The sequence below is a fragment of the Galleria mellonella genome, unplaced genomic scaffold, assembly GCF_026898425.1.
Source record: "Galleria mellonella isolate WM207_F2 unplaced genomic scaffold, CSIRO_AGI_GalMel_v1 utg332, whole genome shotgun sequence".
NCBI classification, from domain to species: Eukaryota; Metazoa; Arthropoda; class Insecta; order Lepidoptera; family Pyralidae; genus Galleria; species Galleria mellonella.
In genome coordinates, this window is record NW_026442080.1 from 1232545 (window position 1) to 1304633 (window position 72089).

Genomic DNA, 72089 nt, shown 5'->3' on the forward strand with positions numbered 1-72089 from the left:
AATATTTATTTATTCTTAAACTTTAAATAAAAAAAGTGTTTTAATTTAAAAACTTTTAATCACTTTACCAACTACAAAATTGCCTTGTTCATTCACTAAGCTACTGTAACTGTCAATACTTTGATCATGGCTTCTTTAATTAACCAAGAAATTTCCATTACAGATTCCTAGAAAACCCTACAAAGAACCCACATACATAAATGAACATTAAGGAGTGTACTAGGTATATTGTACATATATGTACATATTTGTAACTTTAGATTGTGTATTACGTAATTATAGTTTTACAAGATACGAAGGAAGAAGTTTGCAAATAAATTAAGAATAATGTATATATTGCAGTAGTGTCTATATAGTGTGTGTGTATATATATATATTTTTATTTATTTATAGGATCACGAACATAAGATACAGCTAAACATTTCAATACAATACACTGGTAGATTAGATCTAACTGTCCTTACATTTATAGGCAACCACAGCATGCCTTGTGTTTGATAAACATTAAAATATAATTAAATTATTAAATGTCAACCCTTTACCTACAGGTATTTTAACAAAAAGGTTTATCCTGATCGAATTTTATAATTAAATGGATGAAATGATTTAAAACTAATTTTGACATTACTGCAATATAATAATAATAATATAATAATAATAATAAATAGATTTATTTTCTCTTCACAATTTATCACAGTGAGATACAATGAGACATGCTTATATTAAAGTAATCAAATTATAAATATAACTGTGAGAGACTGGTGCCTGAGATAGGTATAAGAATACCTGTATTACAGGTCACCAGATATATTACATTAATCTTAATTTATTAAATTTTATTAAAAAAAAAGAGTAAAAGTAAGAAAGATTTATTTAGTACGAGATAGTATAATGAATAATATTCAAAGATATAATAATAATAATAACAAGTCGCGATACAAAAATATTTTCCGTAAAACCAATTGCTAAAGACAAAATTGTCAAGCACGTTACGGTTTATTTTTCTAAAGATGCTCATAATTATTGAGGTAAACATTCTATAAACTTATCTACCTGTTTTATGTAATTTGCAATTTACAAATAAATGATTGAATTGGTTGATTGAATAAGAAACACACTTTATTACTTTATTCATTTATAAAATGTTATAATAAATATCTGATTAAATAAATATTTATTGGGATATAGAGGGTATAGTAGGATATAAATAGGGTAAAGAGGTTTTTTCAAGGTTGGCAACGTATACCTCTGGTTTTGCAGGTGTTCATAGGCTACGTTAACCGCTTACCATCAGGTGGGCCGTATGCTTGTTTGCCACCTCAGTGGTATAAAAAATATATTAAATATCTGATTCGTTTTGGCATTCAAAATGTTTTTGTAATGATATACAAAGTTTTATTAAATGTTAACATTCCCGACAATTTACATACGAATGCACGTTTTTAATTTCAGCTATTTCAGGATTTCAGCTCATATATCTCCATTACAACGCCACCCTATTACATATACGCATTCCGTAGTACATCATCTTTATTATATTAGTCGTTAAATATCTACTGTTGAACATAGGTCTCTCCTATTGGAGGGTGTTGTCAATAGTTGCCATGTTTGGCAAGCGGGTCGGCAACCGCAATCAAGCTTTGATAACATTTTATGTGGGGCACCATGCTTGGCAAGCCGGTTGGCAACCGCAGTTAGGCTATGATGACATTTTATGTGGGACACCATGCTTGACAAGTAGGTTAGCAACTGCAGTTAGGCTATGATAACATTTTATGTGGGACACCATGCTTGGCAAGTGGGTTGGCAAACGCAGTTAGGCTATGATAACATTTTATGCGAGACACCATGCTTGGCAAGTGGGTTGGAAATCGCAGTTAGGCTATGATAACATTTTATGTGGGACATCATGCTTGGCAAGCAGGTTGGCAAACGCAGTAAGGCTATGATAACATTTTAGTGGGATACCATGCTTAGCAAGCAGGTTGGCAAACGCAGTTAGGCTATGATGACATTTTATGTGGGACACCATGCTTGACAAGTAGGTTAGCAACTGCAGTTAGGCTATGATAACATTTTATGTGGGACACCATGCTTGGCAAGTGGGTTGGCAATCGCAGTTAGGCTATAATAACATTTTATGTGGGACACCATGCTTGGCAAGTGGGTTGGAAATCGCAGTTAGGCTATGATAACATTTTATGTGGGACATCATGCTTGGCAAGCAGGTTGGCAAACGCAGTAAGGCTATGATAACATTTTAGTGGGACACCATGCTTAGCAAGCAGGTTGGCAAACGCAGTTAGGCTATGATGACATTTTATGTGGGACACCATGCTTGGCAAGCAGGTTGGCAACCGCAGTTAGGCTATGATGACATTTTATGTGGGACACCATGCTTGGCAAGCAGGTTGGCAACCGCAGTTAGGTTATGATAACATTTTATGTGGGACACCATGCTTGGCAAGCGAGTTGGCAACCGCAGTTAGGCTATGATAACATTTTATGTGGGCCACCATGCTTGGCAAGTAGGTTGGCAACCGCAGTTAGTCTTTTGTGACGTTTTAAGAGGAATGCTCCTGCCTATCCCATTAAGTTCCCTTAGTCGCCTCTTACTATACCCACTGGAAAGGAAGGGAGAACACCATGATACATACTTATTAATAATATCTTTTAATATAACAAACATGGCTACCAAACATAAGTATATGTAAGTACGCCTTATGGTATCTGGCTACGGAAAACCATGAACGCAAACCAAAGGAATCATTGCGGATTACCGAGCTTTGCAACGTGAAAATATTGAGCCACAATAACCAATAATTTATTTGTTATACCTACTTCACGTTTTAAACCACAGATCTAAAAGAATAAACTGGGTAGAAATGACGCTTATGTATTTTCTTTTGTGAATACGTCAGTGCTGCCAAAATGTACCATTACAAATCCAGCATTGGTTGAGAAATGCTATCCTGAATGTATTTGAATTAAACAAATAATTTTATTTTAAACTTTAGAATACACTAGTAGTATTTTTTGTACCATGAAGGTAGCAAACAAGTATACAACCCGTCTAATGGTAACCTGCTACTGTAGCCTATGGACGCCTGCAACACTAGGGGTATCGTGTGCACGTTGTCGACTCTGAAGAAACCTTAATGAACCCTTTTTGGAGAACCTCATACTGCAACATTCCACCTGAAATTCCTTTGAAACCGAACTGTACGTGACTATTTAGGTTCAAGCATGTGAGGATGAATACTTTATCGATGGAGAGCGGTGCAATAATAAAAGGTGACTGTATGTATTATTTAAAACATTTCCTCAGAACACAATCCCGTATATAAGCGGTAGAATACGATTTTTGTTTAAATGCATTTTATGGTTTGACCGGTGTCTATAAAAGTAGTAGAGGTGTATTCTAACTTAATAAATTAATTACAAACTGAACAAAATATTAACAGAGTCCACCATTAATAGAAATATTTTTACGATATGAAGCATATTATTTCTATGCGATATGCGTGCGAGTGAGCGAGATGCACTCATTGTTGTAGATGTTACTTACAATTATCTGACTAGGACGCGAGTTAGACGCGAGTCGCTACCGCGCCAATCTTAGTTTCTGAATTCATGGCAGTGTCGCTTCCACCAAGATATTAATTTTTAGGAGCACAGCATGCACGCGAGCTGCATGGTTGTAGAATTAATAGGTGAGACGGAGGTACTTACCCAGATTTATTAGTCTTTCTCGAGTAGATACATATACATTGTAAACTGAAGTACGGAGATTGCGTAATTGAAAATGTTTCTAAGTACACAACTTAAATCAAACGAAGTTACGCTTTTACTATATACTATATACTCTCTAGTGGTTAAGAGTAGAAAACCTTGAAACCAAAGAGTAGAAAAATTTGAAATCTTTATTTATTTATTTTTATACAACTTAGAATGGCAAATTGTTTTTGTTTATTTGCGTACACAAAAATAAACAAACGAACTCACACATTTATAGAATTCCTAAAGAGTATATGTCAGGTAGTATTACTAACTTGTTGGATATAAGTACATAGATGAATATATTTCTTTTTATGTTCTTTTTTTTATTACGATTCAAACATAGAACAAAGCCAAGAGTTCTTGGATTAAGCAATTACTATTATTAAGTGAACTAACTTACTTATATATATATAGCCGAATTAAGCTATTGAAACTTAATTCTTATTCACTTCAAACTGATAAACTTGGAATTACGTCAAACATAAGTTGGAATTTGTATACCTAATTCAGTTAGTAAAACAACTAAAGCGTGATTATGAAATGGAATAAAGAACAAAGCCTCTACCTGCACCCACTGGAGCTAAAGTTTGAGGAACAGTGGCGTAGTTTATAAATGAATGAAATTGTACTTAGAAGGGGTCCGAATATAAAATATTTCAACTCCCTTATTCATAAAAACTAAAACCTTTAAATCTACTTTAACTATTATACTGTTTTGTCACTTTATTTCCAATTGAGAATTTAGTGTAATAGAAAGAGACAAAACTGTTCAATAGCAAAAATATTATATATATTGTGAAATTTTTATAAATAAAGGATATACCATAGATTTAAAGGGCTAAAATAGTACCTTTATACTTAATCATGGAAAGTCATTCAAATAGATGGTGTTTGAGTGACTTTCTGTATGGGCATATAGTGATATATAATATTATTTGTCTATATAAAAACTTTTTCACATTACATTATACCATGGGGTTACTCTTAAAATAAATTCCAATAAATCGATATTGAAATTGAGACTTTTCGTTCTCTCGAATTGCAATACTACTCTTAGCGACATAATGGTTCCATATTGTTCTGATAGATGCGTATTAGTGTAACTTGTCAATGCAAACTATTGTAAACGGATCCCAATTATAACCTAATTCCTAATTGTTGTTTCACGAGTGCTGTACAAAATTGTCATTAACAATAGATTGGGTTGGGGGGAAGGGATTGTTAGTAATGGGGAGGTTAGTCCCCATTGCTATCAATATACCCTATCAGGTCGACCTCCACGCGGTTCCCCCTGGAAATCATCGTGCTGAATTTCAGATGCATTCATCACGATAGGCTAACTGACCTGCTTTTTCATTCTCACCTATCACCCCTCACTGGTGTTCCGCCAGCGTATACCGTTAGCACAGGCGGGGTCACCATTCTATTATCATCCAATAAAAAAAAAAATAGATTGTGTTGATATTGATATTAGATTTTATTGCTGTGATATTTATACCACTGAGGTGGCAAACAAGCATACGGCCCACCTGATGGTAAGCGGTTACCGTAGCCTAAAATTACAATATATATATAATAATACAATATATCTAATATTACAATAATAAATAATAATAGATTTCCATAATATTATAATTTTTTACTGTAAATGTGACATTGCTTATTTTTATTTTATATATTTTTTTTTCTTATATAATTGCAAATTTGTATACCTCGATAGATGGGGTTGATCATAGAGGACTTATCTTGTTTTACCATCCATTGTTAACTATGTATCACAAAATAAATAAATAAACAAATGTAGACTGTAGATAGAATTTTGTAAAATAATAAATAGCTTATAATACTAACATAGATCGTTTGACATCCAATTATTGTATTATTTACTTCGATTATTTAAATTAATTAAATGACTAAATAAAATAAATTGTATTACATTCCTCAATATTTAAACTAATATTTGTTTATTATTATATACCTTTGTAATGTGTATGGGCGAAAAACTAAAAGTCCAAGGGTCGGCAGAGAGAGCGGTTAACAATGACTTTCCTAGACCGGTATGCCGTTCACGACAACTTAAATTAATCGTACCTCTTTGATGTGCTGGTTCACCTGCCTCCTGGGGTTGCTGTCTATCTCCACGGCGCAGCTAAGGATCCTCACGGGCTCCGGAGCACGCACAAATGTATTTGAATAGGGTGGCGTGATGTCGGGTACTTCACATGTCCATGACACACATATCAGTTTTTCCATTAATAGAAATTTAGTATTATACAAAACCACGTCGTAGCAAACAATGAACTTCACTTATATGTCCTTTATTATAAAATAAATACATAAAATAGAGCGTACGCTACTAACAACCCGTCATCACTTTTCGCGCCAACGCCATATTGCTTTTTTTTTTTTTTTCAATCTGAACATAGTTGCACTCAGGTGCGATGCGACAGCACTCTCTTGTGTGGTAAAATGACCTTCCAGCCGTGCGATGCAACCGGTATCGGATTATCATCATTAAACTAGCCCAAACATAATGTTTATCTTGAATAATTGACATTTTAATACTACAAAAAAAAAATATAATTAAATTATTGTTTTTTTTATACAACGTAGAATGGCAAACAAGCTGACGGCCCACCTGATAGAAAGTGGTAACCGTCGCCTATAGACATGAGCGGTACCATGGACATAACAGAGTATACTGTTTCGCTCACGATACTCCCCATGCGTTGCCATTCCTGAGGACTCAGGTGTTATTCCTCTTTTGTAACTTTTGTTTACAATATTAGCAAGTAGATTTTATAAGGTACTTTTAATTTATAAGATTAAATGTTTTATACCCAAAATCTAATCAAATCAAAAATATTTATTATTATTATTATAACAAATAGATACAAAGAGTTTCAAGAAATATTTATACTGAGAAAACAATGGGCGGCCTTATCGCTAAAAGCGATCTTTTCCAGGCAGTAGTTTATAAACGGTTTAATAGGAGATACGATGAAAATTCTGTTATTTTAAATACATATAAAGATTAAATACATGCAATAATATATTTATTTATTTATATCTACTGAAATACATATATAAATATATACCTACCTACATATATACATTAAACACAAAGTGATAGGTGTCCATAGTGCTGTTCACGTTTATAGGCGACAATTGCCAATTATAGTTCCATTGCTTTCACTTATCGTAGAGTTGGAAGCTAGCCTCATGGTGTGGGGGGGGAGAAGGGATTAGTAATAATGGGGATTAGTATCCCCATTACTATCAATACACCCTGTTAGGTCGACCTCCTCGCGGTTCTCCCTGGAAACTATCGTATTCAATTCAAAGTCAATTGGTCACAATGGGCTAACTGATTTGCCTTTTTATTCTCACCTATCATCCCTTACCGGTGCCCCGCCAGCATATACCGATAGCGCGGGCTGGGTTACCATTCCATTATCATCCATTTAAAAAGCTTCTTGGTGTTTGTTAACTTGTCAAATTATTATGAAATGAAAATCTATTTTTAAAAGTAATTTTATTTATATGTCTTATAATTTTATTTGTATAAAATTGGTAAGTATGTATTATAAAGAAATAAGTATGCTAACCAGACAAGCAGCCTACGATTTTTTTTTGATGGGATGCTACTTTTTTAAGGTAAAATTACAAAGTATTTACTATTTTGATATATGATATAGATAGATAGACTATAATATTCTCCATTCGCACAGCTCCATCTCCATTATCACGTGACTTCCTGACATATTACCTAATTACGTCATAACCGTGACGTCACTCAGGACTTAAGCTAAATTACACTCCATCATTAATCATTATATTACCTACATATATACAGATGCGCATATAACAAGCTGTAAATTAATTAAACATACGACGACTACGTAGTATATCTGATAACTTCAGAAGGGATGAAACATTTCAATTTACCTTTATTTCTTGTCTTCTTTTTATTCAAAAGGATTATAACTATATTGTATAAATTATTTGTCACGATCAGTCGTGACATACAAAAACACAGGACGACTCTGAAGTCATCCTATGTCTACCAATTCCTCCGTCAATTGAGATCCGATTATTTTTTTGTTATATTCGAAAAAGTATACTCTTGAGGTAGTCTTATTGTCACCAACTCAGGATCTTTTGATGTCAGGTCAGAATCCCGAGAACATCAAGGGCAACTTTTAAATTTTTAATCGACATTAAAAAAGTTTATTAGGATGTTCCATAATTTAAGTATTTCTTCAAGAAAAAACCTTGCTAGGTGATTTGTATAGAGGCTTTTTACGAATAATTATTCCCATATCCTGGTATATTGTTATTTTTTCTCTCAGTAACATCTTGCAAGATTTTAAGGATGAGATGTGGTGACATTATATCCTTATTCACACAAAAAACAAATTTTGAACTTAACAATACAAGTGAGTCAATTATTCAGAACACAATTGAGAATTCACAAAATATAATCACCTATCGTACGCATAATGTATCCGTCTGTATAACGATATTATAAAAACTAAGCCTGAATTTGATATTCACAACGACAGTCACTCTGTGTTCTTGGGTAAATTAAAAAGTTTTTGTACCTCGCCATTACATTATATTTATTTATAATTTAAAATAATTTAATGACAATTTTCATTATTTACTCATATTGATAGGTAATATTTTTATTCATTTAATGACATTTAATCATTTAATCCCATTGTAATTAATGTTTATCAAACACAAATCATGCTATGGTTGCCTATAAATGTAAGAACAGTTAGATCTAATCTTTGTAACCAGTTTTTTAACCAGTATACTGTATTGAAATGTTTTGTATCTTATGTTGGTGATCCTATAAATAAATAAATAAGTATATAAGTAAACAAATAAGTAAACCAGTAAACGAGCAAACGAGCAATTGAGCAAACGAACAAACGAGAAACCGAGTAAGTAAATAAGCAAATAACCTAAACAAAATAAAAATGTTTGACTTGCACGGTAATCGAACTCGGGACCATTGGAAAGCGAGACGGTGTACTAAACCGCCGCACCACGATCGCCATTGTTACAACGCAGTGTATTTTCATTATTACGTATATAAGAAAGAAATGACTGCTATATCCGTATAGATACCATTAGGGAATCAATAACAATACATTATTTGTCTTCGGTCGTATTGAGAAATAAAAGTGAAGCTTATTGCAAATGATGTTCGTCTGATTTAACGTACCGCTGTCTATGTTTTCGTGTGAAGTGAAAAATACGCGATCGTTAGCCGGAATGTTCTCATAATACGTAAAATAAAAGAAATCGCCCTTGTTATTTCTGCTTTGTTATTCAATAATAACAAGGTTTCCGTGTCTAAACAAGGATGTGTTAATATTATTGTAGATATTATTTTGTTGTAAATAGATATTTAAAAATTATGCATTTTTTTGTAAAAATATAAATAACTACCTATATAAATAATAATAATAATATTTTTTATTTAAGAAAGACACAGTTGCATAAGGTACAATTTATAATTTTTACAATTTACATTCAACGAGAATATAACTGCATTACCATCAGTCCCCAAACTAGGCCAGACCTGTATCTTATTTTATATGTTAAGTTACAATATAATGTATATATTATTGTAACTAAATAAATAACATATCCGTGTACGAATTTTCGTTGAAACAAATTAAAGTAGTTTTATTTATTTATTTAGGTTTACCAACAATTGTTTCCATAAAATAATGTAAATATATAATATACAATTATGGAGCTTAGAACTAAGTGTAACAATTTTGTATAGGCAAACACAGCATATATTGATACATGTATAACAATAAGTACTGAGAAATATATATAGCTTACAACTATTATTAAATGCTTAACAACTAAAAACTAAAGCCACCATATCTATAAGCAGATCCAGCAGCACGACAAATTTTGCGTGAAAGACTAATAAACATTACTAAGACTACTAATACATATCAACATACATTCATACAAAATTTTGCATCTTTAATAGTAGTAGGGTTATGGAGTGTTCGAGATATAATGGAGTAGTCAGAGGCATTCATCGACATGCTTACATTTTAATAAGCATATTGGAATCTAACGTGACAGGAGGCTAGCCTAGCGCCTATACTCTTCATTTAATTTCCTTTATTATTTATTTGTAATTCTAATTAAATTAATATAATTTTAATTAATTACTATAATTCCATTAATAATTAATATAATTTTAATTTAATCAATATAATTTTAATTTACTTATTTCATTAAGGTTCCACGATAATATTACCAAGATTAAAGTCTGTTGTTTTTGTAGAACACATTCATAAATCACGGATACAGTCATTCCGCTCGTACACATAAAAAGAATACGACCATTGATGCAATAAAAAGAACAATAAAGATTATTAATTGATACATTTTACAATAATTAATATAATTAAATTAATTAAATTGAGACAATATTACTATAATTAATATAATTCTACTTTAATCAGTATTATTTTAAATTAATTAATTAATTAAGGTTTCATAGTAATTTTATGAAGAATAAAGTTGGTTTTTTTGTAGAACAAAGTCATAAATCATAAGAAAGATATCCCACTAGTCGTTCTTTTTACGTGTCGTATAGAGCTAGATCGATATAATAAAAAGAACAATAAAGATTGTTTGTAGCTCCGAGTTCATAAACATGAACGCGTGTATACAGATTTGCAAAATCTATTTACACACAAAAAACTTGAATTTACACGCTAACACGTTTTTGTTATAAAAATATACTGTTCCTGTTTTATTACTGACGCGTCGCGTCGAATGGCTGCGCTAAGTGAAATATTGGTTACAAATATTGTAATTTATTGAAATAGGCAACTTTATGTTTATATTTATTCAGTATATATGTGACGATTCTTGAGTTATAAAACCGGAATCACCAAATGGAATGAATTCCAGCAAGAGGGATATTATGTAAGTCGTACATATTAAAGACCCTAAATTCCGATTTCATTCCAACTATTTTTATTATGAAACGTTATTTAAACATGCTCTAATTTGAGAGATCATCTTCGTATAAAATGAAAAAGTTATACCCAAAAATGTTCTGAGTTTAAATTAAAAGAATGACGTAAGAGGCGATTAGGAGAAAAACAATACAATACCGGTTTAAATTAAATAAATTTAAATCTTCAACGCATATACAAGTGCAGTTAAAAGCAATGTATTTGATTAATAAAATTTAGTAATGCAAATTAATATCGATACACAGAGCTCATAAGAAATATCTGCGTGTGCGCTTTAGTAATACCACAGATAATATAATATTATACTAGTAGTAATACTAAATAATATAGTATAAAAAAAATCTGTTATGATCATGAGGATTAGGTCCAAATTCAAACCTAAAAAAGGTAGTAAATAGAATAAATTTTTAGATTTATTAAAATTAATAAATGGAATAACAGTAAAATATTTTTAAAATACATGAATATAATAGCCTAAAAGGAATAAATCACAATGAGGAAGTTTTACGGAAAGAGACCACAGATTATATAGATAGTGTTTCCATACAAATGCTCGTTTACAACACGTCAACCTTTTTATCTTTTTATGCGTGAATAGGGTTACCATAATGTACGTTTACTACTAAGTACTCGTATATATATGTAGAAAATATATTGTAAAGTTAAGTTAAAAAATAAAATCTATATAAAATTCTTATAATACATTTTAAAAAACCAGATAAACAGTCCATAATGACTCTTAGTGATGCTTATATTTACTGAATACTTCGATTTATATCTGAGTAAAGACATAAAATATATTCCTATTTTTAAATAGTAGAAAACGGCTGCCATTTTAATTAATTCACATATATTATTATGCAATTAATATGTACACTTGTATATTTATATGATATCAGAAAAATAGTTAACAATTGGTATTTGAAAATCTTCCAATTACTTGCAACACTAAAAAAAATACGTTTGTTTTGATTAAAAAAAATATGTCAGCCAATTTGACGTCTGACTTACTTAAAGTTGATATGTTTTTTATACTCAATGCTCTATATAAAATAAGGCAGAGACATATTTATAGTAGTAAATTGCTACGTCTATTGATAAATGAGATTATTTTAGACCTAAAATTTACATACGTACAAAACCATCATTATTTTATACCTACTTATGGCATTCCAGCTACCTACCTACCTATATAGTGACTTTAATCTATGGCTTTTTAAAGGCGAATACTTTAAATTTTTCCGCAAAGGAAACGAGTGTGCTCTGAATGGAACATTTTAAAAATAGAATTTTTTATTCTATTGTTAAATGTTCTATTCTTAGCTGAAATTCGCTGAGTTCTTTTTAAGTGTTCGTTTTTTTTTTCAATAATATTTTAAATGCATAACCCTTGTATTAAGCATTTGGGAATCTTAAATAATTAGGTTGAGTAATTTTAACTTCTGATAGTATTTCTCTCTTCGTATATGAATGGTACATGATTTTTTTCATTCTGGATCATTTAAGGACAAATGCATGACTACCTTATAATCCTTACTAATATTATAAATATGAAATAAGTTTGTTTTTTTTGTTACTTAATAGCGTTTTAATGGCTTAACAAATCACTATGTAATTTGGTATACGCTTATTATATGGGGCGAAGAAAAATGTACTGTCTTTCATCCGGGTCAGTGAATATCAGTCCTGTGGAAGAAGTCGCGGGTAAAAGCTAATAAGTTACAAGCATATTATATTTATTTTATTTCGTATTTTGTAATCGATAAGTTTCACTTATATTAGGTTTTACACATATATGATACATATTTTTTGCTTGTATATATGACCTAGTTTCGCACGGGTATAATATATATTCTATATTACTCGTTTATAATATAGCCTTCTATTCGTGAAAGAATTTTTAAAATCGCTTGCATTTCAAGGCAACAGTCAAATCTTTTCTCTTCATAATATTCGTATACACATACAAAATTTTATCAACAAAAGTCCCGCATAACGCCCCCAAGCTTAAGAAGTCTTGTCCTCGGCACATAATCTCCTATCCGTCGTCCATTATCCCCTAAGATATCTGCTTACGAACTCAGGCATCCTCTTAAACGAATTAATAATTCATCAAGCCACTCGGGCTGTAATGTAACTTGTAATGCTGTGTGTTAATGTGTGGGTTCGGCTAAGTATACACGATACGGTGTTTTTGTTGCAACACACATACACAGATCGAAAATCTACAAACGATTCCGTGTTCCAAATTTAAATATTTTTAAATTTAATCCTTGCTAATATTTTAAATGTGAAAGTGAGTTTGTTCTTTGTTACCTTTAACGCCTTAATTTAATTTGGTGTATACTTCTAAATGGGATGGAGAAAGATATACTTTTTATCCGGGTCAGTATGTACAGTAACGTATTTCGGTTACGCGAACAAAGTCACGGGTAAAAACTAGGATGTCGTAATGAATAATGATGATGAAGTAAAAAGTAATTTATTTTGGGGTTTCATCATCACCATTTCAGCCATTATCTGTCTACTGTAGGACATAGGTCTCCCCCACAAACTACCATAAAATGTATATATATATATATATATTAATAATTTTCTGTCGTCCACAGTGAGGGGTGATAGGTGAGAATGAAAAGGTAAGTCAGTTAGCCCATCGTAACGAATACACCAGGAATTCAGCACGGTGGTTTCTAGGGGTCAACCTTATGGGGCATATTGCTAGTAATGGGACTAATAGTTCGCATTACTAACAATCCTCTCCCCCAGTAATGACGGTAGTAGGTCAGTTATTAATCTGAGACTAAAGATTATCTCCTTTATTTACAAAAACATCAAATCTCTCATATACCTTTTTAACTATTAAACTGTTTTGTCTTTTGCGCTAAATTCGTAGTTTGAAAGAAAGTGACAAAACAGTGTAATAGTTAAAACAAGTTTGTAGAAGGTTTTAGTTTTCACGAAAAATATCGTATGTTCTTTGTCTAACTAATTTACCACAGATTAAGATGGTTGGTCACTAAACAAAATTAGGCACGAATACTAGATGGCGCTAGAATCGTGACTTGTGGTTTTTGTTGATTATTTTGTAACTAAAGATAATTTGATGCAAAATTTCTAAATTGGCTATCCAAAAGTGGTCTATTTCGTAGATTCTCCTACTTATAAAACCCAAACGTGCGGAGTAGCGGCTGAAAGCTAGTACATAATATGATTGCAAACGTTGTATGTATCTTTCTTGTGGACAAAGACTTTACCTGTGGACAAAGTAGCAATTTGTAGCAGAAAGTATAGTGTCCGTTATCCCAAGGGGAAGCGGGAGCTGCATTTTATTTTAAAGATAATGTATTATTGTTGTCTAGACTCAATAAACAGACAGTATTTAAGGATTTAAGTTTTTTTTTTATTGTCAAGGAGGTAAACGAGCAGATGGACCACCTAAATGAAAGGAGCTACCATCACCCATGACCACTTGCAACACAAGATGAGTTGCTTATGTGTAGCATGAATTATTAAATGAATTAGAGTCTAATGGTTGATTTAGCTGAAAATATGGATGAAAAATGGATTGCATTGTTAGTTTATGGTTTACCAGAGGGAGACTTTGTACAAAAGTGGTTAGATATGACAGTGAATTTACAGGGCACAGAGGAATAACATCTGAGTCTTCAGGAATGGCAACGCATTCATCATCAATAGTATCATGGGTGAAACAATATACTCTGTTAAGTCCATGGCACAGCTCATGTCTATAGGCGGCGGTTATCACTTTTCATCAGGTGGGCCGTCAGTTTGTACATCATTCTAAGTTGTATAAAAAACACGCTGCTTACTAATAGTAAGGATAAGGTCAGGTCTATTAACTCATTGTGATGAATTTATAAGGTATTAAATACTGTGGTGTTTAGGGAGGATCATGTGAATATTGACCTGATCGGATAATCGAGTCTCTACTACTAACAAACTTTTCAAGCAGCCAGAACGATTAGGTAAATTTCATTTATTTAGTTGTAGAGCAAGATAAAAGTTTTGCTTTATTGAATTCATTAATTAACGGGTAGTAGTAATAAAGCAATTTGAAAGTTTTGCTCAAATAACTTCATTCATTGACCAATATTGGTAATAAGGCAAATCAAAATTTTTGCTCAAGTGTGTAGAAAAGTCGATTGCTTGGGTACCTCTGTCCCATTCGTGTTTCAACCATGAAGCAGTTGTCTTTGCATGGCTGTGTTTCGGTTCGAAGGGTGGGATATGGCGTGATTTTACTAGGTACAGAGAAATAACACCTGAGTCCTTAGGAATGGCAACGCATGGGGAGTATCATGGGCGAAACAGTATACTCTGTTATGTCCATGGTACTGCTCATGTCTATAGGCGACGGTTACTACTTTCCATCAGGTGGACCGTCAGCTTGTTTGCCATTCTAAGTTGTATAAAAAAATAAAAAATTATTTGTAAGAAGCTTAGTTAAAATATTAGCTTAAATGACAAATTGTCGTGTAGGAGCGTGTATGCTACGCCTTAGTTTAACCGACATCGATCAATCACCGTCAAGTAATATTAATGTTATTCTTGTTGCTAATACGTAAGCTAAGTGAATATTAGTACGACGAAATATGGTCAGATCTATTTGTAACAAATTTGTCTGTGGTTTACGTTTGAATATTTTAATCGATTTTGATTTTTAAATTATTTATTTCTTATTATAAACTGTGGTTATGTTCGCATACAACAGTATATTTTTTTGGGGTTAACCGATAATTATATATAGCTTAAAATATACTCGTACCTTCTTAGACTGCTATAAGAAACAGTTTTGAACAACCTATGCTTACTAATTCCCTGTAATACTTGTCGTAATCATTCCATCTAATTTTATATCTTTTTACCTTTCTAGAATATAATAAATGATTATTTGTTACTATCACATTTACATTGGTTTGTTTGTAATCAGTGTTTACTAATAAATCATCAAGTATATACATTTTCATAATTCATTTTGTAATTACATTTAGCAGATCATTTATTATTACTAGTAACAAATAATGATCTTCGAACCGGAAAGGGTGAACGACCTTGAAATTATGTTTTTCAATGAAACGAAAATGATGGATGAAAATAAAATAATAATTCTGCCAAATAGAATAATAATCCTGCCTGTACTATTATTTTAGGAAGACGAGATCGAAGGATCGAAGGAGAGGAGAAGGTAGCTGTGAACGACGATGAGACTGACGTAATCGATTATCATGATAGATTCACTGGAAATTAGGCACAATGATTCCGCGTGGAGATTCACCTAACAGAATATAGTTGTTATTATCTGTGTTTATATATGTGAGATAAATATTTAAACAAAAAATAATGGCTAGTGAAAGTTTTAGTGTAGTCATAATAAAACTCCTAAACATGTTATAAGACACAAGTTGTGTAAATACACTGCGTTTATAAAGGGAAAATTGTTCACGAGACAAAGTGTCCATCGTCTGCACAGACTTTTATGATAACAGTTAGTTTTTATGAAAATTCTATAGCATAACAAATTCCATAGCCACTGCAAAACAACTTTAGACAAAGTGTCCATCGTCTGCACAGACTGATAACAGTTAGTTTTTATGAAAATTCACAAATTCCATAGCCACTGCAAAACAACTTTAGAGATAAAAGTATAAGTACCTGTGCTCATTCATATGTCGGGTCTGTTATCCCCAATTAATTCAATACGAAAAGTTAGTGAAGCTAATATCAATTTGCGATATCAAAATTTTATTTGATAACATCGGCTAAATGCGACTTCACTAAGCTATTAATATTCCACCCACGGCTTATCGGAAAAATGGATGATTTTGTATCGATGTAACAGCTTTAGTTGGGTTTCTGATTATAATGAAGCAACTGTTTTATTTTAAGTTGTAGTTGTTGTTTTGTTTTATATGTTGACAGTTTACTCGCTGGAAAGTAAAAACCGTTGCCCATAGATGTAAATAACATTATTGATATGATCAGAATACGCTGTAGTAACCATAAGCACTATGATATACTATTCCTGAGAACTAAAGCTTTATTTTTCTTCTTTTGGAAACTCAACTAAGCTATTAATATTCTACCCATGGTTTATCGGAAAATGGATGATTTTGTATCGATGTAACAGCTTTAGCTGGGTTTTTGTTTATAATGAAGCAACTGTTTTATTTTAAGTTGTAGTTGTTGTTTTATTTTATACGTTGACAGTCTACCTGCTGTAAAATGATAATCGTAGCCCATATATATCAATAACATTATGGATATGATCATATGCTGTGATGTTCATGTAGCAATTCCTGAAAATTAAAGGTTTATTCTTCTTTTGAATTCGACTCTTGTTGGAAGTTGGACAACATAAAAATTTATACCAATACTTTATGCCTTTCCTTCCTTTGATTTGATTAATTTTATACTATGTGCTTCAATTGAATCGAAAGGTTGTCAAAAAATAATCATATAATTGTTGTTTCACGACAAAAACATGAGTAACTCAGAGGTACATAAGCAAGAGACTTTTGTATAAAGTCTCGTTCTAATTCTCGTAAATGTGTTTACACTTATGTATTTTTGTAATGAAGATTTGTAAATGATGTAAGGAGCATGATTTAATACCAATCTTAAACAATTATTGTTACGTCAATCTCGTAAATGTGTTTACACACTTATGTATTTTTGTAATGAAGATTTGTAAAATGTGTGTTTAAACAATTATTGTTACTTTTAATTTATTAATTTTATTATTATTCATTATCACAATGTTAATGTGATAAGAAAACAGTGAATTTTCATTATTGTTATTTTTTACTAGCAATTATGACGTAAAGCATGAATTGTAACTTTTACAATTAGCATGCTACAGACTTTATTTGCTTATCCTTTACGACCCAATGGGTCGTTATGAGAACTCGACCGTTGATAAATTCGAATGGAGCGGTTTTTGTCTGTCTGTGATTTTTTAGTTATCGAACAATGTAAAAGTATTTATGACGCAAACTAACAGATAAAATAGAGAGATAAACACCTTATTTGAGTCATTTATTATGTAATTTAACAACTAAATTCATACAATCAAATGAGTTACATAATTATAAGAATAAAATACAAAAGATAAAATACAAAAATATGTTTTCGCCATGTATGTCGCAGTGACCCCATGATAAGACATGAAATTGTATTTTTAATAAAGATGTGTTGCTACTCGTGAAATATCTACATTTGTCTACTTAACTATCTTTGACATATTTATTAGATAAAAAGTATTTGATTATACATATGTTTATTTGTTCTTTTTTTTATTTATTCAGCTTTTTATTATATTATTAACTTAGAAAACAGATTGGAGACAAAAATATAAAAGTTAGTAAATATTTTAAAATTGCTTTCATAAACACAAATATATAAAAAACCAAGTAAGTACAACATAAATTTGGTGTCTTGTATAAATTCTTACAATATAAACTTTTTATACAGTTGCTATTTTCAATATGTATATAGCAATTGCAGTTTATTCATATTATTACCATTTTTGAAAATATAGCATGGAGCATGACATAATTAATAGTATAAAATAAATATAAGGACCAAAAATGAAATACTGTTAGCTAGCTAAATAAATTCTTTTATTAATTACTTTTTTGTTTTTTATTTGCATTGTAATAACGTTTTATAAATAACACTACATAATACATAAAGATCACGATGGCAAATATCACAGATGTTAATCCTAATAATAAATATGTAACTAGTTCAATTTCCAGGAATTCACCCCAAGATATGTTGGCAGCGGGCGAGCGCAGATGCTTCGCTCCCTTGTGACGCAGCACGTACTCTGTCCACCACACGGCGCGCTCGAGCGCGCTCTGTGGCTGGTCTGACATCACCGTGCGAAGTCTCTCAACGTTCTGGCGGTAGCTGAATTAACCGATTAATATTATTATTTAAAAAATACTATTTAATAAACTAAATGTAAAAGAGTATTGCCTAAGTAAATATATTCATATCCTATGATTTAATTCAGAATATAGTGAATTTTTATATAAAATCTTTAGATCCATTCAGCCGATTCAGTGTGACTGAATATTAACTTCTACAAAATTTTACGTCTACATTATCATATCTCGCTGCTTTGCTACGTGAAAAATATACTATCTGCTTGTTACATTTTATTCAATCTATCATATAATAAGAATTTTAGTCTCCTTTTACCACACCCACAGGAAAGGAAGGGATGGCCCATTCTATACCGGAACCACACAGTGAAGTGATCAATAGATATCAAAATATCTTTCACAAACATTCAGTATAATAATTTTAGTGGGATTAGCAGGATTTTAATCATATTTAGCAGCTCACTGAATCAAAACAATAAGGTGATTTGGAACAAAAGAGTGGCCGAGCGTTGAATTGTTACTGCTTGGAATTTGGACTAATTGTAATGAATGCTACGTAACTTTTTTAAGTAAAGTTTGGTGTTTTATAAAAAGTTATTTTTACTTTGCTTCTAGTAAATTTTTTTGGCAAACAAGCTGGCAGCTCACCTGATGGAACATTTTCCATCCGTAACAGTCGCCTATAGACATAAGCAGTACCATGGACATAACAGAGTATACTGTTTCGCCCATGATACCCCCCATGAGTTGCTATTCCAGAGGACTCAGGTGTTATTCCTCAACAAAACACATGTGATTACAGCATCTTAAGTAAATATAGGTCTATATTCACATTATGATTCATGAATACAATTATTATTGATTCTGTATTTACTTCGTCATTATAGAAGATGCTGCTTTCTTTTGCGGAGAGAGGTCAAATTACTGGTTCTCGGTGAAAGATAGAAATTTATTGTTAAGTGTCATAATCACACATATTACTTATATAATAAAATTTGTACTTAGGCGATGTCTGTACATAGAAGATATTTAAGAAAACTTAATCTTAGCGAAAAGATTTTAATAGGAGTTATTAGAAGCCAAAACAGTAGAATTTTGTCTGTTGTGTCTGGCATCACGTATAAAATAATTGCACCAAATTGGATGTGGTCTTCACAGTTATGTTCCAGAACGTCTATCTTAAAACCAGGTGGATCTATTTTTTTTATATAACTTAGAATGGCAAATAAGCTGACGGCCCACTTGATGAAAAGTGGTAACTGTCGCCTATAGACATGAGCAGTACCGTGGACATAATAGAGTATACTGTTTCGCCCATGATACCCCCCATGCGTTGCCATTCCTGAGGACTCAGGTGGTTTAATACCTCTATACCCAGTAAATTCACGCCATATCCCACCCTTTAAACCGAAACACAGCTATGCAAACACAACTGCTTCACGGTTGAAACATGTGTGTACAAAGTCTCCCTCTGGTATTTTTTATATATACTATCTATACGTAGTCTATTTTGTTAGTTTTTCAAATTTATAAGTCGCAAAAATTTATATCTGGCAAAAAGTTAGTCATGTATATGAGTAAAATGATTTCCATGAATGATACTCGTGGAAACCATTTTACGAGTACTATTAAAATTTTTTGTTTAAAAGTGCGTTTATTTTTTGAAATAACTATTTTACTAATATAACTTGCCAAAATCTGATCAAATATATTTAATATAAAATTTTACATATATTTACCTTTTATCATTTATTGTAGTATTTATGGCATTATAAAATTTTTCCTCAGTAAGGTCTTCTAGGTCCAGCCTCACTCCTATCCCGTGTCTGACATACTGTTCCACATTGTACCACTGGTCTCCAAGCATCGGCATACCAATTAACGGAACTCCAGCAGTTATAGCTTCATCAGTTGACTGTAAGCCTCCTTGTGTTATAAACAGTAACACTTTTGGGTGCCCTTTAAATTTAAAATATTATTTAGGAGCGCGACTTTCTTCTACATTTGCTTTTCTAGTTACATGATTATCTAGTTTTTCCAGGGCAAAAAAGAATAGGCTCTCCATGGATCTGTGAACTTTAGTTATTTTATTGCAATTTAGTTATAAGTTGATATTTCTCTTAAATAGCCTTTTTTAATTCAAAAATTATCCGTTGTTGGGGCAACAAATCTGTATATCTTTCTACAATTAGCTTTATCCCTGACACATATTCTTAATCTCCTTATACGATATGACACCTAACTTTTCCTTTATATGTTCTATGTAGTAGTTTCTTGGTTTCTCTTTTCTTCTTTTATCCTTTATCTTTTCTTCTAAAATGTTCTTTATAAAATCGTTATGATTTTTATTTAATTTCTTAATTTAATTTTATTTTTATATATAACTTAGAATGGCAAAGAAGCTGACCTATATGACATATAAGGCGACCCTCTTTAATTATATACTGTTTTAATTAGTGTTTTCTCTCATTCATTCTTATTCAATAATACAATAAAATTAATAGTTGAAAACTTAAAAAGCAACAACAGGTGAGGATAAGGTAAAGTCAAGTGGTCAGATCATCGTAACGTATTGACTGACTTAACTTATTAACTAGGTCTTAGGTAGTTTAAATGATACACGTAATTATGGTTAAAACTAATTGATCATAATTAAATTAAAACTTACTGAGAAGATCAGACTGTGGAAGCCATTTCGATATTTTGATATTCTTTGAACGTCCCGGTAATTCATCCTTATCCCACTTCCATATTACGTCATATGGAAGACGAGAGAATACATTTACAATCATTTGTATTTTCTCCGGTGGTAGCTGTGATGGACTTACATTTGTACCATAACTCATATATATAACACCATGCTTAGAACTGTCTAAGTAAAATTGCAGTTCCTGAAAATAAGGAAGAATTAAACCTCCCATTAGACTTTAAAAAAGAAATTGTTTCACTAACCACAGCCTTTATTAAGAATGGAATTTTTAAAAAAGAAGTATTCTCCCAATGCCATTTATTTTATGCAATATGTTCATAATTTTTTTCTGTATAATTACAATATAGAGTTACTCAAAAGAGACGTGAAAATACTTCTTTAGATTTGGCAATAGTTACACTACCAAACTAACTGCTAGCTAACCTTGTAATTGCAGGCGTTGATATCTGATAACTGTTTATGACTAGCCAGGAAGAATGGTTGCATAACATCTCAATGATATTTATATAAAAAAATATGAATACAATCAAAGCATTTAAATTAACCATGAATTTAAACAATTAGTCTTAAATAAACGTGAATATCTTAATTGAAGATATATTAAAAATTTCTTTTGTAAACTTACGAAAAAGTACTAATTTATATGTTATTACTTCTAATATAATTGGAAAAGCAAGAGCTGCTATTTATTAATATATATTGTTGTAAGATTTCACTGGAATGTACAGTATATTATTATTATCTCACTAGAGGTTGAACCGGAGAAATATTACTATTCGTATAAGACTGGAGACATAGAGCTGTCACTTTTGAGCCGTTTCTCTAATGAGACTTTTAATATTAGGTCGTGGCAAACGAAATTTATAACAAAGAGACTACTTTACCCAAGGAAGACTTTGTATAAAACTCCTTTGCTTGGTTCGTGTTTGAAGGTTGGGATATGGTAGTGAGTTTACAGGGTACAGAGGAATACACCCGAGTCCTCAGGAATGGCAACGCATGGGAGGTATCATGGGCGAAGCAGTATAGGTATTCTGTTATGGTGCTGCTCATATCTATACGCGACGGTTATTACTTTCCATCAGGTGGGCCGTCAGCTTGTTTGCCTTTCTAAGTTGTATAAAAAAATAAGCTAAATTGAATAGTACAGAAGTTTAAATACGATTTGTAAAAGATTGTTAAATGGAGAACTAGAGAAGTAGATTAAAAAATATCACTTACCTGTGGTAGTTCTTTTACGGGTTTGCGATGTAATCCTCCTAAATAGACAACATTTGGTGGAACAGGACGATTCGAATCCCAAAATGGATGAGCATTTAGAAATAACATGTCTATATTATTATACAATTCACTAAGAGGTGGGATGTCAGAACCAAATACTCTTTTCATCATTTCATTTTGTTTTTTTTCGGCAGTGTCAAACATATATATAAATGAGTAGTGATTGTAAAGTTCTATTATTTTGTCCCAAATTGTAAGATTATTAAGTTTTTGACGGAAAGACATTGGATAAAGTATAGGATGTACTGGACTTCCCATAGCTTCCATATTATTATATATTGGTAATAAAGAACTTATAAGTATTATGGGGGCATTAAAAATGTAAGCCAGTCCCAATCCAGGTCTCCATAATGATTCAATAAATATCAAATCGAATTTCTCTTTCTTGCTTTGAATTATTCTTTGAACTTGCTTTGAATTTATTTGTTGCTCAGATATATCTGTAACTAAATTGTATAAAACTCTTACTTGATTAATAATATCACTTTTCTTCCCTGTTGTTGTTTCGTCACTATACACTGCTTCTCTCCAAATACTATATGATAAATCATGCAAATCTACTTCTGTTAGATTTGAGTGAAATTTCGTTTTTGGAGAGATTGGATCAGTTGTAATTACAGTGACATCATGACCTCTTTTAGCTAGTTCCAACATTAATGTTTGAAACACTACCTGATGACTAATAGAAGGAGTTGGAAAATAACCCAATATTCTGGCAGCATCATTTTTCACAACTACACAAAATATAAGATAAATATATAAGGAATATATATTCAACATATTTGAACGACTTGAGTTTCCAATTGTAACTATTTTAAAATGTATCTCTTTTATTAATTGTATATAGTATGTATCTATGTGCATATATGTTATCATTAATTACAATGATTTGTGGAAATAATCTTATCTATCTTTACATAGTTGGTGGTAATGGCCTTCAGTTTATGATATGGATGAAGGTGAACGAAATATAAAATGTCTTTAGTTAATCAGTGTAGGCAGTAGTATGGTGTTATTATAAACTATATACTGACGACTTAATAATATATTATGATTTAATTTAATAATTTATTCACTCTTAAATTAAATTGTTTAATTTATATATATACATATATATATATATATATATATATATATATATATATATATATATATATATATATATATATATATATATATATATAAATTTAATAATTTAAATTTAATATAATTTAATATTGTATAAAAATTGTGTATTCTGATTACTTAGTTAAAGAATTTGTTTATTAATTTATTAATATTATTTTTGTATTTACCACTAATTGAATCCAATCAATTAATAATATAATAATTGAATCAATGAATATATAAACTATTCTAAATGCTAAGTTGTCCTAACTTAGCACTTAGAAATCTTACCCGTGTATTGAATTTCATTCAAATCCATTCAATACTGTTTGCGTAAAAAAGTAACATTCATCTTTTGATCCATCATTACAAAAATTACCATAGTAATTGGATTAAAAATACAGCTGAGTAATCAACTATTAATTGACTCTGCCTATATTGTATAAGTTTTATTGTAGCTATTCAGATACCTAGAATAATACACAAAATTAATTAGTTAATTTAAAACTAGTTGTATCTATCGACTTTACCTACGTGAATCAGTATATAAACTACCCTAAGAGCTAAGATAGGATATAACGTACCTGTGTACTAAATTTTATTCAAATCCGTTCAGTAATTTTTGCATAAAAATTTATTTACCTTCACATTTATAATATTAATAAGATAAATGTAGTAAGTTGAGATGGTATTATAACTTTTTTTTTCACCAGAAAGACATTTTATAAATAAACAAATATTGAAGATAGCCTTAACATTTAGCCATTTTGTTATGCAACATTTTTATTTTATTTTGTCCTAAATTATTTATTATGTTAATATTGTAGTAATATTACTTTGATATTATTATTATAATAAAATTACGTACATGAATATATTCCTTCCAGTGAATTAAAAAACAAAAAAAAAAAAAATACATAAAACAGGCATATACATAATTCATTATATATAAAAAAGTGCATCAAAAAGTTTATTATTAGTTATTATTTCAGTTTTTTTTTTTACTTATAACATTAAAAATGTTACTTATATATTAATAATGTAGGTTATATATTAAATTAGAATATACGACAATTTATATATTGACACATGCGGGCGGAGCTGCGGCATGCAACTAGTTACTTATAATTTTTTTGCGGAACATTCGCGACCACGTGCATCACGCTGCACGGGTAAGAAGCGCCGCGTGATATGCGGTATACTAGTGTCGCTCGCATCACATGTCAGTGTTGGAAACTAACAAAATTTATTACTGGCATAAAAACTTTTTACTATGTTTTTTATTACAATTAAAAATATATATTAATTGTCATGAATAAGAGAACGTATAAAATTATATTCTATTTATCTTAAATTTTAGCGTTTAAATATTTTAATCAATGGATCAAGATTGAAGTCAATACGAATTTAGTCCTTCGAGCCGGAAGGGACGACGCCATTTTTAATAAAGACAGCACTACCGATCTAGCGTGTTACGTGTGTCTCGAATATTTTAATACTATTTCAGTAGAAATAAGTCAAAAGACAGCGGAAAAGAGTAAAAATATTTTGAATAACATTTATATAGTCAATATAATTTGTTAAAGATTTATATATATATATATATATATATATATATATATATATATATATATATAATGTAAATTTGTATATCTCGATGTATGACGTTGATCATAGAGGACTTATCTTGTTTTACCATCCATTGTTATCTACCTATGATTCTTACTAGATAGTCCCATTACTAGATGGAATTATTTATTTTTAAAATTTCAAATATAGATGATAAAAAAGCACTGATATTTCTTTGTACATATTTTACAAATTCATTAAAATAACTACATTAAGTAGACCGTTTATTATTATCAAAGTAAATAATTAGAACGGTCCTTTGTGCCGGACATATTTCACCGGATCACCTGAGAATGATGTCATAGTTATATCATACGACTGAACTGCTAGTGGATTAATTATTGATTTATTATATTATGGGGAAACTCAGCCAATGTAAATTATTTTACTTTTATTAGTATTAAAACGTTGTCAAGAATTATATAAAAATAAAGGTTATCTTATGTTGACATGATATTACAATTTAGTTTATTTGTAATTAATTACATTCAATATTCGTATTATAAATAATACTGATAAGAAAATATGATTATGAATATGGACCGCAAACAAATTTAAAAATATAAGTAAAAAGTTTCTATATAATGGCTACAAAATTATATAATCATTTACTTAATGCTATCTTTAGAGGTATCTATTTATAAATACAAACTTAATATTTTACATTGATATTACAAATCCATACATATAATAAAATTGTAACTGGTCGCTGTCTGTACATGGATTATATATAAAAAAAACCTACTATAGGGGCTTTATGACCACACTACTGCGTATAAAATATGCGGAGTTATAGAATCCCATAACAATTATTTTTAAATTTTTTGACTATTTGTCTATACGTTTGTGCACGGTAATTTCAGAAACCGCTTAGCCGATTTCAATGCGGTAATCACTGTTGCGTTGCGGTTAGTTTCACTTAATATTTAATGTATGTTTTATTTAAATTGGTTAATAAAAAAGTTATATCAACCTAATGAATCACATATAAAATGCTATAATATAAACGATCACTTGAATTAGTTGAAACTTTTTTTTATTATGTTTATAGATTTTCAAAAATTCTATCTACTCATACGAAGCCGAGTCGGATCGCTAGTAAGTAATTTATACCTATAAATTGTTGAAAGGAAATTCAAATAAACAAAACTAATTTGACTATGTAATATTATTCAAAATATTCTGTTCTACTGTCTTTATTAAAGAGTTTTTATTGTTTATACACACGACTGGTTTCAAAACTTCATTTTCAGACGTATTTATAGAAATTTCATCAAGAACTCGCAGCACAAACAGTGAATTATCAGAATTAATTGGAGAAATTCATTGAATTTTATATAGTTCGTTTGATCATTCGAACCTCTAGAGTCTTCTGTCGTTTCATTTAGGTTATATAATTCTTTGATAAGTACCGCATCAATTAGATAGTGCACGAGTTTTATCAAATCTGCAATTTTATATTTATATAGTGATTTTTTTTTTAATATTTGTTACTTACAAGTATGTTATATATGAAATGAAAGTTGTAACAGATATAAATTTATTCAGTTCATATATCAGTCATAGATTTTTCGTTTATTCGAATTAGTGAATTTTTTTAAATATAGCAAATAAATGTAATCTCTGTGGTACTGATATAATATATTGTGTTAATGCTATTTATTTACTCTAATCTGCAATAGAGTGAACGAAAATTACAGTTTCGATATTTTTACCGTTCCCTATTGTGTGTATGTTGGTATTTTTGTTATCAGTTAGATAGTCCGATTGACATAATCAGATGTGTAAAAAAGACTGAGTAACAATTACTTGCACATAATAAAACATATACTTTAATCAGTTTAGTACTTTATTTTATTAACTACTTTTCATTTTCTTATTAGCATTATAGTTATGTTTTATAAACAACACTATGTAATAAATAGCAATCACACTGAAAAATGTCACAAATGTTAATCCTAATAATAAGTATGTAACTAGTTCAATTTCCAGGAATTCACCCCAGGACATGTTTGCGGCGGGCGAGCGTAGGTGCTTCGCTCCCTTGTGACGCAGCACGTACTCTGTCCACCACACGGCGCGCTCGAGCGCGCTCTGTGGCTGGTCCGACATCACCGTGCGAAGTCTCACCATGTTTTGGCGGTATCTAAAATGTTATAATTATTTAAAATTTGAAAATTTTAATTAATATTTAATAGACTAAGCACATTATTCATAAAAATTAAAACCTCATGTAAACCTATTTTAAGTAGTAGATTGTTTTGTCACTTTTTTTTTAAATTAAGAAATCAGTGCAAAAAAAGGCAGAAACATTCCAATAGCTAAAATAGGTTTACGAGATGTTTGGCGTTTTTATAAGTAAAGGAATAAATATATTATCACCACTGCCAATGTTAATTTGATGTGAAATTTACTTTTTATCATTTATTGTAGTATTGATGGCATTATGTAATTTCTCCTCAGTGAGGTCATCCATGTCCAGTCTCACTCCTATCCGATGTCGAACATATTGTTCCACATTATACCACTGGTCCCCAAGCATCGGCATACCAATTAACGGAACTCCAGCGGCTATGGCTTCATCAGTGGACTGTAAACCTCCTTGTGTTATAAACAGTAACACGTTTGGGTGCCCTTCAAAATAAAAAGTGAAATATTATTTACGTAAAATAGTGAAATACTTCGCTCTAACAACTCTCTTGCTCTCTCTGATCCACTTCATAATTCGGCTTTTTTTTCCAATTTCCTTACTCTTCAGGCCTCACAACTCTGGAATGCGCTACCCATTGACATAAGGCAAGTGTCTAAAATATTTTTACTTTAAGGAAAAACTACAAATATCTTTTGAAGAAACTATGAAAGCAGTTCATCATCTTCATCATCATCACCTTTGGTCTCTATATGTAATGTATGTTTAATGTATTCATATATGTATATTCATATGATTATAATGTGTAGTAGTTATTCATTGTATTGGTTATAATTTGTATAATAAGTCAATATGGTTACTTCTGTAACTAAAACAATTTTAAATTTTTCACTAATTTTTGTATTACCAAAGGTTAACTGGGAGAGACCGCTATATAGCATTAAGTCCGCCTTTTGTACCAGACATTTATGTAACGTGGTTAAAAAAGAATGAAAAAAAAAAAAAATAAGTAAAACTTCTTCCTATGTCTGTTTTTTCAAGCACATATAAAACATGAATATTTGGTCGTGGAACCTTAAAGTTTAATCTGTAGCGAACGTGTATTCTATTTTAGTAATAAGCTGCATCTTCTCCTGTATATTATAACGTAAAAACTTTTAAAAATAATCTAAATAGATAAAGTATAATCCCGTTTATTTTAAAGGTATTCGTTAGCAAGGTACAGATAATGAGAAATGAGTGAAGATGAGATCAGTTGGAGTCATATCAGTTAGTCTATCATGACAAATTTATCTGAAATGGTAATCTATACCATAATTTAATCTTCCATGTGGTAGTTTCAGTCATGATGCACATCATATATGCATGTCATAAATACACGATATTGCTAGCAGAGAGCCATTAGACGCAATTATTGACAATGCATATCCCTGATACTTATTGGTAATTAAATTAAAACTTACTAAGAAGGTCGGACTGTGGAAGCCATTTCGATATTTTGATATTTTTTGAACGTCCCGGTAATTCATCCTTATCCCACTTCCATATTACGTCATATGGAAGACGAGAGAATACATTTACAATCATTTGTATTTTCTCCGGTGGTAGATGTGATGGACTTACATTTGTACCATAACTTATATATATCACACCATGCTTAGAAGCATCCAAGTAAGATTTAAGTTCCTGCAAGTGACGAAAAATACATTAGTTTTTATAAAAAAAAAAACCTTAGAATGAATTGGCACAACGCGATTTCAGAAAAGTACCTTTCCATGGATATTTATATTATGGAAGAAATTGCTTTTTTAATACTTTTTTTCTATATACTACAATATAGAGTTTTTATAAAATATTGGATAATAATAGAAGGATTTTTGGAAAACATGCAAAAGCTATGCATATGTTTTCCAAAAATCTATAAGGGAGGCCTATGTTCATCAGTGGATAGATAATGGCTGATATGATGATAACAATGATGTGCAAAAAGTACAGATTTCTATATCTAATGCAATTTAAAATGCAAGAGGTACCATTAATTAAATTAATATAAGTAAACTTACTATCACAGAACTTTAAAAAAGAAAAAGATTATTAAATTGGGAAGTTTCTATTTTCTGAAGTTGATTAAAAAAATACTCGCAATTTACTTACCTGTGGCAGTTCCTTTATGGGTTTGTGATGTAATCCTCCTAAATAGATAACATTTGGTGGAACAGGACGATTCGAATCCCAAATTGGATGAGCATTTAGAAATAACATGTCTATATTATTATACAGTTCACTAAGAGGTGGAATATTAGGACCAAATACTCTCTTCATCATTTCATTCTGTCTCACTTCAGCGGCGTCAAACATATTTATAAAAGAATAATGATTGTACAGCTCTAATATTTTGTCCCAAATTGTAAGATTATTAAGTTTCTGCCGGAAAACTGTTGGATAAAGAATAGGATGTACCGGACTTCCTATAGCTTCCATATTATTATATACTGGTAATAAAGAACTTATAAGTATTACTGGGGCATTATAAATATAAGAAAATCCCAATCCAGGTCTCCAAAATGATTCTATAAATATCAAATCGACTTTGTCTTTCTTGCCTTGAATTAGGCTTTGAACCTGGTCTGTTTTCAGTTGTTTTTCAGATATGACTGTAATTAAATTATATAAAACTTTAAATTGGTTAACAATATTACTTTTATTTCCTGACGTCACTTTGCTGTCGTATACTGTTTCTCTCCATAAAGTATATGATAAATCCTGCAAATCTATTTCAGTCAGATTTGCGTGAGCCTTCCCTTTTGGCAAGATTGGATCAGTTGTAATTACAATAACATCATGACCTCGTTTAGCCAGTTCTAACATCAGCGGTTGAAATACTACCTGATGACTGATAGAAGGCGTTGGAAAGTAGCCCAATATCCTTGCTGCGTCATTTTTCACAATTAAACAAATTATCAGAAGATAATATTGGGAGTACATATTCACCATATTTGATTCATTAGAATCCACAAAAGCAAATGAACATTTTAAATTGTATCTCTGCTATTAATAGTGTTAATATGTAAATATCATTACTAACAATGATTAGTAGAAATAGGTTTATCTTCAATGGTAAGTCAAATATTTATACAATGTTTATTCGTGAATATCTTTAGTTACCAATTTGTGATTAATGTTGTGTCCAATCACAACATGACTAACAATTAAACGAAATGTATTTGGAGTTGTAATGGAAACATCAGTGCAAAAGTAAAATGACTAACTTTTACTTTCAGCTACTTCTGTATGATTGCGTTATATTGGTTAACTGGGATATACAAATTCTGTGTCCTTCTCCATCCAAAATAAGAGTAGTACTTGTATTGAAATTTGTTAGCCGTTAATAATCTAGGTAAGATATTTGTTGCTTACTTACATCTTCACTTATTAATATAGATGTTGAAATTGAAATATTAATATTGAATAAGTGACATTGAGTTTGTTACAAACTCAGTATCCCATTTATAATATTATTAAAGATTACATGTAAAGGTACTCGTAATCTGTCAACTATTAACTTACGCTATCTACCTGGTAAAATAATTGTCATAGCAACTGAGATGTTTAAAGATATATATATATAAAATTACTATGTGGGTAGAAGATATTGACTAGGAAAAAAGTAAACTATGAATTTGGTTATTTGATTAGAATTATATTGTTTAATTCTACTACTATTAGTATATATGTGACTGCTAACACTCGAAGATTACTACCATTATTACTACTAGAAGTTCCACAACCTTCCATATTAGCTATCAGTCTCCAATGCACCATTTTATTTGCGACACCTGTTTAATTTTGTATTAACACCAGTTTTCAGAAAAAGTAATATAGGAAGAGAGTATTATACGTGTATTCCTTTCAGACCCAAGATTTTTTTCTTTCAGATTAAATATATTTTCGTATTTTGGAGCCAAGCCAAAACACGAAAATATATTTAAGAGGGCACTACCCACCTGCCAAGCGGAGCAACTATTAGTTACGTTGACATGATATTATAATTTAAGGTAAACAACACAGTTGTTGGACACTTCGATTTTATTATTAAAAACAAACTTTAGAATAGCAAAACCAATAATTTCTAGAAACTTTTTGTCTATTTGTATGTTTGTTCTGATAAGACAAAAAAAAAAAACTGCAAAAAACCAAATCGGTGCAGTTATTTTTGCATGAATACGATTTTCATAGTTGTGTTTTTGTAGGTCGAACTTAAACTTTCATTTTTTGTCTTCATTTTTGGTAATGAAGAAAAAAAATCTATTTAGATAGATCCTTGGTGATGTATTAATACAGAAACAAGAATACCCATGAATGAAAACAGAATAGTTTTATTTCTATTAGCTATTATTTATCTGCACGTATATCTAAATCGAGAAACAAGAAAAGAGTTTATTTAAATAGATTTAGAAGAGAACGTAACTTATATAACTAACATTTTTAACGCTGCTTTTTACACGTGAATTTCAGAAGTAGGGAAACCAATTAAAAGAACCATTTTTAGATGGCATATCAAGATAGATAAACAATTTATTTTTACCACTTTAGCACATAAATAATGACTAAAGCAGTAAAGACGTACATCAGTTTTTAAGTTAGACTTTCACGATAATTTTTTATTTAATAGTGAAAACTGCATTTAACTGCAACTGCAACTGTGATTTAATAGTGAATACTGCATTTAATATGTTACAGTAGGTTTTGTGTAACTCTGGAACAAACATATAGGCAGACGAACAAAACTTCTAAAGGTATTTGTTTCGATTTCATTCACTTTTATTATGACGCTTCGTATTTTTTTTTCTTAAATATCTTCTATACATGGACATCGTTTAGTTACAATTTTATTGTACTAGTAAAATAACACTAATGTTATCTTTACATAATTTTTTTTACGTACATTTTTAATAAAATGTACTGAAAAAGCATTATTAAACATTCTTTATAATATAATAATTTTTAAAAATATGTCAATTTTTTAACGATGTCAATATACAAGCATAAATGAATTTTACGAACTTGCTATATTTGTCGTTTCCGACAATTGTTTCAACTTCATCCAGAAGTGTGCTGTGACGCAAAGCGCCGTACATCCCTGAAGAAGACTTCCGAATGAATTTCAAACAATTGTTGAAATCAACAAACAGTAAGTTCGTAAAATTCCTGTTGTGCATATAGGTACATATATGGATAACATATATATTTGTCACAAATATATAAAAAACGTTCATACATTACTGCTATTAAAATTTAGAATCATTTACCTCATGGTCTAAAAATACATATTACTTTTCTTATAAATTATATTTTGATAACATTGACATTATATAAATAGGAAATACACATATAGAAAATAACGATAGGCAAGGAACAAAAATAAAGTGATTGTGTTTAATATAGATATCATTTTAACCGCTACTTTCTGGATCTTTTGATGTAGGTTACACAATTCTTTGATTAGTTTTATATCATTCAGATAGTGCGTGATTCACATTAAATCTACAATTTACAATTGAGAGACAAGAAATGTGTTTTTATGAATGTCTATAATTTACGCTACTTTTAAAATTGGAATAAAAATTTATTTAATTTTTTTATGTAGGTATTTCATTTTTCCTTTATGCACAATTGAGAAGACTTTATACAAAATTTTCATAATTTGTATAATTATGTAATTTGTATAAATATCTTATATATTTTTATGATAATTTCATATATACATATATTAATATAAAATAGAGCAAATGAATATTCTGCTTGTATCCCTCTATAGCAACTCTTATCTCGTCCGTTTCCGGATATGGATCTTCTCTTCATCTTTCATTACCTGTCCATCCCTTGTTACTGGCATCTAATTGGTCCCGAGTTGCTGGCAAATATTATCTGACCATCTTTTTGATGGTCGACCGCGTGTATAAGCGCGAGTTCTCCACTCTAGCGTCCTTCTCACGCAACGATTATGGTTTATCCTTGCAATATGACCTACCTATCTCTCCTGACATCTTGACGATTTTTATTAAATATTTCTATATGGACAAAACTGATACTTTGTTTTAAATATTTTTGCTCAATAACTTGTGATATGGTATTATCATAGCTGGATTGATAGCTCGGCTTATACATTCAATTCGTAAGAATGACTGGGTAAAAATGACTAATCCAAAATGAAACATTTTATATCATTTTATTTTATTATTATTTTAAGTACTTTTTATTTTTTTATTATAATTGTAGTAATATTTTATAAATAACGCTGTGTAATAAACAGAAATCACACTGACAATTATCAAAGAAATTAATCCTAATATTAAATATGTAACTAGTTCAATTTCCAGGAATTCACCCCAGGACATGTTGGCGGCGGGCGAGCGCAGATGCTTCGCTCCCTTGTGACGCAGCACGTACTCTGTCCACCACACGGCGCGCTCGAGCGCGCTCTGTGGTTGGTCCGACATCACCATGCGAAGTCTCTCAACGTTCTGGCGGTAGCTGAATTAAAGAAAGTGATTTAAATTTCTAATTACTCCACATTACTTTTAATATTGTTTTGTCTAAATGAATCAGGATGTATAGTATCCTATTTGTTTATTCTGCATACATATTTATATATTAAACATTAAAATATTTTCATCCACTTTAGCGTAGCTCAATAAAAAAGTCTAAAAAAGTATTTTAAAAACTTACATTTTCAAACATGCTTCAAAATTATTTTAATATCTAAAATAATAGGTATCTAATATAATATAATAAGTTTACTATTGTAGTCTTATGTAGGAAACAATAAAGAGTATCTATCTATCTATTTATTTATTTATTGGTTTCATTCTAAACGTGCTTACAAATAATTGATAATAAGATGTAAAATTTACCTTTTATCATTTATTGTAGTATTGATAGCATTATATAATTTCTCCTCAGTGAGGTCCTCCATGTCCAGCCTCACTCCTATTCCATGTCTGACATACTGTTCCACATTGTACCACTGGTCCCCAAGCATCGGCATACCAATTAACGGAATTCCAGCAGCTATAGCTTCATCAGTTGACTGCAAGCCTCCTTGTGTTATAAACAGCAATACTTTTGGGTGCCCTTCAAAATGAAAACTGGAGTATTAGTTACGTAAAAGAGTAAAGCTATATTATAACTATATTTATATTTTTCAGACACATAGTTGTTTAGAATAAAAATAGCTAAGCTGCTCTATAAGCATATATATAAGTGATATTCTTGTGATCTCCATCTTCGACCTGAAATCGAGATGAATTGCGTGATTTTATTAACCTTTAATAGTAAAACAAAATGAGAATTTCTTATAATACGTTAAGTTTAAAAGTTATCATTTTAATGATTGAAATTTATTTTACTTTTTTATATTAAATATTTTTGTGATTTTATGCTATTTTTATACAACACTTTTTCTTCGCCAGTTATAAGCCGTTTGTTATTTTAAATAATATAGAATCTCCTGAATATTTCTTTTTAGCTGAAATTGCATTCCGAATAGCTGGTAGAGTAATAAAAAATTTACAAATTCAAACATTTTTATAATTAAGTTTACTTCAATAAAAAATAATTTTAATTTCGATCTGCCATTGTAAAAAAAAATATAAAAAAATAACCAGGGATTGACCACGATGGTTTCCAAGGTTTAGAATATCGTACATTGCTAGTAATGAGGCTGCTAGCTCCATAATTAACAATTAGTTAAAAATAGTAACTAATGGTAGTTAAATTAAAACACCCCTTATGGTAGTATTCAACAGCGGACACTTAACCGTTGATATGATGATGATGAAATTTAAACTTACTGAGAAGGTCAGACTGTGGAAGCCATTTTGATATTTTGATATTCTTTGAACGTCCCGGTAATTCATCCTTATCCCACTTCCATATTACGTCATATGGAAGACGAGAGAATACATTCACAATCATTTGTATTTTCTCCGGTGGTAGCTGTGATGGACTTACATTTGTACCATAACTTATATATATCACACCGTGCCTACAAGCGTCCAAGTAAGATTTAAGTTCCTGCAAAAAAAGTGAAAGCAAATAATGATATTTACTTCCATTAAATTTTATAAAATATAAAAGATATATTTGTACTAATCATATCCTGGAACCAAATGATCATATATAGTGCTGTGTCTTATATTAGAAGTTTCTCTGATAAACTTATGAAATAAGTTTATTAGATTTTAGTATTCTAGTTGTAAATAGAAAAGAATAAGTCTGTAAACAGAAATGTGAGACCTTTTTTAATTTATATATATATATATATATATATATATATATATATATATATTACGAGAAAATAATTGATTAAGATTGAAGAAGACAAAAAATATTTCTCCTGTCAGTATTATGACCTAGAGTTTTCGCTTTTAAAGTTTTTCTAATAAATCTTTTAGTGTAACAAAATTTTGTAAAACCGAAATAGTGCAAAAGTTTGAAAACAAAGGAGAATTTCCTCTTTTAATAAGGCGAATAAAGTTAAAAAAGAAATGTCTTACCATCGGTAGTTTTTTCTCTGGTTTGCGATGTAATCCTCCCAAATAGATAACGTTTGGTGGAACAGGACGGTTTGAATCCCAAATTGGATGAGCATTTAGAAATAACATGTCTATATTATTATACAATTCACTAAGAGGTGGAACGTCAGAACCAAATACTCTTTTCATCATTTCATTTTGTTTTTTTTCGGCAGTGTCAAACATATATATAAATGAGTAGTGATTGTAAAGTTCTATTATTTTGTCCCAAATTGTAAGATTGTTGAGTTTTTGACGGCAAGATGTTGGATAAAGAATAGGATGTACTGGACCGCCCACTGATTCCATATTATTATATATCGATAAAAAGGAACTTATAAGTATCACTGGAGCTTTATAAATATAAGACAGTCCCAATCCAGGTCTCCATAATGATTCTATAAATATCAAATCAAATTTGTCTTCCTTGTTTTGAATTATCCTTTGAACCTGATCTGAATTAATTTGTTGCTCAGATATATCAGTAAGTAAATTGTATAAAATTCTTATTTGGTTAAGAATATCACTTTTCTTTCCAGTGGTTGTTCCGCTGTTGAGCACTTCTTTTCTCCATATAGTGTATGATAAATCGTGCATATCAACTTCTGTCAAGTTGGCGTGAGCTTTCCTCTTAGGAGAGATTGGATCGGTTGTAATTACAGTAACATCATGACCTCGTTTAGCCAGTTCCGACATCAGCGGTTGAAATACTACCTGATGACTGATAGAAGGAGTTGGAAAATAGCCCAATATCCGAGCTGAATCATTTTTCACAACAAAAGCAAAAATTAAAAGATATAAGATATACACTTTCCTCATATTTGACTCAATTGAACTTTCAAATACAACTGAGCATTTTAAATTGTGTCTCTTATATTAATGGTATATATTATTAATATCATTAACTAAAATGATTTGCGGAAACATAGTTATCTTCAGTGGCACGTTATTATGTTAAACAGTTTTTATTTAGTGGGCAGTAAAATTAAGCGTGACCTTAAATTTGTAATTGATACATCTAATTATCGATAAACATTTTAACGCATAAAACGTTACTACGATATGTTCAGAGATATTTATTGGAAATTGTAAACGGGTCATTACTCTGCTATAATATATTATTTGTTTTTTTTTTATTTTTATGTACATATATTGATACCTTTAAAACCACTAATTACAAGAACAGGTAAGGTATCAATTATGAGTTTACTTCGATTACCTCGTGAAAGATTTTTTGTAACTGTTCAGATAAATACCCAGTATAAATAATGAACACCTAAAAAAAGGGTCTATTTTAACTGCATTACTCTAAATGGAAATTAATATCTATTAAAAACAGTGTTCTGCTAGAAAAAATGATTTTTCTTTAAAGAACCATATCATACCATAGTCGAAATATGTAAAAAATATTGGCCCTACCGATAAAGGTACGACGCATTCAACTGTAGAGTTAGTATGAGAAACTCAAAAGTTTATGTCATTTTTAATTTTAGATACTCGAAATTTCTGTTTAAATGTAATGTAATGTTTAGTACATACACTGTTACATGAACCACGTCATGCTACAATTTACAGTACAAATATTTTATTTGTCAGATTACCAAATACAATAACAATATCTGTTTTAACATTGATCTCTTTGTAGGGTCGACCCTGCAATATACAAACAAGATAAAAGGGCATATAGTGACATTGTATAATTGATCAATCACTATGTAATTTAGTATACATGTACTATATCGGATGAAAAGAATATAGGTTCTTTTTTTTCTTGGACACGCGGACAAAGTCACGGGTAAAAGTTAGTTACCGTATACATAATTTAGACATTATTTCGGGCTAGCTTTGTTAATTTCTGAATTTTGTTATTGACAATGTTGATGTAGTTATTAATAGTATTGTTTCTTTTTGTATACATTTGTGCAAATTTTATTGGTTGATAAATTATTAATTAATTGTGTAATTGTCAAATCTGTTGTTTTAGCTATATGTTTGCCTTAAATAAATAAATAAATATGAGAAGATTCTTCTAGTCCCCACTAGGTCGTCCTACACTGCATTTGCCCATACGGGTTCAACACTCACGAACATTTCTTCCCCATCGGTTGTCGGTTCTTCGAGCTACGTGACCAGCACATTGCCACAAAGCTAATTACTACTAATTATTATTTAAAAGATATTTATAGCTTTAAAAGAGGTATCTGCTTAAAAATTTAAATTGAAATAATCTATAGACTGTGGAAAGATAATTATGAATAATGGACATAAAGGCAAAAGTTAAATGAGTTTTATATATGATAGTTATAATTCGAATCTCCAATTATTTGTGTTATTTGACCTATAGTTCAATATAATTACTTATACTTTAATGAGACTTACGTCTGTTATATATTGTATGATTATAATTAAATCTACTATTTAATGTTTACTCAGTAAAGATTATAAAAATGTATATTTATGAATGTCTCTTACTTACTATTTTGAATGCCGGATAATGTTTAACTCACATTTATTGAAAATATTTTTTTTTATTTTTCAATTTACCTTTTTTTATATACCACAAAGGTGGTCAACATGCACACAACACGTCCGGTGGTAAACGGTCATTGTACGAGTAGCCTATGGATGCTTGTTACTGATACTAGGGGTGTCACGTGCACGTTGCCAACCCTGAAGATCTGGTTATTTACGACAATGTCATTTATATAATGTATTGTGAAACAAAATGGACTAAAATTAAAGCTTAGTTATTTTAACCTATACAATATACATTTTTGTTTGTTATATTTTGGTATTTTTATTGTAAGTTAGATAGTCTAGCTGATATGTTCCGATGCATAAAAATGACTGGGTAACAATTATTTGGTACACAATAAAACAAGTTTCCTTAACTAGTTTAGTATATTAATTTATTAATTACTTTTAATTTTCTTATTAGCACCATAGTTATGTTGTATAAATAACACTATGTAATAAATAGCAATCACACTGACAAATATCACAGTTGTTAATCCTAATAATAAATATGTAACTAGTTCAATTTCCAGGAATTCACCCCAAGATATGTTGGCAGCGGGCGAGCGCAGGTGCTTCGCTCCCTTGTGACGCAGCACGTACTCTGTCCACCACACGGCGCGCTCGAGCGCGCTCTGTGGCTGGTCCGACATCACCGTGCGAAGTCTCTCAATGTTCTGGCGGTAGCTGAATAATTTAAAATTTAAACAAAAATAAAATGATTAATCATAACTCGATTTAGTTCAAATAAACATTAACAAACAGGTCATGTGGTCCCGGCCACTATTTCTAATAGGCCACCCCTTCCTTTCCCGTGGATATCGTAAGAGCCGATTAAGGGGGGTCAAGGGATGGGTAGTAGCATCCCTCTTTAAATATCTCCAAAGTTTGACTGCGGTTGTCAACCCGCCTGCCAAGCGTGATAACTGCTGACAAAACTCCCTAAGGGGAAAGCTTATGTTCAGCAGTGGACTGTTACAGGCTGATAAGGTGATGATGAAATATGCTATAATTATTTATATTCTGGATATGATAAACATGAGAGGCAGGCGTGAAGATATGTATGTATGTGTGATCCATATGTGATATTTAAATTCATTTAGTCGCTTTACAGTGACTGAAAAATAAACTTCAAAAACAGTTGCAAACTGTCACATTTATAATATTTTTTATTTAAAATTCACTTATTATTTTTATTAATCTAAACATATTTCATAATTTAATTATATTTTCCTAAAATGGTTGTTAATTTTTTTGGTAGTAAAATTACCTAGTAATGATAATTATTGGGGAGAAAGGGATTGTTAGTAATGGAGTTTGACAGTCCCATTGCTAGCAATACGCGCTATTAGGTTGACCTCCACGTGGTTCCCACTGGAAACCATTGTGAACAATTCTTGTTGAATTCGTCACGATGGGCTAACTAACCTGCTTCATCCTCATACATTAAAAAATATATAATTATTATTATAAATATGCTTCAAGGTATTTTAATATCAAATTTATCTAATAATGTTATTCTAAATATGTTTTCAAATATTTTTAATGTGCAATATACCTTTTGTCATTTATTGTAGTTTCGATGGCGTTATGAAATTTCTCCTCAGTGAGGTCCTCCATGTCCAGTCTCACTCCTATCCCATGTCTGACATACTGTTCCACGTTGTACCACTGGTCCCCAAGCATCGGCATACCAACTAATGGAACTCCAGCGGATATAGCTTCATCAGTTGACTGCAAACCTCCTTGTGTTATAAACAATAACACTTTCGGGTGCCCTTCAAATAGAAAAATTAAATGAAATTTATGTCATCATCGTCATCTGTCCTCAGCCATTATCTGTCTACGGTTGAAGATAGGCCTTCCTTGTAGACTGCCATAAGGAGCGGTCCTTAGCCACCTGCAACTGTTAACTCCTTGCAATGCATTTGAGATCGTCATTCTATCAAGTGGGAGGGTCGTTCTACACTGCGTTTGCCCGTATAGGGTTTGCTACTCAACCTTTCTTCCCCATCGGTTGTAAATTCTTCGAGTTATGTGATTAGCTTATTCTTCTTTCTTTCAAATTTATGTGTTAAATGAAAATTTATACTTATCTACATTGAGAGATATACTAGAAAATCTCTGTTTATGGAGGGTATTTAAGAAAATATAATATAAAGAGACGAATAGATGCTAAAATAATTTTTTTAGTCATTTTGCCTATTTGTCTATCTGTCTATCAGTATGTTTGTTCTGGAAAAACTATTGCATTAAATTGAATGCGGTTTTATTTGTTGTTACAGTGAATAGAAATACAACATTCTTTGTATTTATTCATAAATATACATTTAATTTTTTTTTTGTCAACGAGTTTCAAAAAGAAGGAGGTTCTCAATTCCGAAATATTTTTTTTTATTTTTTTATATCATTATACCGTCAGTTGTAAATTGACTTGAAAAAAATCTTTTTCTACCTGAAAGTTTATTATTATTATTATTATTATTAGTGTTATTTGTTAGTTTTATTAATCTCACAAATTAGTTCCATAGACATTTTATCAAAATCCATTTAGTAGTTTAGTTTTTAAACGTACATTACTTGTTTTGCCACAATTGAAGTCGTTTTTCCTTTGTGGCACACAATCTTAAATTATCAATCAATATGTTTGTTAGGTCTATGTTCAGTAGTGGATGGTTTTTACATATTTTAGTATAACTTTATATATAAAAAAATATAAACCTTTTTCAATTTCCGCAATTGTTTTTACATAAAACATACATAAATAACTATACTTACTACGAATTATTTGTTTTTCTTCGACACGCTCAAAACAAACAATCATGATAAAAACCCGTTAATTATGTATAAATATAAGTTTATAAATAGTGGTGATATAAGTTTAAACAAAAAATAAATTTTAAAAATCGATAATAAAGAATAAATATACAGTCGAATATAAAACTTTTTTTTTTGAAGTCCTTAAAAAACTATACTGTTTATTCTTAATATATTGTAGAAAAATATAATAATAATAATAATAACGTCTCGGAACAGAACCTAGCCGATAGAGTTCGGTACATACAGCGCTCTGGTATGTTTAGCGCGACCGAACTCGAACGATTGCGAAGTGAAGTTGTTCCAGAAGCAGGCTTGGCGACCACGGAGCAACCCATCTCGGACGTGTTACCTAGCGTAGAGGTGGTTGCCGAAACGCCTTCAGAAGCGGATGTGGACGGAACAACTTCCCAGGACATAGAGCATATGAGGAGCATACTAGAGGAGGCGATTCTAGAGATCCGAAGAACTCCCCTCGAAGAGAGACCGAAGCTTCCCCGGATATATCCAAATGTGGCGACGCGGGATGCCATTGAGACCACAAATACACTGCTGCCTCAATACCTTGAGGGCAGCGGTGACCTGGGAGAGACGAGCTCAATCTTATTCGGCGCTGCGTTGGCAGTATGCCGATATACCGGCGCAAAAATGCCCCGGGCTGGACGTAATATCCGAAGGGATAATGCGAAACCAGCCTGGAAAAGAAGAATTGAGCGACGGATCACCCAGGCCAGGGTTCTCATTGGCAGACTGCTCTGCTTCAGGGAGGGCAATACACGCCCGAGAATTATGCGCTCCGTAAAAGAGGCCTTTGCTGGGACAGGTGTACGTCTGTTCCAGCCGGACTTCGGGCAAAAACTCGCGGAGCGTATAGACGATCTGAAGCAGAAGATCGCTGCATGGGGGAAGCGACTCCGACGGTACTCTGAGAGGGTCGAGAGGTATCAACAGAATCGTCTCTTTATGAGTGATCAACGGAAGTTCTATAGGAACCTGGAGCGCCCAAAACTGCAGCCCACAGGAGAAAGACCAGAAACAGCCAATTTCGTCGCCTTCTGGCGACAGCTGTGGTCTGAACCTGTGGAGCATGAGGAGGGCGCATGGATGCACGATGTTGAGGAAGCATGTGCTCGAATAACGCCGATGAACGCCATTGCCATTACGGAGGAAGACGTGGTTGCCGCGATCCGTCGGGCTCCGAACTGGAAAAGTCCGGGGATCGACGGATTGCAACACTACTGGTTAAAGGCGTTCTCGGCCAGCCATGCGACCTTAGCCGTGCAATTCCAGAGTGCCCTCGAAAACAGGACGCTCCCGAACTTCCTTACAACCGGGATCACTCATTTAGCTCCTAAGACGGACGATACCGCGGATCCATCTAAATATCGCCCCATCACTTGTCTTACTACAATATATAAGACGTTAACATCCGTTCTGAGCGCTAAGATCTCTCGTCATGTGTACGAAAATAAGATCCTATCTAGCGCTCAGAACGGATGCAGGGGCGGTAGCCGCGGATCGAAGGAGCTGCTCCTCATTGATGCTGTCGCTGGGCACGTGGTCAAGCGGAACCGTCGGAATTTCTCCGCCGCCTGGATAGATTATAAAAAGGCGTTCGATTCCGTGCCCCATTCATGGCTCCGGAGGATACTCGAGTTGTACAAGATTGACGGTACAGTTCGAGTGTTCTTGGAGGCATGCATGGGGCGGTGGACGACGATCCTGACTATCCAGGGCGAGCGATTGACGGATACCGCTGACCGGATAGAGATCAAGAGGGGAATATTCCAGGGTGATTGTTTGAGTCCACTTTGGTTTTGCCTGTCCCTGAATCCTCTCAGTACTTTACTGGAGAATTCGGGGACTGGATTTCAGTATCGGAGAGGAGGTACACGAGTGTCTCACCTTCTGTACATGGATGACTTGAAACTACTAGCTCCAAGTGTCGAACGCCTGACGGAGCTGCTAAATATCGTAAACGATTATAGCAGCTCTGTTAGGATGGCACTCGGAATAGACAAATGCGCGGTCCTCCATGTGCAGAGGGGACGGGTCACTCAAACTGAAGAGATCGCCACAGATCCCTCTAATATTAAAACCCTCTCCGAGGCTGAAACATACCGGTATCTGGGCATGTCACAAAACATCGGTGTGAGGGAGACGGATGTGAAACGGTCAGTTCGCGAGGAATTTTTTGCGCGCCTTACAAGAGTACTGAAAAGTTTTTTTTTTTTTTTACAACACAGGGGGCAAACGAGCATGCGGCTCACCTGATGGTAAGTGACTACCGCCGCCCATGGTCACCCACAACACCTACGGCATTGCAGGTGTGCTGCCGGCCTTTTAAAAAGGAATATACGTTACGAATATATTAAGTTCCTTGTCGGGCGCCAATAAAGTCCGAGCTTATAACGGCTGGGTCATACCCGTACTCCTTTACACTTTTGGCGTGCTCAGATGGTCTCAAACCGAACTCGAAGCCCTGGATCGGAAAGTCCGCACAACTATGACCCTCCATAGAATGCATCACCCGAAATCGTCAATCATGAGGCTGTATATCCCGCGGAAAGCTGGTGGTCGAGGCTTATTAAGCGTTAAGACCATGCACAACCGCGAGATTGACAGCCTCAGGACATATTTTCTGGAGAAAATAGACGAGGGTTTGCATAGAGAGGTCATAGAATGTGACAAAGGATTCACCCCTCTTTCTCTGGCTAAAGAGGACTGGCGAAAACCCGAAGTTTTGAGTTAGTTGCCATCTCCTCTCCTTAAGAGGGGAGATGAGAATTTTGGTAAAATTTAAAAATAATAATAAAATCTTATGATACTCTGTAAATAACCTCAATGAACCGTGAAAGCCTCATCAGCACCCTGACTGTGTTCTAACATCGGATATGGAGATCTCTATGAGACTTTTGAATATATACGTAAAAGTTATTTAAGGAAATAAAACCCTAAATGTATTATTAGTTTACGCTGTTGGAGTATTAGGGAGGCACAAAATTAGGTCATTTGGTACATGGTGATGAATTTATCAAGAATTAACTACAATATTTGACAGAACAATCAGTGTAGTAAGTGTAATATGACTGACCTAATATTATACTGTTAGCAATGATGCTGTTAGTCTAAATTTCTATAAATTATTAGATACTTAATATTTAAATGAAAACTTACTGAGAAGGTCAGACTGTGGAAGCCATTTCGATATTTTGATATTCTTTGAACGTCCTGGTAATTCATCCTTATCCCACTTCCATATTACGTCATATGGAAGACGAGAGAATACATTCACAAGCATCTGTATTTTCTCCGGTGGTAGATGTGATGGATTTACATTTGTACCATAACTCATATATATCACACCATGCTTGGAAGCGTCCAAGTAAGATTTAAGTTCCTGCAAAAAAAAAAAAAAACTTCCATTAGTTTTTATATAAAACATAATACTAACAAACATATTAGAATAAATTAGTCAATGTTCTAAGTTTTGAACTTGTGCTCAATGTGTTATGTTGAGGAACAGCTCAAAAAGTGGTCACTCAAGGTCGACAGGTAATTATTTCATAACACTTTATAGTTATTTAACATCTTAATGTTATAACAACAAAAAAATATTTAAAGTGTAAAAAAATATTTAGTATATGAAAACATAACTAATATAATTTATAATCTCAATTTAAATTTCAACTAATCCTATTGAAAAAAAAGTCTTTAAAAAATTATTGATGCAATTTTAAATAGAAGAATCTCCGAAAAATTTATGGAAAAAGTATATATTTTTGACATTTTGTATTATTAATACTGCACAAGTTACTTTTAATTTGAGAATATATTTATTATTTATTATGAAATTCCACTGGAATATATAGTATTTTATTATTTTCTCACCAGAGAAAAGTTATTATGTGAGACTTTAGACGTAGAACAATTACTTTTGCGTACTTACTCCAATGAGACTTAGTTGAGTTAAATAAAATTCTTTTATAGTGAAGTGTGATAAATTAAGTTGCAAAGTAACTTTGAACATGAAAAAGATCGTTGCATTGACAATATTCTCTTTTGGAAGTATATTCAAAAGAATTAATTGACTTACCTCTGGCAGTTCTTTCATTGGTTTACGATGCAATCCTCCTAAATAGACAACGCTAGGTGGAACAGGACGGTTTGAATCCCAAATTGGATGGGAATTTAGAAATAACATGTCTATATTATTATACAATTCACTAAGAGGTGGAATATTAGGGCCAAATACTCTCTTCATCATTTCATTCTGTCTCACTTCAGCGGCGTCAAACATATTTATAAAAGAGTAATGATTGTACAGCTCTATAATTTTGTCCCAAATTGTAAGATTGTTGAGTTTTTGTCGGAGAAGCGTTGGATAAAGTATAGGATGTACTGGACTTCCTATTGCTTCCATATTATTATACATTGGCAAGAAGGAACTTATAAGTATCACTGGAGCATTATAAATGTAGGACAATCCCAATCCAGGTCTCCATAATGATTCGATAAATATCAAATCGAATTTGTCTTTCCTGTCTTGAATTATGTTTCGAACCTTATCTGACTGCATTTGTTTCTCAGATATGTCTGTGATTAAATTATATAAAACTCTTAATTGAGTAACAATATCACTTTTCTTCCCTGATGTTGTTTCAGCGTTGTATACAGCTTCTCTCCATATAGTGTATGATAAATCGTGCATATCAACTTCTGTCAAGTTGGCGTGAGCTTTCCTCTTAGGAGAGATTGGATCGGTCGTAATTACAGTAACATCATGACCTCGTTTAGCCAGTTCCGACATCAGCGGTTGAAATACTACCTGATGACTGATGGAAGGAGTTGGAAAATAGCCCAATATCTTAGCTGCATCATTTTTCGCAACTAAACAAACTATCGGAAGAATATAGTAATACACTTTCAACATGTTTAACTCATTTGAGTCTACAAGTAGAACTGAGAATTTTAAATTATGCCACTTATTTTAATGGCGTGTATGTACTCATACATCGTTAGTACATTTATTTATAATGACTTGCGGAAACATGCTTGTCTTCAACAACATGACAGTTAAGTATATAATTTTTTTCTTCTATTTATAGGGTCATTATTTATGTATTTGCAATTTGTGATTGATATGTCCAACAACAGTCGACGAATGATTCAAATAAATTGCGTCTGAGATTTTAATGAACTCTTATAGGTTAGTTATGTATTCCTTCATGTTCTTTTTTGTATCAATTAATGGACAATTTGTTTCCATCAGTTTAGATCAGCAATATGTAAGCTATTAATTCAATTTATCAATTCAGTAAAGGCTCATATTACACAGACCTAGAAGAAAATTAAAATTAAAGAATAACCAGAGGAGTGTTTTTTAGGGGTAGGGAGGGTTCTATCCTTGCTAATATTATAAATGTGAAAGCGAGTTTGTTTGTTAACTATTAGTGCCTTAACGGCTTAATCAATTATTATGGAATTTTGTATACAGGTACTATATGGGATGAAGAATGTTATAGGTCGTCTTTTATCTCGATCAGTAAATATATCCTAGCCACGTGTGAAATCACGGATAATAGCTTGTATGTATTGTAAAATTAAAATATATCCGTCAAAAACAAATATTATATTTTAACGGTAACAAAAACCAGATTGACTTGGGCGTATTTTATAATCCAATTTTACTTACACTTATAGACTTATTCGTAAAAAAAATATTGTACATTTAAAGCGTTCTAAATAAAGCTTGATTTATAAATTATCTGAATAAATAAAATAGTTTACATTATTATGTTGCAAACTTGTAGAGTTTTACAGACACAGCTGTAATCAACTGTCAAAAAGATTATGTGATTTTAATAAAAATCTTGATAAATATACTATTATTGTTTTTTTACTACGAGTATGATTATTTCTTATAATTATTTGTATCTATAATAAGTTCACTATTGTAATCTTTTGGAGGAAACAATAAAGAGTCAGTCTATTAATCTTTAATTTCATTTCAAAATAATAATAGACATGGGTCAAGTTAAGCAAGTACAATGTTATATTCAACGAGAAATAAAAACCATAAAGGACTTACAGGGTAATAAATGTATTCCACATGGTAAACCAAATGCATTGTATAAATTATTGTTTTTCCTTGTTAAAAATTCGTAAATACTTATATTATACACACAGCACGGCTAGAAGTTAGATTTCAATGTTGAAACTGATTGTGAAGGAAGGAAATGATTATCTTTAAATATGCGGTAAGGAAAACGATTAATAACTACATTAGATCAATAGTATCTAGATAGAGCTTGCCGTTCCCAACATAGAATAGGCTATCCCTTCCTTTCCCGTGCATATTGTAAAAGGCAACTAAGACAACTTAATGGTCGAGGGATGGGCAGTAGCGTCCATTTTAAATATTACCAAAGCCTAACTACGGATGCCAAGTACTATTAAACTATTAGAACGGCGTGTTCAGCTGATGAGTCTGTACTGAAGGCAAAAATTTTGTTTTTTTTTTTGGGTTTTTTATTTTTGTAATTTCTGTTTTAATATATTTTATAACCTGAATATATAATATGTTTATTTTAGTACTGCAATACGATTTCTACTTTACTCTATATATGAAAAGGGATACCCAAAATTATAGCTACTACTTGCAACGCCGAAAAATGGCACGCTTTATTCAGTTACATTATGATCATAAAAATATTATATTAGTAAATATTTTTGAGTCTCCATCTAAAAGTATATAATCTATGTTAGTTTGTAAGCGAGTTTAAAGGCGACTTCACTGCAGTTGACATTGCAGCCTTTAATATAAAATTGTATAAATAAAGCTGTTTTGCGGTAAAAGGACACAGTCTTTATAAGGCCACATAGATTTATTCAGACTAATAATATATTATTATTTCCCGTAACATTATTCGCATGGAATTTGGACGTATGAAAAACATATCTCATGTCTATAGGCGACGGTTACCACTTTCCATCAGGTGGGCTGTCAGCTTGTTTGCCATTCTAAGTTGTATAAAAAAAAAAATTAATGGTCGAAGGAAGCGCAGCAACGTTTCTCTTAAAACATCTCTAAAGCCTAACTGCGGTTGGCAACCCGTCTGCCAAATGTAGCAACTACCGACAAAACCCCTTTTTTGGGAGACGCTTATGTTCAGCAGTAGACAGTTAGCCGTTAAAATAATAATTAATAAAAGAGCATAACAATAAAGCCTCGATTTACGTCTAGATAAAATATCCTTTGAAAGGCTTCAGCCCTAATAGGAAGGCGGTAGAAGCAAAAATAGTGATTTGGAGTATAGTTTATTTATCTACCCTCGTACATAATCTTCCATACATGAGAAAAGATCCATATCTCTCCTCATATATTGAGGATTAACGTAATAACAGCTATGAACTTATGTATTGTGTTTTGTTCACCTAGTCATCTTGCAATATCCTGAGAATCCCAAGAAGTAATAACACATTGTGTTCATAATATTATATATTCACCACAGGGAGACTTTGTACAAGAGTCGTTTGCTTGGATACCTTTGTCCAATTCGTGTTTCAACCGTGAAGCAGTTGTGTTTGTATGGCTGTGTTTCGGTTTAAAGGGTGGGATATGCCAGTGAATTTATAGGGTACAGAGGAATAACATCTCAAGGATAAAAACGCATGGGGGGTTGGGTATCATGGGCGAAACAGTATATATACTATTATGTCCATGGTACTGGACATGGTATCGGACATGGTACTCCATGGTACATTACTATAAGCGACGGTTACCACTTACCATCAGGTGGGCCGTCAGTTTGTTTGTCATTCTAAGCTGTATAAAAAAAATACAGTACGCATATAATTTTGTAGTTATTGTTTTCAATTTTGTACATACACATTTTTGAAATAGTATCACTTACAGATGGAGTATCGAGATAAATTATAAACCCATAATGGTGTATGAACAGTAGTCGTTAAATAATAACTCTTGTGAGTTATACTGTATTGTAATTAGTTATGTAGAATTGACCCGTGTGGTTTTGGCATAGAATTGACCACCCCATCTTGGAAAGATGGAAGGTACTCGTCTTTTTCATGTAAAACGGCGGCCATTTTTAGTGATTTAAAACAAAAACATATTTTATGTCCATATTCAAATAAAAATCAAAATATCTGGAAAAGATAAGCATCATTACGAATAATGCAATGTTTATCTTTTTCTTTCAAATATATTCGTAAATTTTTATATCGTTTTTATTTTAAATTTTAACATTATAGATTTTTTGCTAATATTGCTAAGGTACAACTGTGCATACTTTTTTTTATGGAATGGTAACTCCACCTGCTCTAACGGTATACGCTGGCAGAGCACCAGTGAGGGATGATAGGTGGGAATAAAAAAGCAGATCTGTGAGCCTATCGTAATGAATACATGTGAAATTCAGCATGATGGTTTCCAGGGGAAACCAAGTAAAGGTCGACCTGACAGGGTATATTGCTAGCAATAGGATTGGTAGCCCGCATTACTAACAATCCCTCCCCCCAACTGTAAATACTGGTAACCCAATGTTACGCTGTATAAAAAGAAGACCTATTTTGGTGAAGCATTTGTATGGACACACTATCTATAGGTATAATTTTAGCATCAAAACTAAACAAAGGAAGATTCTACTAGTTTCTTCATTGTAACTATTCGATTGAAGTTATTGTGTTTATAGAAAACGAGCTCTTTCATTAATTTACCAACAAAAACGGCAAACAATGAAACTAATAGCTGTCATCGTTGTAATAAATAAGACATTTTAGAATTCGCCTTTTGTAAGCCCGCTCCAAGGTTTTATGTAATTACAGCTCGTATACTTTTGACAAACAAAATAATTGTTATTATCAACTATGGACAGCAGAATAATCTTAACCGTAAGGATTACAACACACTTTTTTTTAAGTTAAACATCTACTACACACGTGGGGAAGTTTGATCTCTCAAATGTTTATTACTATTATATTAGTCGTTAACTATCCTCTGCTGAACACAGGCCTTTTCCATAAGAGGAGTTTTGCCGTGGGCCTTTTTCATAAGAGAAGTTTTGCGTTTTTGTCTATATTTATGAGTTAATTATTTAAATAATAATAATAATAATATTAATTCCTTTTTTATTTTAATAATTTTATTTAATATGCTACCTTCGAACAAGTTACTAAAATATAGTACATATTTATAGATAATGTTACTTTTCGACAATTCATTGTCTTCTGCCTCTTTATATTTGTTCATAAAGTAATATAAAATTAAAATAGAAGATAACGCAAATCGTATTTTATTTATTTTTACGTTTAAAATAGCGTTATGTCTATAGTGTCAGTAAAAAAAACTTTGGTCTATAAAAACATTGTGACGTATATTAATTAATAATTTTGTATTGGATATTTATTGAATATATATATATATATTTATTGAATATATATATAGATATGTTTATTGAAAAATAAAAAAAAATCTTCATGTCTGTTTAAAATTTTAATTAAATTTTGTTTCTTAATATACTACATAAAAAAAATATTCAGACAATTTTATACACTTTATTACTAGGTAAAAGTTTGCTCTGTGATCCCGGTATAGAATGAGCCACCTCTTCCATTCCCGTGGATGTAGTAAATAGAGACTAAGAGAACTTAATGGTCGAGATAGCAACTAGATGGCCATCTCGCCTGACAAGCGTGACAACTACCGGCAAAACCGTCCTTATGGGGAAGGCCTATGTTCAGCGGTGGACACTTAATGGCTGATATGATGATGATAGAAATAATAACATTTTATAATAATTTATTTTATTTTAATAATACGAATACAAAAAAAAGAAAACGCTATTTACGTATAAATATTAAAAATCCATTCCGTCTATAACTATTGTGTAAAGCTGTCCATTACGTACAAACTTGATAATAAATGTCTAATTACTCTTTGATTACCTAATAGCGTGATGTTTCCAGGTGAGGAAGTAACCCATTAATTGGGTCATAATCTACAATGTAATATCTTGTTATTATTCATGTCGACTTTATTCACATTTTAATATCGGTTCGGTTTATTAGTGAATGCGGATCACGGCTATGTCGTAAGTAGCACTGAGCCGTGCTCAAAAATAAGAGCTCCTTGAGTCCGAAACTAGTTGGACATCATCGAATTTTAAACGTGAGTAAAGCCGATGTAAATAATTACGATAGAGAATAACTATTGTTGTTATTATTTAACAAATTAATATTTGACCTTAATATGTACTTGAGGCAAGTAATATAAAGCAATACAATTACACAGATTAGATAAATATGCCCTTTATCATTATTATTTTAAAAAATGTGTTTATTTTTATCTGATATCTATATACATACATATATTTACTTGAGGAGACTTTGTGCAAACGTCGTTTGCTTGTTTGCTGTTCCATTCGTGTTTCTACCGTGAAGCAGTTGTGTTTGCATGGCTGTGTTTCGGTTTGAAGGGTGGGATGTGGCAGTGAATTTTCAGGGTACAGAGGAATAACACCTGAGTCCTCAGGATTGACAACGTATGGGAGGTACTATGTAACTGATTGACAACGTATGGCAACTGTATGTTGCAGCTGCACCCACGTAAATTATGTATAAAGTATATTATATGTTAAGTTAGGATATAACCTATCCATGTACTAAGTTTTATTCAACTGTATTTAGTTGATATCACATTTGGTCCCGGAATAGAATAGGTCACCCCTTTCTTTTCCGTGGGTGTTGTAAAAAGCGACTTAAAGTGGCCGAGCTATGGGCAGCAGCGTCCCTCTTAAAACATCTCTAAACCTAACTACTGGCAAAACCACCCTAGAGGAAGGTTTATGTACAGCAGTGGACAGCTAAAGGCTGATACGATATGATGATTCAATAGTTTTACGTGAAAAGTAACAAACATCCATCTATACATTTTTTTTATACAACTTAGAATGGCAAACAAACTGATGGCCCACCTGATGGAATGTGGTAACTGTCGCCTATAGACATGAGCAATACCATGGACATAACAGAGTATACTGTCTCGCCCATGATACCCCCCCATGCGTTGTCATTCCTGAGGACTCAGGTGTTATATTTCTGTACTTGTTATTATCTGTAAATTCATTGCCATATCCCACCCTTCAAACCGAAACACAACCATGCAAACACGACTGCTTCACGGTAGAAAAACGAATGGGACAGAGGTGCTCAAGCAAACGACCTTTATACAAAGTATCCCTAGTAATCTGGTACATACATTGTCATGGAACGTTAATAGTAAAGTAAGAAATAATATTATTAAAGGATTGTTGATTTGTCAATTATATAAAATCATCGAGTGCCCATGTACATAACTATCTCACATAGTTGATGACACTTAATAGAATGCTGACAATAAAACTACATTGCTTATTGTTGCTATTAAATTTATCGCCAGTAAAGATGCTAAACGCCTATAAAAAGATAAATATATGGAACATAATCATATACTGTTTTTATGTAGGCTTCATTTGGACGTATTCCATGGTACTTCATTTGTATTAAAGGGCAACGTTCTCATTTACTGGATATCAAGGGCAACATGGAATCCTTATAATTTAGTCGTCTATCTGGCCGTAGAACATACTATTTTATATTTTATAACTTCTTAATTGAACTTAAGAAAAATTCGATTGTAATAACATTCCATAAGATTTTTTTTAATAATACTAAGATGGTAATCGAGCATTCTAAAATATTTTATTCTATGCATTTTTCGATTGCAAATAAGCATACTAACCACATGTGAAAATATGGTAAACGCCATATATAGTCAATGGCAGTTCATATAATATCAATAGAAAAGGCTGGTAACCCCCATGGCAGGGGGAGAAGCGATCGTTACTAATGAGAATTAATAGTACTAATGCTAGCAATATATATCAGGTCGACCTTCTCGTGGTTCCCCCTGGAAACCATCGTGATTGATTTATTGTTAGATTCGTCACAGTGGGCTAACTGACCTGCTTCATCCTCACCTATCATCCCTTACTGGTACCCCACCAGTGTATACCGATAGCGCAGGCGAGGTTACTTTTCCATTATCAATCATAAAAAAACCCCTATGGTCGTCACTACCCCAATACCATTATTAAGGTATAATGTCTTGTGCCTTCGTAAACTGTAACTTCACTATCATACCTCTTTCTTCAAACTGAAGAACGATTACGCTAACTCATTTGACAGCAGAAATATAAATGGTTACCAATGCAGACGATAAATGTGCGAAAACTCCAATCGATATACAAAATATGTATACAGAATTTTAAATACACAATCGAGACTTAAAGAAATGATAAAACCTTTGTAAGTACTAAATAGTATCTACATACCTGCTTCTTTGATGCCGACGTTTCGACGTGGATTGCACTACGTCGTGATCACGACGGGACTGAAGTGAGCGGCGTCTCTTCTGACAGCTCGCTTCAGGTACCCTCACACTGTCGCCATTATTATCTAGAGCTACCCTACACACCGCACTTACGTAAAATTAACTATGAATACAGAATCTTCATAAATATCTCTGATCCGTATTTTTGCTATTAAACCAATTAAATTATTAAACTAATAGGATAACATAAGAGAAGAATTATAAGATATCGAGACATAATATGTTAGAAATGACAAATTGTGATTATAATGGCGTGAATTTACTGGGTACAGAGGAATAACACCTGAGTCCTTAGGGATGGCAACGCATGGGGGGTATCATGGGCGTAACAGTATACTCTGTTATGTCCATGGTACTGCTCATGTCTATAGGCAACGGTTACCACTTTCCATCAGGTGGGCCGTCAGCTTGTTTGCCATTCTAAGTTGTATAAAAAAAAATTAAAAAAAAATAGAAATTTATTATTAAAACTGTTTAAAGTTGGCAGACAGACAGAGAGAGGGAGAGTAACTATTTAAGAGTTGCGCTCTTGTCGGTGGAGCTCTTGCCATTCACTATGGTTTTCAGCGAGTTTCTTCACCTCTTGATACGACACGGCATCAACTCCTTCCTTGATCTGCCTGATGTAACTATGCCTATGCATAGTTACAGAGGCATATCCTAGGAAGAAATAATAGGATAAAAACTTGTAATATTGTATAGTAAAAATATTAAAACCTTATTTAAACAAATGATTTTTAGGTTAGAGTTTATCTTCCAAATATACCAGCTACTGTACTTTTATCAATTTTATAGCGAAAAAAGGAGATTGAAGAAGATAACAGCAATACATCGAAAATAAATAAAATATAAGATAAAGTACAGCAGAATCGTGAACGTGCAGCAGCAATGGGGGAACAAAAATTATGATTCAATAAATTTCACAGTATGTTCTTGAAACGTAAGCTACCTATATTTGAGATGTTAGATAGACGAGGGATAGTCTGCTAGGTACATTTGTCCGTTAAAATATAAATAGAATATTTAATATATATATGTAGGATTAATTACTTTATTAAAAAAAAAAATACAAAAACATTATAAAGGCATCCATAGTATATCCATACCATATTAATTATATGTGATGTGAATGCATCTCGGAATGAAAGAATGAGAGTGAATGACGTAGTAGGGCGTGATTGATTGAACGATGAGAGAATGAAGGATTGCGAGCAGAGATATATACGAGGAGATTAATACGGAGAGATATATACGGTGAGCAAAAAGTCGTGCATTTACTGTACAAAAATAAAAAAAAAAACTGCAATAAACAAAGAAAGACGAGCCACCTGTTTCATTGACCGATCCCACCACAACACGTATGTATATATATATATATATATATATATATATATATATATATATATATATATATATATATATATGTATATATATATATATATGTATATATATATATGTATATGTATATATATATATGTTATTTCTATATAATGACTACTTGATTCGTACTTTAAAGAGCACATAAAGTCGTTGTCATGTACGTTACATCTGAGGCTCGAAGCATCTGAGGAAACGAAGACGGTCTACCCTTGAAACTATACTAGATTGCCGCATGCTCATTTGCCTCCTGTGTTACAAAAAAAGGATGACATGATTACACGAGCAGTACTCCATTGTAAATACATTACATTTTAATTCAAATTTTGTTTGACTAAAATGAAAAATCATAAATGACAAAATGTATATAGAATAAACTAATAATCATGAACTGAATGCTACAAATAAGAACGACGAATAACTAATTTCTAATTAATATTAATAAAGTAGGATAAGGAAGCTGAAGTGGCAATGGACTGGTTACGTAGCTTGAAGAACCGACAACCGATGAGGAAGGAAGGTTCTTGAGTGACGACCCCCATACAGGCAAAAGCAGTGTAAACGCCTACCCTCCCCCACTGGATAGTGTGACGACCTCAAATACATTGCAGAAATTCATTGGATGCAGATGGCTCAGGGCCATTCTTTATGACAGTTTATGGGAGAGGCCTATGTTCAGCAGTGGACGAATAGTGACTGATATGATAATGATGATGATTAATGAAGTAATCACATAACATATAATAAGTATAAAATAAAAAAAAAAAAATCTGCTTTTTGATTTTTTTTTATACAACTTAAAATGGCAAACAAGCTGACGGCCCACCTGATGGAAAGTGGTAACTGTCGCCTATACATATGAACAGTACCATGGACATAACAGAGTATACTGTTTTACCCTGACTGAAACAAGTAATGAGTCCAAGAGCTCTAGACAAGTGGCAAACGAATTTGTCGATAGAATCGACATTGCTAGCAAGTCCGTGAGTTGGAATGAGTCACTCGGCGTTGCTATCTCATTCTATTTCACGACTCGCTAATGATGTCGATTCTATTGACGAATTCGTTTGCCTCTTGTCTAGAGGCTCAGATATTTCTTTTTTTTTTAATTATTTTAAGGGCTTTTTCCTTCTTCAGGTATATCAGTCCTATTGTACCCTGAACTGATTTCTCAAACAAAACTTTATCTACCTTCCTTAGACGCGGAAAGAGAAGAATTAATGGGCATCAATAATTTACAGAGATGTTCAAAAATGTATTTGAATAGAAAATCCATTCGTTCGGTCCACTGTGAGTAATGTAATTCCATATCTGTCACGCCTGTCTCCCATTAGGATAGGCAGAAACAATAGAACTTGGCGTTCCATTATTTACTCTTCGACTCAAACAGACCTCTTTCGCTTCCTCCACATTCATCATTATTTTTAAACACACTCGCCGTATTGGTACTTTTGTTTTGACTCTTCTTCTACACGCCACTTGTTTTTTTTTGTGCAACTCAGAATGGCAAACAAGCTGATAGCCCATTTGATGATTTGGTCTACATACGTCTATCTAGGATGGCTCTTACTGATATCTTCCCTAATTCGTGCTCAATATATCAATCTCTTTCCTAATTCTTCTTTCATTCATCCTCTCCAAATGGTCAAACCATCTACCACCTTTTCGGAGGCGATTAAGAGAATTTAATGATTGAGGAATGTGCAGCAGCGTCCCAATTAAAACATTAAAACCTGACTGCGGTTGCAAGCCACCTGCCATGGCAACTACTGGCAAGACCCCCCTTATGAACGAAGCCTATGATCAGCAGTGAACAGTTTACAGCTAATAGGATATGGTACATAATTATTTTATGATACTACTGCTGGGTTTGAGATATTCTGCTATCTGCTGAGAAGAACCGGCAAGAATTCAACAGTTGCGCTTCTGTACAAAATATTATTAATATTAGCATTAGGTTTTATTACATAATACACATATTATAAAACTAAATTTAAGATTGTAGATACACACACACACACACACACATACATAGAAAACACCCAGATCAATAAACAATAGTTAACAACTAAATAAATTGAGTTCGTAGCAAAAGTCCCAAAATAATTCTTTTTCCTCGCTTCAGGAACTACGTTCTCTGCACACAACCACCCCTCGTCTGCTCAGACCTTTACGCTAACCCTCCAGGGATACCCTCGTTGTGAATTAAGGTATCAAGTTACAAGATGAATTTCAATTATAAGGGCATCTCAGATTGCCAAATTGGGTGAAATTAAATTTGGCCCAAGAGTTAGGGTGGATGTTTACCGCAGTTAAATTGATGATGTAAATAATTGGTAAATATTTTAACATGTACCAATATCTACTTGTTATCCGTTTTATTTCATTATAAGGAATGCTGTATTGATATTATAATCTTATATAATTTTAACTTTGAAAATACAATGACTATCAAATTAACAGTTATTCGGGGCACCATGTTAAAATTTATGTCTAAGCAAAATTTAATTGTTTCAGAAAAAAAAAATTAATTTCAATTATGGCAAAGCTAGTTATTTTGATTCAAAAACTAAACTACTTTTAAATAAAAATATTAAAATTGATTTTAATATTTTTATGAGATTAATATGTAAGTACAGTTATTCTATCAGATTAAATAAGAATTTTCCAAATCAGTTTAGAACTGACGGATTTATTAAGTAACAAACCTAAAAAAAATTACAACCGTATTGAGGAGGAGCAGAAGGAGGTTCCTTCTTTTTGAAGTCGGTTGAAAATAGGGAGAGACTGTGAAGAAATTAGTTAATTTCATAAATTTTCGTGGTGTTGACATTATATTTTAAGTACTACTACACTGTTGGGATTTAATTTTAGCGGCAAGAGCTAGTCGATAGTCATCGTCTTCCTACCCTTATCCCAATTTTTATTTGGGGTCGGCGTAATATGTTTTTATCCATATTACAAAGAGATTTGGCTTACAGTTTTACTACCGGCCGCATGCCTGACGTTAACCCTCTTTAGGAATGCATTTGTTGGTGGTTTCCGCCAGCTACGGTTTGGAAGAAAGGATTAAGGGAAAAAAGGAAGGGAACGTTGCAAACAGCTGGTAGATATTAAGATACTTTTAAGTCTATTTTAAAATACAAGTACTGCGTAGAATTCGGATTGTACGTAATCATACAACTACTTATTTTATCTATCGTAAATTATTAAAGATGACTATGCTATTTCCTTTATTACGTTATAATAACTGCTGAGGATACGAGCACTAAATAGATAATAATATCATCTAAAACGTATCGCCAGTCATGGCATTAAAATAGTTCTGGATAACAAAATTACTTTAAAGTTATCTTAGTTTTTTTTATACCACTGAAGTGGCAAACAAGCATACGGCCCACCTGATGGTAGGCGGTTACCGTAGCCTATGAACGTTTGCAATACCAAAGGTATTACGCGCGCGTTGCCAACCCGGAAGAAACCACTTTACCCCCCTTTTGAAGAACCCCTGATAATAACCTGAGTGTTCGTGGGAGAAAACATCTCTGAAAACGCGTTGTACGCGACCATTTAGGCTGCAGGGTAAGAGGGTAAACTCCCTGTCGATGGCGAGCCGTACGATGATAAAAAGTGGCCGCAGGCATCATATTGAATAATTCCTTTGAGCACAATCCGTTGTACAAGCGGTAGAACAGGTTGTTTTTTTTTAATACAACTTAGAATGGCAAACAAGCTGATGGCCCACCTGATGGAAAGTGGTAACGGTCGCCTATAGACATGAGCAGTACCATGGACATAACAGAGTATACTGTTTCGCCCATGATACCCGTCATGCGTTGCCATTCCTGAGGACTCAGGTGTTATTCCTCTGTACCCAGTAAATTAACGCCATATCCCATCCTTCAAACTGAAACACAGCCATGCAAACACAACTGCTTCACGGTTGAACCACGAATGGGACAGAGGTACCCAAGCAATCGACTTTTGTACAAAGTCTCCCTCTGGTTTACTGAACTTAAAAATTTCAATATCTATAGAAGTTTATAAGAGGTGACTTACAACGTTCACAGGAAAGGAAGGGGTGGCCTATTCTATTCTAAGAGCACAAAGCAAATAATTTCAGTAAAATATTTTCTTGTAACTATTTGTATTTATAATAAGTTTACTATTATGATCTTATGGAAGAAACAATAAAAAGTATGTATCTATTTATCTAATAAAGCGGAAGAGTTTGTTTGTTTCAATTACAGTCGCATTTGAAAAATGTTTATTTCATTTGATTGCCTATTCCCCTGAGGAAGTTTACTCAACATGATAAAGCCATAATACAGGCCGCAAGATACAACGAGTCACCAATAAAGATCGTTGGTTGTGATTTTGACTTGCAGACAACTTATAAAGTGTTTTTTTCAAATCAAATTTGAATCATTGAAAAGGAGTTTAAGAGAAAAAAGTTGAGTTTATTCCTATAATAGCTAGACAGACTTTGATAAAAGTTAAATATACAGAATAGATACTTAGAGGATATATTTTTATCTTAATACATGAATTAGCTCCACCAATAAGAGCGCAGCTCTTAAATAGGATAGATAGAAGAACACGAATTAGGGTATAACTTCTAACCGACTTCAAAAAATAGAACCATGAACTATAATATTGGAACTTACACTAGTTATTCTCACTATTTCCATAGAAATTCTATCGAAATCTGTTTAGTCATTTAATTTTTAAATTAAAATGACTGATTTTGTCTCGATTGATATCAATGTTTATTTGTAAAGCGAAATTAATATAATTCAAAGAAATTTTGTTCCGCAAATGCTCAGACTATGGAATGAGCTCCCTTCCGGAGTTTTCCCTAAAGATTGTACTGTGGGGTTTTTCAAAAAGGGTTATATTAAGTCTTCTTCAGGGTTGGAAACGCACGTGACACCCCTAGTGTTGTAGGCGTCCATAGGCTACAGTAACCGGTTACCATCAGACGGCCTGTATGCTTGTTTGCAACCTTCGTGGTATAAAAAATAAAATACAATATTTTTTTTTATACAACTTAGAATGGCAGACAAGCTGACGGCCCATCTGATGGAAAGTGGTAACCGTCGCCTATAGACATGAGCAGTACCATGGGCATAACAGAGTATACTCTTTCGCCCATGATACCCCCCATGTGTACAATATTTTATACTAGGAATATGATATCTCTCAGTCACATCCAAGGTCAAGATCTGTACAGTACTGTATCTACTAATAAAAATAAGTACTTACAGTCGTAATAAATAATGTTTTGTACAGTTAATTTACATACAAGTTAGCCTTAGCCGTTTGACCTGCGTGGAATAACAAAGTAATATCTTAATTGTATCTGAAAAAGGTTTTGAAGTGGTAAACTTCAGGAGGTTACCACTTCAAGGCAAACGCAGTGTGGGCTGACATTTCACAAGATGGAGAGATGACCTCAAAAGTTGCAGGAGGTCAGTGGATGAAGATATGGAATCATTATTGGCTAAGAGTTGATAGATTGATAATAATGGGGGGAGAGCTCTTTCTAGTAGCATGATCTTGACTGATTATAACGATGATTGAAATAGTACTTTGGACATAATTATACGAACTGCAAAACGTAATTTGTTAGATTTTTTTAATATTTGGAATGGTGAATAAACTGATGTTTGTAATCCAGTCAATGGTTTTGTCTACACTTTTTTTTTACAAATGGCATAATTTCACAGTCACTTACCATCAGGTGAGTCATTCACTCTTTTGCTCCGTGTTAAAATAAAAGATAAAAAATTATCACAAAGGTGACATTTAGTGGCAAAACATGAAGATTAAAAGTAGATAAGTCATGTAACACACCCTTAATCTCAATGATCTATGCAAGCACGACAAGGGTTGCTTTTAATGTTTTCTTTATATGAAAGTATAAAAACATATATACATGTTTGTATAGTTAATGCTAGAGCATTAGTCATAAGCCGCTTTGGTATCATGGACTCCTTAAAGCAGTATTCACACAGTTCCGGTTACGGATTCCAACAATTCCCGTCAGCGACGGAAAAAAGTATTTGTGTGCATTTTTATATTCTGTTAATTTCTATATTCTGGGCTCTCAATTATAATTATTGTATTATGTAAATTATCAATTATAAGTATTATGTAAATTATTGTATAGAGTCTTTTAAGTTATACTAATTTGTTATCCCAAAGCAATGGATTTAAAAACAAAAAAAAATTAAGAACTCATGTTTTTATATATATTAATTAATTGAAAGAGGCCAAAAATGTTTTCTATTAAAAAAATGTTCGATTTTTATAATAGAATATTGTGCTAAGTGATTCTAATGATTTTTATGTCTATCTATGTACACAGTTCACGGTTTTGTATATAAAACGGACAAAGAGATTATGGTATAAACAAAAATCAATTACTTAAAAAAATTCGTAAAAAAGTTAGTACTCTAAACATAAGATCTGGTTTCATTTTATTCATTAATACACCTATATGAATGAAGCCTGCAAAAATTAATAATTTCGCTGTTTAATATAGGAAGGATATCAAGTATCCTACTAAAATGCCCTAGGTGGACATTTTAGTATGATATTTGAAGTTGATACTTGGCTCTGAAGCCAATTTTTCTAATATATAATAATAAGTATAATGTAAGTCTTGTTTCTAACAGGGGTTGTTTTTCCTTCTAACGAGGTAAAGAGCTTGCGCTACCTGACATTCTATATTAAGAACTGTGTGAATGACGCTTTAAAATGTGATATGAAGAAAATGTTGATACATAAATTATAAAATGCTCTGTATCAAAAACTTAAACTGACATTGAATTTGAGTTTTTTTAATAATTACACAATACTCACATAACATGGGATAACCGTCTGGTCCTGGTATAGAATAGGCCACCCCTTCCTTTCCCGTGAGTGTCGTAAATTACCACTAGAGGAGAGGGAGGAATGGGCAGCAGCGTTCCTTCTTGAAATATCTCTAAAGTTTAAACATCGTTTCCAATCCATCTGCCAAGCGTGGCAACTACTGGCAAAATCCCTCTGGACCTTTCACAATTGGGGTTTTTGCCCATATTTGCCATACTTTTTAGGCAGATTGGCAACCGCGGTTAGCCTTTATTGTTTTACTACATTTATATAAACTTGATTACTTATATAAGTTACTAATAATACCTTTATTTCGCTTTAAACTTTAACCTATAAAATTTTAAGGGACTAAACAAGTATGTACCTCAATATAAAGGAGATTTCGATGAAGGGAAATTAAATATAAAATAGGAATGTTGACCCAAAATTCCTAAATATTCTTGGCATATTTGAAATTTATTCCATCCCTGATTCACTCATGGATGTTTCTTTTTGAAGTTGTAATTTAAATAAAAACACGTGTCAGTGTAATTCTGCCTTTTTTATTCAGTTCTTAATAAGATTCAAATCCTTTGATGTCATGTTCTCGGTTCAAATATTTACAAAGTAATAACAATTTTAGTTATTATTATTATATGTGTTATTTCTCAGCTTACAGCTGGTTTTGTAGACACAAGGACAGGTTTTTTTTTATACAACTTAGAATGACAAACAAATGTTTGTTACCAAGTCACTTGTTCTCATGTATTATTATATTACTTGTGTTTTACCTTTTTTTTTCTCAGCATTAGCTTACTACTATGCTAGCATATATTATACTTACGGGTCTTTTTTTTATGGGTGAAAATGGTATGGTAACCCCGCCTGCGCTAACAGGATACGCTGGTGGAGCACCAGTGAAGGGTGATAGATGAGAATGAAAACAGGCCAGTTAGCCCATCATGATGAATTCATCAAGAATTAACCATGATAGTTTCCAGGGAGAACCGCGAGGAGATCGACCTGGTTGGGTATATTGCTAGCAATGGGTTTCTCAGTCTCTATTACTAACAATCCCTTTCCCCCTATACTTACGGGTCGTAACAAAGTAAGTGTAGTGTGTGTGTGTGTGGGTGTGTGTGTAGATGTGTGTGTGTGAGTGGGTGTGTCTGTGAGTGTTTTTTTTATACTACTTAGAATGGCAAACAAGTTGACGGCCCACCTGATAGAAAGTGGTAACCGTCGCCTATAGATATGAGCAGTACCATGGAAATAACAGAGTATATTGTTTCGCCCATGATACCCATGATTCTGAGGACTCAGATGTTATTCTTCTAAACCCTATAAATTCACTGCCATATCCCCTTCAAAATTAAACACAGTCACGCAAACACAAGTGTTTCACGGTAGAAACACGAATGGGACAGAGGTGTCCAAGCAAACGACTTTTGTTCAAAGTCTCCCTCTGGGTGTGTGTGTTATTATTATTGTTGTTATTAAGGAGATTATCTTTATTACACATACATACATAAATAAAGAGAACTGAAGTGATCGGTATTGTCACTATATATGAATTTGCAACATTATGCTCTGTTTTTCTTTTATACCACAAAGGTGGCAAAAAAGTATACAGCCTGTTTAATAGTAACCGGTCACTGTAGCATATGGACGCTTGCAACACTAGGAGTGTCACGTGCATTGCTAACCCTGAAGAAACCTTGACATACCCTTTTTGAGGAATTTAATTAAAATATGAATAAAACAAATAATTAACCCGTCCATATGAGACGGTTTGGTGGTAAAAGGAAATGAATTTATTTTGATAGAATGCAGGTAGTTTTAGGTGAAAGAGGTTTACATTTCCCGTATACATTTTGCCTCTATGTCGGCATGTAAATTACAATATTAACAAATTACATTTATTCAATATTATATTTCTTTTTATTAATCATATAAATCAATACATACGTAATTTATTACAGTAAACAGAAAATTAAACCTAAGAGCAAAAGTACCAATTACATCTCCAGTATAGGTTGTCAAGTACTTTTGTTTTATTTTTAGTAAAATATTCATTAATGGTATAAAAATTATTATGTAACAGCCAATTCTTAAGTTTATATTTAAACACTGTATGCGTTGTTATTTCTTAAATGTAATTTGGTAGATGGTTGTAAACTTTAATAGCCATACAGTATGCATTTCTAGTCGTACAAATTAAGAATTGGTTATTTATTTGAATGTTTCGTTTTATTATTAATTATATTTAGAGAGTATTTGTGTGGTAATTTAAATAAAACTTAATGTTTTTTATACAACTGAGAATGGCAAACAAGCTGACGGCCCACCTGATGGAAAGTGGTAACCGTCGCCTATAGACGTGAGCAGTACCATGGACATAACAGAGTATACTGTTTCGCCCATGATACCCCCATGCGTTGCCATTCCTGAGGACTCAGGTGTTATTCCTCTGTACCCAGTAAATTCACGCCATATCCCACTCTTCAAACCGAAACACAGCCATGTAAACACAACTGCTTCACGGTAGAAACACGAATGGGACAGAGGTACCCAAGCAATCGACTTTTGTACATAGTCTCCCTCTGGTTTTAGTTACTTTTAGTTATTTAATATACTGCATATACTTTTTTAGTTTAAACTATCATTAGTCACTAGTTGATATAATAATAGTCGTTAACTGTCCACTGCTGAACACAGGTCTCCCCCACAAAGATAGGGGGGGGGGGGGGGGTTAGTAGTTGCAATGCTTGGCAGGCGGATTGACAACAGGCTTTGGTGATGTTTTACCATGGACGCTGCTACCCATCCCTCGAATATTAAATTCCCTTAATCGATTCTTACGGTATCCACGCAAAAAGAAGGTATGGCCCATTCTATGCTGGAACCATCCGGTTAGTCACTGGTTATTCGAGCAGAATTATTTTGTTGAATTCTGCTACATAAAACTATAAGTAATATAATAATTTACGTTAGCGGAATTAAACAAAATAATTGTAACCAAATAACCAGTGGGGGAAGGGATTGTTAGTAATGGGATCTAACTGATCCATTGCTAGCAATACGTCCTATCAGGTCGACCTCCACGCGGTTCTCCCTGGAAACCATCGTTGTTAATATTAGTGGAATTCGTCATGATGAGCTAACTGACCTGCTTTCATCGTCACCTATCTATTAAACCTCAATGGTGCCCCGCCAGTGTATACCGATAGTGCGGACGGGGTTACCATTCTATTATCACCCATTAAAAAAAAATCAAATAACCCGTGATATAAAATAACACCTTCTTTAGTGAAATATTATTAATCGCCCAAAAATAAATCATTAAACTCCTTTCAGTAATAATCGTGTAAAAATTTATATATAATTCAAGGTAAACCGGATGAAATCGCATTAATACAGAACGACATAAAATCAATCCGGCAAAATTGAATCGAGCAATCAATCAATCGGAAGGGAGCCCAAAACGAATACAGTTATCATTTATTACAATTGAATAAATGCTTTTAGCTAATTTCAGTTATCGAATGAAGGAAATATAGCAATATTAAATCGATTGTATCGAAGCATTGGTTAGTCGACATCGAATTGATCGTAGTTAATCAACTAACATTTCGTACCTATATTTTCAATGTATTTTATTGTAGGTATTTACCATCATTTATCATTTTTAGCCATTTATTTCCCCAAACACATTCACGAGCCATTTGAATTGTGTGATTGAAAATAGTGCGGATTTTATTTACATTCGATCTATTTTCGTAAAGTTATGATTTTCAAGGTATATTCTGTTTTTAATTATAGATATTTATTATTTATAGTTTTCTACATTTTATTTTATTTTATTTATTTCGTTATGTGAACTGAACTTTACAAATATAGACTTAAAACATAACTTGCAAGTATATTAATGTGTAATTCAGACAAACTTATCACAACATGATTATAATATTTTTTTTATGCAACTTACAATGGCAAACAAGCCGACAACCCAACTAATGGAAAGTGGCATCCGTCGCCTATAGACATGAGCAGTACCATGGACAGAACAGAGTATACTGTTTCGCCCATGATACACCTTATACGCTGCCATTCCTGAGGACTCAGGTGTTATTCCTCTGTACCCTGTAAATTCACTGCCATATCCCACCCTTCAAACCGAAACACAACCATGTAAACATAACTGCTTTATGGAAGAAACATGAATGACACAGAGGTGCCCAAGCAAACGACTATTGTAGAAAGTCTCCCTTTGGTATTAATTATTGCATTGTTCTAATATTTAGTAATTTAGCCATGCAGGTGCTTATGTTTTTTTTTTTCATAGAATAACTACTATTACATTCAATAAAAGCATGAGATTGCCCTCAAAATAATCCTCTTAAATGTAAAAAACATGCAAATCACCTACCAGAAATCATGTACGAAATATAAAAGATGTGCATTCTAGCATTTCAATTTATTATTTGAAGTCAATTGCCTTTTCGATTTCTTTTTTTCAAGTTGTGATGGTCCCCCCTTTGTGCACCCCCTTATAATAACTACCCTCTTATACTAACCTACACGTGGAAGACCTACAAAGCCTAAGAAAAGCCTACGAAGGCTTTACCTAATGAAAACTCATGAAAATCTAATGAAAATCTACCCTAAGGAATGGCCTAACACCCTCAATATAACCCCATACCTATATTGCCTTATATACCCCAAACACCCTATGAATCATATAACCTTTACAATAAACATATAATATTGAACAGATCTTATAGTAGAACACTTGATCATTTGGCCAGATAAATAAATGTGTGATCGTCTAGTAATGTAGGACCCGTTGTGTGTGTAATAACCAAAAGGTTCTTTAATTGGTATATGATAGGAGTTAAATAATGAAGATGATTGATAAATATTTAAGGATTAAGAATAATTAATGAATTATACTAATAATTCATGTAACTAGGAAGTTAGAATATAATATATTAATTTAATAGTAAATTACAGAACAACTGTAATAATAAAAAAATGGGGAGCGGTCGGGCCCCTCACACGCCCGGACCAGTGGAAGACTTTCCAACTATCTATAACTCTTCCTCCAAAAGGTAGGGAAGGGTATTACTATTTATTAATGCACTCTGATGGTAATAAGGGCATGAGTATTCTCAGTTCCAAACCAAACATAAGTACATTTACTTCAACATTACAGTGGCTCCACCAGCCCCACGATGCTTCCAGTATAAATTGGTGTTTGCCAGAGGCAAAAGGATCGGAACTGAAATCCCAGGATCACTCCGACACGAGAGCTTACTCATGGGCGATGACCCTTTCAGTCCTATATGGCGACATAGAGATCACCCACTAACAGTACGAAACTGTTTCCCAGCGTCACCCTGTTACGAGCTTACTCAATGGGGGTTTCCCTTCGGCTCCACAAGAGATCAGACCAAGAAGTGAGATCACCCAGACACCAGAACCTACTTTGATGGGACATAACCCTTCGGCCCTATAATGTGACATTAGAGATCACCTGTGATGACAGTCCGATAGAGATGAAGATTTGTGTGATAGGGGATACCTTCCACACCCCGGAATTGGCCAAGCCATATAATGTTGATAATTGCTATATCATAACATAGCATTGTCAATTTAATATTATTTACTTAATACCAAGAATACTCAAGGTTCAAGTTACATCTGTTGATTAGGCCAGAGCCTAAGAACGAGTAGTCCAACCCATAGGTCGAGAGCTACTAAAAGTAATGAGTGCTATTGAATGAACTATAAGTCCAGTCAATTATATATAATATTATTGTTGATTAACCACATTGTGAATTAACCAATTATTTATTCAGAGAGATATATCTAAAGGAACTATAAGTCCTTTAAAAGACACTGATTAATCACAAGTTAACAACGTCTCGTGAAATAACCAGTTGGGTTTTCTATAAGTTTGAGGACACTAAGTCCAACAAGCTATTATTGTGTTGAGAGTAATAGAGATCTTTTGTAATATTTGTAGAGGTTTGATTAATCACATTGTGAAATAATCAGATTAAATAATTATGTAGCTTTATAAAGAGGACTATAAGTCCTAATTGGTTGTTGTCATCAGTACTGATAAATTACACATTAAAGTGCCAGGTCAATTATTATATATAGGTATATAGGAAGGACAATAAGTCCTATTTGTGTATGTTGTAGTAGTAGAGGCAATATATTGCATAATTATAATGTGAAAGATATAGATTAAATATATATTTGTATAGAAAGGACAGTAAGTCCCATACAATTATTGTAGCTGTACTATAGTTATACTATATCTACTTCCTTTTAGTGTCTTAGTAAACCTATTTACTAAGAGGATTTCTCAGATAAACAAGTGTTTTAGTGTTTAAATCATCATGATTAAATCCCTAAGAAATTAGGTCTTTAAATAATTATCATATCATTTAAGTGAAATTTCTCATATAAATAATTCCAATATTTCCCCTACAGTTATTATAAAATAACAGAAAATTATATAAATTTTCTATAGACTTAGATATAGAATCATAACGTGTATAATCTCCTTTTGTTTGACATCTGTCACATTAATGACGTATTGAATGACGTATTGATGTATTGAATTGAATTTTGATTATCTATCACAACTGTCAACGTAACAAATACTAGCAAGTTTGTTTATTTGTATTTGTTTAATATAATTAAATATAAAATCATCATATATCAACCGTAATATACAACTACATTATCAGTGACATAAATAATCATGGTTTACACCAGAAATAATTAATAGTATCCAGTAATGCTGCAGTTTTATATTCATATCAGCAGCCAAGCTTACTTTCAAATTCAAGAATGAACAGAAGATTAGAAGTTTAACATTCTTATTGCAATTGTATTTGCAATAATATATACATACAGTACTAATTATCAAGAACATTCCTCAAATACATGTGTGGTGAAGATTTTCCCAATATGCTATCTATTTGATTCCTAACCTCTAATGTAAATTTATTAAAGAAGTGAATAATCAGTGTTAGTGTTTGCTTTATTAATATTTAAAGTAATTGTCCTAACTTGATATTAATAGGATAATATCTCCTTGGATACAGTCCGACATAAACATATAACTCAATAATTAAATTTATAAAATACTAATATTATATTTTACTACTTGTATATCTCCATACTATTCCCATAAAATATTCAAAACATGTATATTAAATATAAATCCAGTAAATATTCACTAATATTAACCCTGTCCGAACTTGTCTAGTCAATATAACATGAACAAACAACATACATACAAACCCCATCGCCAGGACAACTTCCTTTCTAAATATGAGCAAAATACATAGCCTCACAAGTGTCATACAGTACCAATTCCATACCGAACCCCACACCTAGTCAAGGGCAACTATAGTCAGAGAATCTTTCAGTACTTTTATTACCATTAGGAAATAAATCCACACCTATAATATCAGCATAATTAAATATTATTAGTAATCAGTAATATACACACAATTGTTATTATCAGCTTGCTTACTACAACAAAATCAATATTAAAGTTTATAATAAATCAAGACAAAATATCTATTTAAACAATACAGGCTTGTTTACCATAAACACCCCACAGTCACATGAATTTATTTAGTAACACAATTAATAATGTATTAAAAGTATTACATTCACATAATATCACTTGCAACAGTTAAGCTGTCTCTTTGTACATCTGGTGTAAAACAAATCCCCACATGTAGTCATGGATAATCAAATATAGACTAAGAATCATTAATCTGGTCGACCGAGTAATGGTATAAAAACACTTCACCATGAAGCGTTAAGTATGGACAGATATTCCAAACCAACACTGTAATAGTGTAATAAATACAAATATTTCATCATCATCATCGTCTCAACCATCACCAACCCACGACTGAACACGGGCAATTTCCACCGACTGACACAAGGAATGGCCCCACAATACACATAAAACAGTCACTCCAAACAATGGGGGTAGCCCACACCGCACTTGCATTCACAGGGTCGCCACTCAATAACCCTCTCTCTCATCAATGGCTGTTTCCCCAGCAATGAGACCAGACCATAGTCACTTTAGTCTATTATCCTCAATAAATAAATACTTTATAATAACTAGATATGAAACTAGTTCAATAGTTGATTCAATAAGTATTTTCCAAACTGGACAATTAGAACATTGAATCAAATTGATGAAGTTCTATCAAACGACCATATAATTGGATTTTGTATATGAGTAAAATAACGTAAGTACGTAAATTATATTGATGTAAAATTTGTTCAAATGTGATTGCATTTAACGATATACGCATTACCTAAAGGTATATGGACTCGACTAAATACGTATTTTAATAGTTGTTGGGAAAAATATTAAGTATAGACTTTGCCTGCGATCACAGTCAAAAATCTAACTACGTAGTAATAAATGGAACAAGCTCACCGGATTCTCCAGTCTTCTATTGATTAATTTCACACACTTAATCGATAGTGATACACTAAGGTCTCAAACCCCTTCATCGATCCAGTCCCTCCTAGATCTATATCCCAGTTATTTTTTTATTTTATTGCGCAATCCCTAAAACACGACTCCCCGCCATTTGCCGTCCTTTTTTTTTTTTTTTTTTTTTTATTGCGCAATTCCTAAAAAGCGACTCTCGCGCGCCCGCCGATCTGCCGTCCCTCCCTTTTTTTTCTTTTTTTTTTTTCTCACCTAGTAACGTCATAGATTATGTCACCGAAGGGTAGATATTTCAATAATCGGATTGAGCCTATTATTCGAACTGAACTTTTCTTTAAATTCAATTTAATTATATGTTAACGTATTTTGGTATTTTCTATTAAATTGATTATCGAATTTATAAAACTTTAAAGGCTCTCATAAACCTTATTAAACTGTGTTATATGCATCCTTTTTACACCTGATGAGAAAAAGGTAAACTATAATTTGGTTAATATAAAATATAATATATTTTTGTTTAATTTATTTAATTTTCTTGTGACATCCACTACACTTTGGAAACACATCAAAGGAGTTTCCCTTCTGTGTCAATATTTCATATATGGTAACGTCTTCTCTGTACACTATTGTGAACCTTGACTTTAAAGTTTGTTTATATTAAATAGCTCAGCTTTCGCAGCGGTCACCCATAGGAACCCCTGTTTCTTTTCTATGTACTTATGGTATTAAACCTATTGTACTATAGGCGAACCGTCACAAAGTCGGCTAAAAATTTTCAAATTTTGGCAGCTGCTAAATGTCAGAAGTGGTAATTGTGTTTGTGCCGTCGAGCGTTGAATTTAATATTCCTCGGTTCCAATTAAGCTCTTAAGGAAAAACAAGTGTAGAAGAAAACTTTTTGCTCAAGGAAATTATATTGTTATAGATTGCTTTGGCAATAATCTCCATGAACTGTTGAGTCGCTAAATAATTTTAGGGTTCCGTAGTAACGTGATTGAATTGAAATTTCGTAAAATTTTCTATTTCTGTCTAATCATTGGCTCGTACTTACTTCGTACGCTCGTACGTAAAACCTTACAAGAAAATATCTAGAAAATATCTTTATTTTAAAAATTCCGTATCTGTTCAAATTATTGCTGACTAGTTTTTCCTTATGTAGTAAAACGAGAGCTATGAGAACTGTCGATAATTCCAGGCTTACAAGCGGTATCGAACCTTTAAGTCTTAGGAGAGATTTTGACTCACTCTGCATGTTATACTGCTTGTACAATGTATTGTGCTCAGAAAAATTGTTTAATATGATGCCCACGGCCACTTTCTACCATTGTACGGATCGCCATCGACAGGAAGTTCACCCTTATATCCTATAGCCTAAATGGTCGCGTATAAC

General features: G+C 32.3%; 3 protein-coding genes across 4 annotated transcripts; all 3 read right to left on the reverse strand.

The window, feature by feature from the left end:
- Positions 1-17853: 17853 nt before the first annotated feature.
- Positions 17854-23535, reverse strand: LOC113513682 (UDP-glucosyltransferase 2-like). 2 transcript variants are annotated; one of them, XM_052896760.1, is made up of 5 exons: positions 23385-23508; positions 22653-23158; positions 21390-21612; positions 20461-20680; positions 17854-18743 (listed from the first exon to the last, which is right to left on the reverse strand). In XM_052896760.1, the coding sequence occupies exons 2-5, from the start codon at positions 22977-22979 to the stop codon at positions 18455-18457; spliced, it is 1059 nt and encodes a 352-aa protein (XP_052752720.1). In that variant the 5' UTR covers positions 22980-23158; positions 23385-23508; the 3' UTR covers positions 17854-18454. The 2 variants fall into 2 exon arrangements, with proteins under 2 accessions (XP_052752720.1, XP_052752719.1); XM_052896759.1 differs by having other exon boundaries at positions 22653-23535.
- A 3750-nt stretch (positions 23536-27285) lies between these two features.
- On the reverse strand, positions 27286-37090 carry LOC113520093 (uncharacterized). Its single transcript, XM_052896768.1, has 8 exons — positions 36156-37090; positions 35451-35673; positions 34512-34731; positions 33852-34131; positions 29752-30645; positions 29061-29283; positions 27863-28082; positions 27286-27594 (listed from the first exon to the last, which is right to left on the reverse strand). Exons 1-8 carry the CDS (start codon positions 36990-36992, stop codon positions 27306-27308), a joined length of 3186 nt encoding a protein of 1061 aa, XP_052752728.1. The 5' UTR covers positions 36993-37090; the 3' UTR covers positions 27286-27305.
- Positions 37091-39065: 1975 nt separating this feature from the next.
- On the reverse strand, positions 39066-47729 carry LOC113510033 (UDP-glucosyltransferase 2-like). The gene is made up of 5 exons (XM_052896761.1): positions 47596-47729; positions 45601-46844; positions 44682-44904; positions 40246-40465; positions 39066-39374 (listed from the first exon to the last, which is right to left on the reverse strand). The coding sequence occupies exons 2-5, from the start codon at positions 46435-46437 to the stop codon at positions 39086-39088; spliced, it is 1569 nt and encodes a 522-aa protein (XP_052752721.1). The 5' UTR covers positions 46438-46844; positions 47596-47729; the 3' UTR covers positions 39066-39085.
- Between the last annotated feature and the right edge of the window lie 24360 nt (positions 47730-72089).

Excerpts from the sequence above, each read along its gene's own strand:
- LOC113510033 (XM_052896761.1), bottom strand. The coding sequence starts at position 46,437 with ATGTTGAAAGTGTATTACTATATTCTTCCGATAGTTTGTTTAGTTGCG. Across the intron at positions 44,905-45,600 it reads CAATGAAAGAACTGCCAGAG|GAACTTAAATCTTACTTGGA; the intron begins GTAAGTCAATTA and ends TTTTTTTTGCAG. Across the intron at positions 40,466-44,681 it reads TCCACAGTCTGACCTTCTCA|GGCACCCGAAAGTGTTATTG; the intron begins GTAAGTTTTCAT and ends TTCTATTTGAAG.
- LOC113513682 (XM_052896759.1), bottom strand. The coding sequence starts at position 23,492 with ATGTTGAATATATATTCCTTATATATTTATCTTATATTTTGTGTAGTT. Across the intron at positions 20,681-21,389 it reads TCCACAGTCTGATCTTCTCA|GGCACCCAAAAGTGTTACTG; the intron begins GTAAGTTTTAAT and ends TTAAATTTAAAG. Across the intron at positions 18,744-20,460 it reads ACTACAATAAATGATAAAAG|CTACCGCCAGAACGTTGAGA; the intron begins GTAAATATATGT and ends CGGTTAATTCAG.
- LOC113520093 (XM_052896768.1), bottom strand. The coding sequence starts at position 36,992 with ATGAGGAAAGTGTATATCTTATATCTTTTAATTTTTGCTTTTGTTGTG. Across the intron at positions 29,284-29,751 it reads CCATAAAGGAACTGCCACAG|GAACTTAAATCTTACTTGGA; the intron begins GTAAGTAAATTG and ends CGTCACTTGCAG. Across the intron at positions 27,595-27,862 it reads ACTACAATAAATGATAAAAA|ATACCGCCAAAACATGGTGA; the intron begins GTAAATTTCACA and ends ATAACATTTTAG.